The sequence below is a fragment of the Lissotriton helveticus genome, chromosome 8 (genome assembly GCF_964261635.1).
Source record: "Lissotriton helveticus chromosome 8, aLisHel1.1, whole genome shotgun sequence".
NCBI classification, from domain to species: Eukaryota; Metazoa; Chordata; class Amphibia; order Caudata; family Salamandridae; genus Lissotriton; species Lissotriton helveticus.
The window spans coordinates 164,958,462-165,030,550 of NC_136069.1; positions in this window are offsets into that span (position 1 = coordinate 164,958,462).

The following is a 72,089-nucleotide window of genomic DNA, read 5'->3' on the forward strand; positions in this document are numbered from 1 at the left end:
CTGCACTCTCAATCTGCACTCTGCACTCTCAATCTGCACTCTCAATCTGCACTCTGCACTCTGAATCTGCACTCTGAATCTGCACTCTGAATCTACACTCTACACTCTGAATCTGCACTCTGAATCTGCACTCTGCATCTGCACTCTGCATCTGCACTCTGCATCTGCACTCTGCATCTGCACTCTGCATCTGCACTCTGCACTCTACACTCTGAATCTGCACTCTGAATCTGCACTCTGCACTCTGAATCTGCACTCTGCATCTGCACTCTGAATCTGCACTCTGCATCTGCACTCTGCACTCTGCATCTGCACTCTGCACTCTGAATATGCACTCTGAATCTGCACTCTACACTCTGAATCTGCACTCTGAATCTACACTCTACACTCTGAATCTGCACTCTGAATCTGCACTCTCAATCTGCACTCTCAATCTGCACTCTGCACTCTCAATCTGCACTCTGAATCTGCACTCTGAATCTACACTCTACACTCTGAATCTGCACTCTGAATCTACACTCTACACTCTGAATCTGCACTCTGAATCTGCACTCTGAATCTGCACTCTGAATCTGCACTCTGAATCTGCACTCTGAATCTACACTCTGCACTCTGAATCTGCACTCTGAATCTGCACTCTGCATCTGCACTCTCAATCTGCACTCTCAATCTGCACTCTCAATCTGCACTCTCAATCTGCACTCTCAATCTGCACTCTCAATCTGCACTCTGCACTCTCAATCTGCACTCTGAATCTGCACTCTGAATCTACACTCTACACTCTGAATCTGCACTCTGAATCTACACTCTACACTCTGAATCTGCACTCTGAATCTGCACTCTGAATCTGCACTCTGAATCTGCACTCTGCATCTGCACTCTGCATCTGCACTCTACACTCTGAATCTGCACTCTGCACTCTGAATCTGCACTCTGCACTCTGAATCTCCACTCTGCACTCTGAATCTGCACTCTGAATCTCCACTCTGCACTCTGAATCTGCACTCTGAATCTGCACTCTGAATCTGCACTCTGAATCTCCACTCTGCACTCTGAATCTGCACTCTGCACTCTGAATCTGCACTCTGAATCTGCACTCTGCATCTGCACTCTGCATCTGCACTCTGAATCTGCACTCTGAATCTGCACTCTGCATCTGCACTCTGCATCTGCACTCTGCATCTGCACTCTGAATCTGCACTCTGCATCTGCACTCTGCACTCTGCATCTGCACTCTGCACTCTGCACTCTGAATCTGCACTCTGCACTCTGCACTCTCAATCTGCACTCTCAATCTGCACTCTCAATCTGCACTCTCAATCTGCACTCTCAATCTGCACTCTCAATCTGCACTCTGCACTCTCAATCTGCACTCTGCACTCTCAATCTGCACTCTGCACTCTCAATCTGCACTCTCAATCTGCACTCTGCACTCTGAATCTGCACTCTGAATCTGCACTCTGAATCTACACTCTACACTCTGAATCTGCACTCTGAATCTGCACTCTGCATCTGCACTCTGCATCTGCACTCTGCATCTGCACTCTGCATCTGCACTCTGCATCTGCACTCTGCACTCTACACTCTGAATCTGCACTCTGAATCTGCACTCTGCACTCTGCATCTGCACTCTGCACTCTGCATCTGCACTCTGCACTCTGAATCTGCACTCTGCATCTGCACTCTGAATCTGCACTCTGCATCTGCACTCTGCACTCTGCATCTGCACTCTGCACTCTGAATATGCACTCTGAATCTGCACTCTACACTCTGAATCTGCACTCTGAATCTACACTCTACACTCTGAATCTGCACTCTGAATCTCCACTCTGCACTCTGAATCTGCACTCTGAATCTGCACTCTGAATCTGCACTCTGAATCTGCACTCTGCACTCTCAATCTGCACTCTCAATCTGCACTCTCAATCTGCACTCTCAATCTGCACTCTCAATCTGCACTCTGCACTCTCAATCTGCACTCTGAATCTGCACTCTGAATCTACACTCTACACTCTGAATCTGCACTCTGAATCTACACTCTACACTCTGAATCTGCACTCTGAATCTGCACTCTGAATCTGCACTCTGAATCTGCACTCTGCATCTGCACTCTGCATCTGCACTCTACACTCTGAATCTGCACTCTGCACTCTGAATCTGCACTCTGCACTCTGAATCTCCACTCTGCACTCTGAATCTGCACTCTGAATCTCCACTCTGCACTCTGAATCTGCACTCTGAATCTGCTCTCTGAATCTGCACTCTGAATCTCCACTCTGCACTCTGAATCTGCACTCTGCACTCTGAATCTGCACTCTGAATCTGCACTCTGCATCTGCACTCTGCATCTGCACTCTGAATCTGCACTCTGAATCTGCACTCTGCATCTGCACTCTGCATCTGCACTCTGCATCTGCACTCTGAATCTGCACTCTGCATCTGCACTCTGCACTCTGCACTCTGCATCTGCACTCTGCACTCTGCACTCTGAATCTGCACTCTGCACTCTGCACTCTGAATCTGCACTCTCAATCTGCACTCTCAATCTGCACTCTCAATCTGCACTCTCAATCTGCACTCTGCACTCTCAATCTGCACTCTGCACTCTCAATCTGCACTCTGCACTCTCAATCTGCACTCTCAATCTGCACTCTGCACTCTGAATCTGCACTCTGAATCTGCACTCTGAATCTGCACTCTGAATCTACACTCTACACTCTGAATCTGCACTCTGAATCTGCACTCTGCATCTGCACTCTGCATCTGCACTCTGCATCTGCACTCTGCATCTGCACTCTGCATCTGCACTCTGCACTCTACACTCTGAATCTGCACTCTGAATCTGCACTCTGCACTCTGCATCTGCACTCTGCACTCTGCATCTGCACTCTGCACTCTGAATCTGCACTCTGCATCTGCACTCTGAATCTGCACTCTGCATCTGCACTCTGCACTCTGCATCTGCACTCTGCACTCTGAATATGCACTCTGAATCTGCACTCTACACTCTGAATCTGCACTCTGAATCTACACTCTACACTCTGAATCTGCACTCTGAATCTGCACTCTGAATCTGCACTCTGAATCTGCACTCTGCATCTGCACTCTGCATCTGCACTCTACACTCTGAATCTGCACTCTGCACTCTGAATCTGCACTCTGCACTCTGAATCTCCACTCTGCACTCTGAATCTGCACTCTGAATCTGCACTCTGAATCTCCACTCTGCACTCTGAATCTGCACTCTGAATCTGCACTCTGAATCTGCACTCTGAATCTCCACTCTGCACTCTGAATCTGCACTCTGCACTCTGAATCTGCACTCTGAATCTGCACTCTGCATCTGCACTCTGCATCTGCACTCTGAATCTGCACTCTGAATCTGCACTCTGCATCTGCACTCTGCATCTGCACTCTGCATCTGCACTCTGAATCTGCACTCTGCATCTGCACTCTGCACTCTGCACTCTGCATCTGCACTCTGCACTCTGCACTCTGAATCTGCACTCTGCACTCTGCACTCTGAATCTGCACTCTCAATCTCCACTCTGCACTCTGAATCTGCACTCTGAATCTCCACTCTGCACTCTGAATCTGCACTCTGAATCTCCACTCTGCACTCTGAATCTGCACTCTGAATCTGCACTCTGAATCTGCACTCTGCACTCTGAATCTGCACTCTGAATCTGAATCTGCACTCTGAATCTGCACTCTGAATCTGCACTCTGCACTCTGAATCTGCACTCTGAATCTGCACTCTGAATCTGCACTCTGAATCTGAATCTGCACTCTGAATCTGCACTCTGAATCTGCACTCTGAATCTGCACTCTGAATCTGCACTCTGAATCTGCACTCTGCACTCTGAATCTGCACTCTGAATCTGCACTCTGCACTCTGAATCTGCACTCTGAATCGGCACTCTGCACTCTGAATCTGCACTCTGAATCTGCACTCTGAATCTGCACTCTGAATCTGCACTCTGAATCTGCACTCTGAATCTGCACTCTACACTCTGAATCTGCACTCTGCACTCTGAATCTGCACTCTGCACTCTGAATCTGCACTCTGAATCTCCACTCTGCACTCTGAATCTGCACTCTGCACTCTGAATCTGCACTCTGAATCTCCACTCTGCACTCTGAATCTCCACTCTGCACTCTGAATCTCCACTCTGCACTCTGAATCTGCACTCTGAATCTCCACTCTGCACTCTGAATCTGCACTCTGAATCTGCACTCTGAATCTGCACTCTGAATCTGCACTCTGAATCTACACTCTACACTCTGAATCTGCACTCTGAATCTACACTCTACACTCTGAATCTGCACTCTGAATCTGCACTCTGAATCTGCACTCTGAATCTGCACTCTGCATCTGCACTCTGCATCTGCACTCTACACTCTGAATCTGCACTCTGCACTCTGAATCTGCACTCTGCACTCTGAATCTCCACTCTGCACTCTGAATCTGCACTCTGAATCTCCACTCTGCACTCTGAATCTGCACTCTGAATCTGCACTCTGAATCTGCACTCTGAATCTCCACTCTGCACTCTGAATCTGCACTCTGCACTCTGAATCTGCACTCTGAATCTGCACTCTGCATCTGCACTCTGCATCTGCACTCTGAATCTGCACTCTGAATCTGCACTCTGCATCTGCACTCTGCATCTGCACTCTGCATCTGCACTCTGAATCTGCACTCTGCATCTGCACTCTGCACTCTGCACTCTGCATCTGCACTCTGCACTCTGCACTCTGAATCTGCACTCTGCACTCTGCACTCTGAATCTGCACTCTCAATCTGCACTCTCAATCTGCACTCTCAATCTGCACTCTCAATCTGCACTCTCAATCTGCACTCTGCACTCTCAATCTGCACTCTGCACTCTCAATCTGCACTCTCAATCTGCACTCTCAATCTGCACTCTGCACTCTGAATCTGCACTCTGAATCTGCACTCTGAATCTGCACTCTGAATCTACACTCTACACTCTGAATCTGCACTCTGAATCTGCACTCTGCATCTGCACTCTGCATCTGCACTCTGCATCTGCACTCTGCATCTGCACTCTGCATCTGCACTCTGCACTCTACACTCTGAATCTGCACTCTGAATCTGCACTCTGCACTCTGCATCTGCACTCTGCACTCTGCATCTGCACTCTGCACTCTGAATCTGCACTCTGCATCTGCACTCTGAATCTGCACTCTGCATCTGCACTCTGCACTCTGCATCTGCACTCTGCACTCTGAATATGCACTCTGAATCTGCACTCTACACTCTGAATCTGCACTCTGAATCTACACTCTACACTCTGAATCTGCACTCTGAATCTGCACTCTCAATCTGCACTCTCAATCTGCACTCTGCACTCTCAATCTGCACTCTGAATCTGCACTCTGAATCTACACTCTACACTCTGAATCTGCACTCTGAATCTACACTCTACACTCTGAATCTGCACTCTGAATCTGCACTCTGAATCTGCACTCTGAATCTGCACTCTGAATCTGCACTCTGAATCTACACTCTACACTCTGAATCTGCACTCTGAATCTGCACTCTGCATCTGCACTCTCAATCTGCACTCTCAATCTGCACTCTCAATCTGCACTCTCAATCTGCACTCTCAATCTGCACTCTGCACTCTCAATCTGCACTCTGAATCTGCACTCTGAATCTACACTCTACACTCTGAATCTGCACTCTGAATCTACACTCTACACTCTGAATCTGCACTCTGAATCTGCACTCTGAATCTGCACTCTGAATCTGCACTCTGCATCTGCACTCTGCATCTGCACTCTACACTCTGAATCTGCACTCTGCACTCTGAATCTGCACTCTGCACTCTGAATCTCCACTCTGCACTCTGAATCTGCACTCTGAATCTCCACTCTGCACTCTGAATCTGCACTCTGAATCTGCACTCTGAATCTGCACTCTGAATCTCCACTCTGCACTCTGAATCTGCACTCTGCACTCTGAATCTGCACTCTGAATCTGCACTCTGCATCTGCACTCTGCATCTGCACTCTGAATCTGCACTCTGAATCTGCACTCTGCATCTGCACTCTGCATCTGCACTCTGCATCTGCACTCTGAATCTGCACTCTGCATCTGCACTCTGCACTCTGCATCTGCACTCTGCACTCTGCACTCTGAATCTGCACTCTGCACTCTGCACTCTGAATCTGCACTCTCAATCTGCACTCTCAATCTGCACTCTCAATCTGCACTCTCAATCTGCACTCTGCACTCTCAATCTGCACTCTGCACTCTCAATCTGCACTCTGCACTCTCAATCTGCACTCTCAATCTGCACTCTGCACTCTGAATCTGCACTCTGAATCTGCACTCTGAATCTGCACTCTGAATCTACACTCTACACTCTGAATCTGCACTCTGAATCTGCACTCTGCATCTGCACTCTGCATCTGCACTCTGCATCTGCACTCTGCATCTGCACTCTGCATCTGCACTCTGCACTCTACACTCTGAATCTGCACTCTGAATCTGCACTCTGCACTCTGCATCTGCACTCTGCACTCTGCATCTGCACTCTGCACTCTGAATCTGCACTCTGCATCTGCACTCTGAATCTGCACTCTGCATCTGCACTCTGCACTCTGCATCTGCACTCTGCACTCTGAATATGCACTCTGAATCTGCACTCTACACTCTGAATCTGCACTCTGAATCTACACTCTACACTCTGAATCTGCACTCTGAATCTCCACTCTGCACTCTGAATCTGCACTCTGAATCTGCACTCTGAATCTGCACTCTGAATCTGCACTCTGCACTCTCAATCTGCACTCTCAATCTGCACTCTCAATCTGCACTCTCAATCTGCACTCTCAATCTGCACTCTGCACTCTCAATCTGCACTCTGAATCTGCACTCTGAATCTACACTCTACACTCTGAATCTGCACTCTGAATCTACACTCTACACTCTGAATCTGCACTCTGAATCTGCACTCTGAATCTGCACTCTGAATCTGCACTCTGCATCTGCACTCTGCATCTGCACTCTACACTCTGAATCTGCACTCTGCACTCTGAATCTGCACTCTGCACTCTGAATCTCCACTCTGCACTCTGAATCTGCACTCTGAATCTCCACTCTGCACTCTGAATCTGCACTCTGAATCTGCTCTCTGAATCTGCACTCTGAATCTCCACTCTGCACTCTGAATCTGCACTCTGCACTCTGAATCTGCACTCTGAATCTGCACTCTGCATCTGCACTCTGCATCTGCACTCTGAATCTGCACTCTGAATCTGCACTCTGCATCTGCACTCTGCATCTGCACTCTGCATCTGCACTCTGAATCTGCACTCTGCATCTGCACTCTGCACTCTGCACTCTGCATCTGCACTCTGCACTCTGCACTCTGAATCTGCACTCTGCACTCTGCACTCTCAATCTGCACTCTCAATCTGCACTCTCAATCTGCACTCTCAATCTGCACTCTCAATCTGCACTCTCAATCTGCACTCTGCACTCTCAATCTGCACTCTGCACTCTCAATCTGCACTCTGCACTCTCAATCTGCACTCTCAATCTGCACTCTGCACTCTGAATCTGCACTCTGAATCTGCACTCTGAATCTGCACTCTGAATCTACACTCTACACTCTGAATCTGCACTCTGAATCTGCACTCTGCATCTGCACTCTGCATCTGCACTCTGCATCTGCACTCTGCATCTGCACTCTGCATCTGCACTCTGCACTCTACACTCTGAATCTGCACTCTGAATCTGCACTCTGCACTCTGCATCTGCACTCTGCACTCTGCATCTGCACTCTGCACTCTGAATCTGCACTCTGCATCTGCACTCTGAATCTGCACTCTGCATCTGCACTCTGCACTCTGCATCTGCACTCTGCACTCTGAATATGCACTCTGAATCTGCACTCTACACTCTGAATCTGCACTCTGAATCTACACTCTACACTCTGAATCTGCACTCTGAATCTGCACTCTGAATCTGCACTCTGAATCTGCACTCTGCATCTGCACTCTGCATCTGCACTCTACACTCTGAATCTGCACTCTGCACTCTGAATCTGCACTCTGCACTCTGAATCTCCACTCTGCACTCTGAATCTGCACTCTGAATCTGCACTCTGAATCTCCACTCTGCACTCTGAATCTGCACTCTGAATCTGCACTCTGAATCTGCACTCTGAATCTCCACTCTGCACTCTGAATCTGCACTCTGCACTCTGAATCTGCACTCTGAATCTGCACTCTGCATCTGCACTCTGCATCTGCACTCTGAATCTGCACTCTGAATCTGCACTCTGCATCTGCACTCTGCATCTGCACTCTGCATCTGCACTCTGAATCTGCACTCTGCATCTGCACTCTGCACTCTGCACTCTGCATCTGCACTCTGCACTCTGCACTCTGAATCTGCACTCTGCACTCTGCACTCTGAATCTGCACTCTCAATCTGCACTCTCAATCTGCACTCTCAATCTGCACTCTGCACTCTCAATCTGCACTCTGCACTCTCAATCTGCACTCTGCACTCTCAATCTGCACTCTCAATCTGCACTCTGCACTCTGAATCTGCACTCTGAATCTGCACTCTGAATCTGCACTCTGAATCTACACTCTACACTCTGAATCTGCACTCTGAATCTGCACTCTGCATCTGCACTCTGCATCTGCACTCTGCATCTGCACTCTGCACTCTACACTCTGAATCTGCACTCTGAATCTGCACTCTGCACTCTGCATCTGCACTCTGCACTCTGCATCTGCACTCTGCACTCTGAATCTGCACTCTGCATCTGCACTCTGAATCTGCACTCTGCATCTGCACTCTGCACTCTGCATCTGCACTCTGCACTCTGAATATGCACTCTGAATCTGCACTCTGAATCTGCACTCTACACTCTGAATCTGCACTCTGAATCTGCACTCTGAATCTGCACTCTGAATCTGCACTCTGAATCTGCACTCTGAATCTGCACTCTGCACTCTCAATCTGCACTCTGCACTCTCAATCTGCACTCTGCACTCTCAATCTGCACTCTCAATCTGCACTCTGAATCTGCACTCTGAATCTGCACTCTGCACTCTGAATCTGCACTCTGAATCTGCACTCTGAATCTGCACTCTGAATCTGCACTCTGAATCTGCACTCTGCACTCTGCACTCTGCACTCTGCACTCTCAATCTGCACTCTGCACTCTCAATCTGCACTCTGCACTCTCAATCTGCACTCTGCACTCTCAATCTGCACTCTCAATCTGCACTCTGCACTCTCAATCTGCACTCTCAATCTGCACTCTCAGTCTGCACTATCAGTCTGCACTATCAGTCTGCACTATCAGTCTGCACTATCAGTCTGCACTCTGCACTCGCACTCTGCACTCTGCACTCGCACTCTGCACTCGCACTCTGCACTCTGCACTCTGCACTCGCACTCTGCACTCGCACTCTGAATCTGCACTCTGACTCTGAATCTGCACGCCTTAAAATCCACTCTCGGTTCCTTTGTTTGCCTGATGTTCGTTACGAAATTTTATTAAAAGGTGAGCAGGAAGTTTCAAAGTGTGACAGCATAAACATTTTTTTTAACTATCAGCTTACGATTCCTACCTTATTTGGAAGTTTATCTACTTGAAATATTCCCTTTGTTCTGTAGTAAGCAGACCTTTTTATTCCTCGTGTTAATACGCATGCAATGTTTGTCAATGCCCAGCGGGTCAGGCAGTGTTCAGTAGCACAATATTGCTGCCTCGTGGCCTTTCGCTGCCGCGGGAAGTGCACAATTAGGCGATACTGTGATCCCGGGTGCACTTTTCTGGTCGGAAAGTGGAAAGTTAGTGGTTTCACAGTGGGGGTCGGTGCCCTATAATAGGTAACACATGGGAAGCTCTAAATAAATAACTTCATCTAATGAGGCTGTCATTAAATAAAAAAAAGTAGCATGCTCGCCGCTGGGACATTTATCACCGCACAAATTAGTCTGTTTTCGCCTCATTAAAATAAAGAGAAACCAGCGTGAATTCGGTATACTTTACTCCCATGAAATAAAACACATCCAGCAAAGGACCTAACTCTAAAACGGATATTCACATATATGTACATCATTTCAGTCCTTTTTAATGTCCACAACGCTAAAACGTATAAAATAAACAAGCTTATAGTAACAATGAAAATGCTGCATCGGAAGGCGGGTGCCGGCTCAATGCCGGGACAGATTCGGGGGCGTTCCCGGCTTTTGGCTGACGTCGCGTGACGTCGGCAAAAGCCAAAGAATCTCGGGAACGCCCCCGAATCTGGTCCGGCATTGACGGACAGGCCCCTCGTCCAATGGCTAGCCTCCATTTATGGAGCTAGCCAATCGGAGGAGGGGGCGTATCCCGACCCACACACACAACTCAAGAGGTTTTTTTGGCACATGCGCAAAGCGCATGGCCAGTCAAAACCTAAAAACTTCCTACTGTTAGGGGATTTTAATCATCATTTAGACATGCCTGCAAACTCGGATTCAGCTAGTCTGATTGCCATACTGGAATCTCTGGGGCTATCCTTGAGAACCCGCGGTCCTACGCACAGTGCAGGGCACACACTGGATGCTATATTTTCCAACATATCAGCCCTGGCCGTTGAGCCTCCGCAGGACCTTGTTTGGTCTGACCATATGGCATTGAGTTTCTCAGTAATGTCTGCCCACTTAGCACAAATGTCACAAGGTCAGACGAGCTACCGGAGACCTTGGTCGAGGGTAACCGCCCCTGCTTTTGGACAAGCTTATGTGGCCCCCTCATTAAATCTGGAAGTAGACCCGAATGTGACCTGGGAAAAACTGAAGGTGGCAATTCAGGTAGCCTTAGATATCATAGCCCCTCTGAAAAGAGTCTGTACCCAGAACAGGTCAGCCCCGGCCCCCTGGGACTCAGATACTCTTAGAAACAAAACATCTGAGAGCAGAGTTCTGGAGAGAAGATGGAGGAAGTCAAGGAGGGAGCAAGATGAATGGGCCTATCAGAATTCACACAGAGATTACCTGAATAGCTGTAAGGCAGCAAGAAGGTCACATCTGGGGGTACGTATTAGTGAGGCCAACAATTCATCTAGGGAACTTTATAGGATATTGAAGGGATTTACAAATCCTAAAGTGAACAATGTGGCACTTTCCCCCACACAAGAACTATGTGAGGACTTAGCCAGGCATTTCATCAATAAGATCGACCTGATTTATCAGTCTTTTGAGATGACTATGGCAGAACACGGAGAGGGAGATGCTCCCAACGAACCTCGGGTGGAAGAGGGCCTCCCCCACAGGTTGGACTTCTTTATCGCCATGACGCCTATGCAAGTGGGAGGCCTATTAAGCCATGTAAACTCAGGTTCACCATCTGCCCCGGTGCCACCAGCAGTAATGGCACTTCTTAGCCCAATTCTAGCAGAAGCACTATCTAAAAGATATAACATCTCGTTGGAAACAGCTATATTTCCAACTGAATGGAAAGAAGCGCGGGTCAAGCAACTTCTAAATAAGGCGTTGGCGGACCCATCCGAATTGCAGAACTATAGGCCAATATCACTTCTCCCCTATTGTGCGAAGGTCTTGGAGTCTCTAGTGAACACACAACTGTCCCAATATTTGGAACAAAACCACCTCCTGGATCCCTCCCAGTCGGGATTTTGTGCATCCGGAGGCTGCATTGCTCGAGGTAACAGATACCATCCGGATGACACTAGACGGAGGGATTCCAGTGATCCTCGTCCTCCTTGATCTGTCAGCGGCATTTGATACCATCTCTCACCGATTGCTGCTAGACAGATTGAGGGGGATTGGAGTGAGGGGTAAAGCTCTGGAGTGGATTCAGAGCTTTTTATCGGGACGTTCACAGAGTATCCAGTTGGGATCATTCGTATCATAGACTAGCGGGTTGGATAGGGGTGTTCCGCAGGGCTCAGTATTGAGCCCCACACTGTTCAACGTCTATGAAACACCCCTGGCGGATATCATCAGAAGCCACGGGTTTGGGACCATCTCCTGTGCGGACGACACACAGCTAATCATCCCCATTGAGGATGATATTATATCAACTCAACGGAAATTCAGAAGCTATATGTCTAGTATTGCTGTCTGGATGAGGAGACATTTTTTACAACTTAACTCCTCAAAAACCGAAATTCTGCTTTTCGGAAAGGCCGATACAATCTGGTCCCCTGAGTGGTGGCCACCCGAGTTGGGTGAACCTCCGCCACCCAGGAAGTGGGCGAAGAATCTGGGCGTAAGGATTGATGATGAATTATCCATGGAAGAACCAGTTAAGATAGTGTTCGGTACGTGCTTCGGCACATTGAGGATGCTCAGGAAAATCTTTACCTGGATTCCGTTAGCAGCAAGGAAGACCCTAATCCAGTCACTCTTGGTGAGCCGACTGGACTACGGCAACGCGCTTCTGGTGGGTATCCGTGAGGACCTGCTGACACGTCTACAGGTTGAACAGAACACCATGGCCCACCTTGCCTTAAATAAGCCGCCTCGAACTCCATCGGCCCCTTTGCTGAATCAAGTGCACTGGCTTCCGGTAAGGAAACAAGCCGTCTTTAAGATGCTATGTGTAGCGTTCAAATGTCTTCAGGGGAAGGGACCTGTGTATCTTAGTAACAAACTCAGATGGTATTAGCCAGCGCGACAGCTAAGATTTAGCAATGCCCACCGTCTGTGTTCTCAGAGAATACACAGAGTAAGAAAGGGTAGCAGAGCTTTCTGCCATCTAGCTCCGAGATACTGGAATAAGCTGCCAGTAAATATCAGGGCCTGCAGCGACTTACCTACTTTTAAGAAATTGTTGAAAACCTGATTGTTCTAGATGACCCTGCCGCTCTGTGCTTTCTCCCATAGCGCCGAGAGATCCCCTTGGGGATGATTCGCCCGCGCTTAAGAAATTCACAAATTCAAATTCAAATTCTTCTGATGGATCTGCACTTTTTTAACTGGTGTGAAAAAGGCAGGGCCGATGTCGACCAAGAACTTTCAGTGTTTGCCCGGCGATAGTCGCCTCTCATACCATTCAATATTACCAAACAAAGAGGCAGGCGCTGGAGACAGGAAGGCAGGAAACAGGAGTTTATTCCGACGGAGCAGAACACGTCAAATCAGACAACAGGGTATCTTCTCGAGGTGCTCTAACCGCATCTCTGAGGCCTGGCCTCTTATACACAGGTTTATGGCTTTATTACATACATTGCATCCGTAATGTTTCTTTGAAGGCCAGGAAAGACATCCTTGGAATCCCCGGTCCAGGCCCGTTCCCACACACATCTACAGTAGAGTTCCCACCCCGATCTCAGCATGTGGTGGTTATCGCGCAGCTGGGCATTCCGCTGGGAACGGGAGAGTGGGTGATCGGTCGGATCTGGAGGTGTGAGGGTATTGATTAACCACCGCTCCTTTGATGTGAGGCGAGGTCCTACTGTAGGGGGCAATAAACTGCATCTGATGGGCTAGGTGATGGCCTGGGATCAGGCCGGACAATCGGGCAGGGAGGAAGAGGTTATCAAAAAGGGCCTGTTCTTTGAAAAGAGCGAGGGGGTTCAGCACGGGATGTGGCTCTGAGACAGGGTCGCGTTAGAGGTGCGTTTATGGCCTAAGCAGGAGAGACCGGGGGCTGTCGGGGCGCGGGGGAATGCTTGCGTGGCTGGGGAGTGAGGGGGAGAGACGCGCAGGCTATTGGCAGTGGGCAGAGAGGTCATGACACACAAAATGGCTGCCACCTAATTGCGTGATGGGGCCTAAAAGGGACAAGATGGCGTGGCCACTGTTTCGCGATGTTCACTTTACTTTCAACAGTGGCTGTGGTGAACATAAATGAACGCCGCTTATGTATACCTAATTTTAGTCATTTTCCACAGTCCCCAGTTTTTATCATAAGTTAGTTCATTCCTGTTCATGTCATAGGTGAGGATGTACAAACTGACATTAGTTATACAATTCGCTTTGGTAGCCCATATGCATTACAGGCAGATGGAAATAATTCTGCTATCAATGTAGACAGAATCGTACACAATCATATGTAGTCAATGTGATGGGCGGGGAGACAGTGCATACAAAAGTACATTAGCTGCGTCATACGTTAGACCTTGGAGATGGGGACATTACTTAGATGATGTAGGGGATTTCGTTCGAATACAAACATGATGTCATAAAAAAAATGTTCTGGCAGAATAAGGGCTATTATCACTTGAGGTCTGGACTCCATGGGGGTCAAAACTAGACAGCATGTTCATGTGCATAAATGGTGTTCTACAATCATCAAGGAGTTAACGCCATGTACAGTTGAAAAGTGACCGATGTAAGGTTACGAAAGCTCAATTGGGCGATAATCAATACAAAGTGGTTGGGAGAGGAATCCAACTTAATACAAGGGACAGTCAAGGAGTGGCAATGTTCAAAAAGGGTTCGTCTTTCCAGTGTCTTATTTACAGAGAGCCATCACTGGTAGGCTCTCATCGTTCTTCCTCTTTCGTTGGCACTGTTGAGCACCGGCAGTGGAGCTATGCGTCCAGCTCTACTTCAGATCTTGTGTTGCAGGGTGTGGCCATTCTTTGCTCTCGGACCACAGTCCTTTTTGTCCTGTTCCCTAACTAATCTATCATAGGTACCTTAGGCGGGGTACCCGCATTCCGTTCTTCCTTCGTGACAAACCCTACTCTATCTTTTGAGCTGTTTCTTCTTTAGGTCAAGTTCAAAAACTCCATATGGAAAAAGGGGGGTGATGGGGGCGTGCTTTGGGAGGCCGAGGGAAGAGAGGGCGGAGTGGGATCAGATCTGAGACGGACCAAGGAGGGCAGAAATTTCAAGCAAGTGGGTCCATCAATCGGGCACAATGGGCTGGGACTTTCGGCACGAGCTCATCAACATGCAGGGGTTTCTGGACAGCCCTTCTTTCCTTCACTTTCCACGTTGAAAATGGTGCCTTGTCCCGCAACTCTTTGCTCTGTGGCTCCACCTTGGTCGAGGTCATAGATATTCCCCGATCTGCAGCCAGGCTGTGCGCCACGTCTGGCCCCTCTCCTCCGACGACTGCACGTTATCTTTAAATGAGTACAAAAAACAAGTTTTAGAGAACTGGCAGGGGAAGACGTTTACACATTTTAATTTCTCTCCCAACCCCAAGTAGTTGGGGAAACGTTTATTGGTCACGATAGGGTGGATGCTTAGTAATCCTTACATCGGTGTATGCTGTTAACTCATGCATCATTGCCGTGGTTCAGGTCGGCAAGCATTTTTCTATTTTCAAACATCATGTCTGTCTGGTGTTTTATTCCTGTTATATTTGTGAACGTGGCAAGGAGTCTGATATCTAAAATTTACATGGTTTATCGAATTCAAACCGGCTCCTCCAGTAGAGACTCGTGTTTGTCTAAAACAAATCCTGTTGAGCTATATGTTTCTTCAAGGTCTGCTAATTTATAAAAATGTGAGGTGCTATTATCAGGGGCTTACAGCTACAGTCTTTAAGATTTTCTGGGACGGCTGGTACAGAACTGGGACCATTCTGGAAAAACGGGGACGTTTCGGACATTCTACTTTTGTGAAATGGGCGGTGGTAATCCGAATGATGAGGGTGGTGTTACTAAAGCACTAAAACAAAAGCCACTGACATATAGTTCCCTTTTTTAAGGGTCAGATTAGGGGTCATCAGTCGTCTTACCTGTCCTTTCTTTCTCAGCCAATTAAATTCCATCATTTTACAGAAAGGAGAGGTAGTAATATGGCAAAAATACGGTCGTTTTGTTTCTGTCAATTTGTTCAAACACTGTCGTGTCTAAGGCCAATTATACCTGTACCGGTGAGGTACAGTGTCGTCATTTATTCAAGAGGGAGCAAGGGAGCCCTCAGAGGGAGAGAGCGTCGTGCGCACCAAATAGGCTATTAGTACACGTACAACATAAAGAGAGAGAGAGGAAAACCGTGTATAATAATAGGCTATTCAGCGCACACACATATAGAACAGTACGGTCAGTTTTACGTGTAGAAGCACAAGCTGAGGGAAAACATAAATTCCTAGTTTACGTACACATGGATACCAGATAGGGCGCGACAGTACATACATCAAGTACGAAAACCTAAGACAAAACACAGAGCTATTTTGGGCAAAAGGACTTTTTCATGCGTGTTGCGTATTCTCAGTATTCAAATTAATTCATTTGGGGGTCGAGCTCTTTGTTCTCCTTCCTTCCTAATAGTAGACAATCTTTGTTGGTAACCTCGCTTCAAAAACACTTACTCCTTTTAATTGGTCGGACACCAGTCCAATCGTGCTTATACTCACGGTGGGGTCTTCCAACATCTAACAAATGATGATCCAAGCTGAGGTAAAGGAGGGGTGTCAGTCGGACGTGCGATGGTACAATTCTGACTTTTCTATGAGGGTGGAAGAAGAAGGGGTAAATCTAAAAAATAACAATATCCCTAATAGCTGGGCTGAGGGGGGTTTTGGATGGACCCCAACCCGGGGTACTCTTAACTTTTCTTATTTTGTCAGCACATAAATTGACTCACTGGTGCGCGTCATTTTGGGTGTACATTTGGGATATCGGTTGGGGTTGGGTTCGTCGTACTGAAATAAGCCTTCAAGTTTCTGGCGTAGGCCACTCTCCCATTCGCTAGCTCCAGAGAGAGTCGTTCCTAAGTAAGGAAAGTGCTATATTTTTATTCGTTTTTCACATGCAGATACCATGTTCGGGCTTAATTTTCCTATCCCATTGACCGTTCGATCAACACCTCAGTCATACAAAAAGCATTCTTTCGTCAACCCAGACGTGCGCCACACATAAGCATTCATACGACACAAATCAGGGCCCATGCGCACATTCATACCATACAATTTTTCATGCTCCCAGAGATAGCTCCTACATATAATGTACCGTCTCACAGAGCTAGCCTATTTTCCTTGCGCGGAACACGGTGCATTCTGGGTCTTCTCCATATTTCAGCTGAAATTCCGATATTAACCTGCAGAGAAAGAAAAGAGGGGGGGGGCAGCGTTCAAAGCACATGTTTTTACCTACCACGTACCTGACTTATCTTCTTTGGGATGCAGTACCTTGCATATCGGCATTGAAGCCCAGAGGAACTGGTCTACTGTCCTATTCATAGAGATATCTAAATATCAGGATCCTTACCTATTGCTTATGCTGCAGGAATGTAAAATACGACAGATCCTGACTATTCTTTTCGTATTATTTCGGCGTACCATGCCTTTCTAATTTTTCATAACCAAAATTGCTTCATTTTACTTGCCCTTTATTTATTTGAGAATAGTAGCCTTTATTCGAGAACCTACCAATCTAAGTGACCGTTATGAGGCTAGTTCCACATATTTTTCCTTTAAAACCTTGATTGAAAAAAATGTCAGCATTCAAATACGGGCCTCCAACCATACAGGCCGGCCACGGGGCAGACGGGAAACGCATGAGGTAAGGAGACATTACACTGTAGTATAGAAGTAAGTAAAGGACGAGCCATTTAATTGAAAAACTAAACGCGACTAACGGTTGCAGGACCAGTGAAAGTTTATTTTATAGTCGGAAGTTATAACAGGATCAGTTACAATAAAATCGTCCATACGCACACCATGGGTGAGTATCATGAGTAACATTACTTCGGAGCTTTAATAATACAATAATCAATAGTAAAAAACCCGACATCAATAGGGTTGTCCGCATGCTCAGTCAGTACCCTTCCCCGCCCGCCATGTGCACAAAGACCGCATACATATCCCATAACATCAAGGTTTAAGCAACTAGAACGTCATAAGGAGTTGCAAGTCACGCCCATACTGGCGCCATTTTGGTCGAGGCCGAGCGGGTCCAGACAGTGCTTAATTTGTAAAATATGAAGTGCAGGTGCTCAAATGTTTGTCAGAGGCCACACCCACTTTTTCTGGCTCCACCCACTTACTATATTAGCTCCACCCACCTCTTCAACGGGTCCGAGCCAGGGCGGTGATAATAATAACCCTTTTACATATCCCGGCTGCACCCTTCCATGTGAACATACTGTGAACTGTGGCGCACAGCCCATCATAGTAGGCTTCCAGGCCTCCCACATCATACCAGGTGAGGCAACAGAGTGTTTGTTGAGGGTCAAATAATCCTGGAATCCCTAAACCAGACCCTGTGTGAAACACCGGTCTGTGAGGTGCCACACATTGAGCCTCCACACTGGGCTAGGTCCCACACTCTGAAAGACAAAGTGTAGCATTACTGGGGTGTGGTCAGAGATACACCTGGGCACAATGAGGGAACCAGACAATTGAGTCAGATCAGTAGCAGGGAGTAACGGTAGGCTATTTTGGGATCGTATCTTGTGTGTTGCCAACAGGTGAGTGTAAAACCGGTCATGGGGGTTCCATGTCCTCGACGCGTCACAAAGCACCAGGCCTACGACCCATTCTATCAGACCTGTCAATGTCCCCCTCCTGACCCACTGGGCCCCGTAGAGCCCACCGCTGGATTCAGCACATCATTAAAGTCACACCTTTTGAGGATGATTCTCTAGGGTAATTTTAGTATCACTTCTCACACTTCGTTCTAGCTGGAAGGGGGCGAATATACGTTCTGAGGGGATGGATTGGGCAACCTTCAAAAGGGTACCTCTACCACCACATATCTACCCAGAGAATCGCTCGTCACTTCGGATAACACCAGGGGGTAGGTTATGTACGCATACTGTGGAGTTGCATTACAGTGGGCTGAAACATGCCCACCTGACCAAAGGGTTGAATCATTCCTCTGCACTTTTAATTAAGCCCATCAGGGGACAGGAGTAGAGTTTATTAGGGCACCAGAGAGGTCTTTTTAGTCGTTCTGCATCTCTGTACATAGCACTGCAAGGTTATTTTATCCACTTTTTCCAAATATTTCCCCCACGCCACAAGGCCTTGTTTGATATAGGACTTCACCACACCACACCACACATGGACATTTCTGGAGCCCCCATGCCTAGCAGGGCTGTAGCCCACCCCCAAGAGGTGGGAGGAGGATCCTATGATGAAGCCTGCCACCAGGCTGGTGGGGGGGGGGGCTACCATCTTTAAAGGAAGACCGTTTTTAGCTCACAAAGCCCACTTATTTATTCAGTAATTTACAACCCACCTTGTGCAAAGGGTACCCGCTGTCCCCCTCGGCCCTGGGAGAGTAACCCTGAGTGTACCCCAATAAACCCCTTGCAGTAGTTCAGTAATGTGAGACCACAACTGCTGGACAGGCCTTTAGGTAGATAACAGGTCTCACTCACTTCTTTCGGTAACACACCATCACTTAGACATGACGTCATTGACATTCGATGTCACACCTGTCTTGTCTTCAGTTAACATACATCAATGTGTCATGCTATGAAAACCTGCACATAGACAGAGGCTTCCAAAGCTCCCCTAAAACAATCTAGAAGCTTCCTTCTTTAGCATAAATAAATGGACATTTTACAATCTGCTGATGATGCCAGCTGCACGAAAGCCTGCATTAAAGGGTGTTCATGAGCAGAGGGCTATGGTGGTGTGAGGGCTTAGGGTGCGTGAGGGTCAGGGAAAGAAGGGGGCTTGTGAGAGTAGCGTGTTTGTTTCCAGCTGGGAGATGTTCGCCTCGCAGTAGAAATGTTCTGAGTTGTATGCACAAGAGCGTCCAGAGCTGAACGAGCGTGTAGGCTGAACCCTTCTTTAGAAGTGCCCTAGCCCGGGAGGCCATTGATTGGATGGGCAAAGAGACTGTTACTTGCTTTGTCTACTGCCATGCGCCTCATAGAGAGATCCCTAATTGGCATCCCTCTCACCCCTTGGAGGTGAATTCTCGACAGAGAGGCCAGTAGTGGAATGGGCAGTAGGTCTTTAGTGCCCAGTGCCTCAAGAGAGCAGTGGCTCCCTGGTTGCGTGTGCATCTAGTGTCAGGCCCCGTTGATGCGCAATATAATCACTGCACCTCTGGAGCCTTAGGTGTGTCCTGCTGCTCCTGCATGCTTCATCTGCGCAGCTATATTTTTTAAATCATGATTTGGCCGCTGACCTACGCCGCCTACCCCAGGCCATCATGACCAGACCAATCAACATAATGATAAAAAAAACAGTAATCACCGTCGCTGTGCCTGCGCCTGCCAGGCCCTGCCTCACCTGCGCAGCTTTATTTATAGGCCTCGCACACCACTCTTTACCTGTTGATTTTCGTGTTGGAGATTCTCCGGCTGCAATAAAATACTGCGTTTAAGGCACTCTGTTGTTTTGTGGTCCCAAGTATGCGCTATATGAAATACTTCAACTAAACGAATGTATGGAAGATCTAAAATAAATAAATGAAAGACTTGCGTCATGCGTACGTTAGTTCAGCGGTTAATGTACTCGCTGCGGTGATCTGGGCTCTACATGTTCCTTGCCAGCACCCCTGTTTGACTCAGCGTTTTGTCCCTATGAGTTCATTGTGTTGTGGGATATATTACTTTTTAATTGTATACAGTTGTGCAAAAGTGCAAATTGCCACATCAAGCACCACTCAAGAAAACAAGCTATTATTACTATTTCAGGACAGATCTTTGCCTGACCTGCCCGACTCAGAATGCCCACTTCTGGCTAAACGAAGCAGTTTCTGTGCTTTTTCCACACAGATTGGTAAACTCCTATTTCACCTAACGGGTTGGGAGGCAAGGTGGGTGAGAACAATTTTCACATTCAGACCCTGGTAACACATCCAATATCAGGGTCTCAAAGGAAAGACTTTGAATATCATGCTGCCTTAATACACAATACAGCTCAGTGGGTTGAGAGCCCACCCAGTGTGCCGACGGCCACACGTCTGAATACAAATAGGGCAAACTCAGTGTAACAAAGCAGCGTTGGGTGAAGGGAGCTGATTGAATCAGATCACAGTTTTAATGTCTCTAGGCTCACGGTGATGCAACCGGCTTCAAGAAGTATGAATTGTAAAACATGAAGAAGAGCCCGGCTTGCTTTACCTGCAGTCGGGGGTGAAACCGGCAGGAAATCTAGTGGAATTATTTCTCAATGTAAAAAAAAAGTAACATACCAGGTCCCGACTTCCGCTACTTTGAAGGGCAGCATTGAAGTAGTTCATCAACCACCAGTGGATACTCGGTGGTCGGTGAGGTGAGGGCGTACGGGTATGCTGGGGCGGGCATGCCATGGCAAAATGAAAGCAGCGAATGCGCGCGCATTCAAATCTGCGCATGCGTCGCTGCCTCTGTCGCGCACAGCCCCAACCCCCGCAGAAGAAGACCAGCAAAGGCGCCCTGCCCAACTCAGTGTCCCGCCCACTGAGCCGAGTGGGCCAGCAACACTGATCCGCGGCCGTAGAAGTGAAAGTGAGGAGATGAGAGAATCTGAGTCAATCACGTGACATCACGTCGTCACCATTTAAGCCGCAAGTAAGTGTTTTACCAGTACAACAGAACTTAAACTAAGCAAGTTACAGCAGAAACACTAACGATACTACAGCAGGCGCAGCACAGCACACGCTCTCTGTGCCAGTGCCATGACTCATTATCAATTACTGATGGTGCACTTAATGAGCGGGACTGTAGACCCGGCCCTGATAATTAGGTGCCGGTGCTAAGCACCGGCAAGCTCCGGCTCAAATTAAGCCCTGGGTCCAGAGTATAATCCAAATGCCTCCAATAACTAGCGGCCGGACCAGAATCCCTTTCGGTAGTTCAAAAAATTCCGTTAACGCCGGCAGAAAGGACAGGCGGCATGAACCGCGACTTAAAAGCGAGGAAGGCAAAATCTTCCCTACCGGGTCACGCTAAGGTTCCACCGGAGCTGATCGACTTGGCGGTCTACAGTGTCTCTTAGTAATTCGGACAAAAGCTGGCGTCAGCATGAGAGCACCACCCTCTTGTGACAACGTTGTGGCCACTCCAGAGAGCGGGACAGCAGGCGTGTCCCTCCACCGATGCGCTGAATCAGCCTTTCCTACGGCACCAGATGTGGATAAGGCGGCGGTCACCCGGTGCAGCGGCATATCCATGGGGGGGATAGTCGAGCAACAGTGGCGGTTGCCCCCACCGGAAGCCCGCGGGAGTCGAGGGCCAATGAGCCGGCCGCCATCTTGTGAGTCCCGCAGCAGCCGCCCTTCACCACGGCCACCGGAGCGGGTCCCCCGGCCAGTCCACCGCGGGGGCTCGTCGAGTGGAACGCTAATGGCAATCTTAGTGTTGGAGAGGAACCTCTACCTGGAGGGGGAGGGGGCTGTCCGCGCCACCTCTCCGCGGGCGCCCCACGCCATCTCCTGGCGTAGATATACAAAATGGCCGGACCCACGACCCTGAGTTTACGAGTCTCATGCTCGATCGATTGAGCTAGCCGGGCCAGGCAACAGAAGAGGGTGCGGGGGTGAGGAGAGCCATCAGCAAGGCATCCCCCGCACACAACTTGCTGGACACCACCTCTGGACTTCCTGGGGACGGGCCTCGGCGTGTGGTGTCGCCTCCGGGCTATTCGCACAACGGTCCTCCACCCCAGGCCGCCACCGATGCTACCTCGCCGGCTGATGGTTTTTGTAGACTTTCTAAAGCCCAAAACCTACTAAAAAGTAGCCCAAAGTAGCCCAACATTGCTACTTTTAAGGAAAGGGGGGGGGGACAGGAACAGCGTCAAGCAGACGGTGAACGCATTGGGATTGATGTTGCAGCCGGCTGCCATGTAAATAGTTGTATAATAAAACGTTTTAACATGTTACTTTGCTGGAGTGTTGTATATATTTATAATATTTGCATAGGGTTTGTTGTTATTTGGGCGGGGTGGGCGGCGGAGCCGAGCTGTCTTGCGGCCATCATGGCGTTGAGTTCGGCTCTTCTCACTAGTTTCATATTTCTCATGAGGGGTTGTTCCTAATGTTTCTATTTTAGCGAGGTCAAAAAGATCCCATCAGTGGCCTACTGATTTTGCTCAATTCCTTTTGTTTTTCCTAACGATTTTTATGTTATAGTTTGCTAGCACGATACAGCGGCTAATCCGCATTTTTATATATATGTCCTTTTTATTAGGGGTGTCCTCCGGTGGAGACGGATGATCTACCTCTAATAAACGGTCCGGGCTGAACCAACTACCAGCAAACGGGGCAAAGATAGGCATGACGGGTTACAAAGGGGACAAAAGTCTGCACTACCTATCCTTCACTATCCGCAAAGACTAAACAGAGTATTGCGACTCTGTGCTTATTTGTGAATAGAGAATAGCCCAAAGAGAACCAATTCCGAACGATCAATGTTCGGTCAAACAATCAATCAAATGAGGGATAAAAATAGGCACGACGGATTACAACGGGGGCAAAAGCCTGCGTTACCTATCCTTCACTATCTGCAAAGACTAAACAGAGTATTGCGACTCTGTGCTTGTTTGCAAATAGAAAATGATCAAAGAGAACCAATTCCAAAACAGTAAATGCTTGGATAACAATCAATCAAATGGAGAGGGAAGCAGGCACGACGGATTACAACGGGGGCAAAGGCCTGCGTTACCTACCCTTCACCATCTGCAAAGAGAGAATACTCCTATTCTTCCCTGTTTGCAGACAGAGAATCTCTCAGAAACAATCAAATGAGTAATACTAATATTTTCAAACAATCAAACAATCAATTCGCAATTCGTCGTGTTACACGACCTTACCCGGACCGCATGGACAGTTTCTCGTCTTCCGCTTCCAGCGCCTGATCGTCCTCTATTCTCCGTAATTGCTGTGGCACTCCTGATGGTTCCCAGTCAGGACCGTAGATCACTCGAGAGAGGTCTGCTCAGAACCGGTGAAGTTCGGATGATCGGCTGCCAGACGAGGGTCTATCGGGCAGGTGAACTTCCCGATCGTTGCAGTCGTTCACTCTGTCGTTGGGACCTCTCCCACTGGATCCACGTGTCGCTGATGGGCCCCACGTTTGGGACGCCAATTGTGAAAAAGGCAGAGCCGATATCGACCAAGAACTTTCAGTGTTTGCCCGGCGATAGTCGCCTCTCATACCATTCAATATTACCAAACAAAGAGGCAGGCGCTGGAGACAGGAAGGCAGGAAACAGGAGTTTATTCCGACGGAGCAGAACACGTCAAATCAGACAACAGGGTATCTTCTCGAGGTGCTCTAACCGCATCTCTGAGGCCTGGCCTCTTATACACAGGTTTATGGCTTTATTACATACATTGCATCTGTAATGTTTCTTTGAAGGCCAGGAAAGACATCCTTGGAATCCCCGGTCCAGGCCCGTTCCCACACACATCTACAGTAGAGTTCCCACCCCGATCTCAGCATGTGGTGGTTATCGCGCAGCTGGGCATTCCGCTGGGAACGGGAGAGTGGGTGATCGGTCGGATCTGGAGGTGTGAGGGTATTGATTAACCACCGCTCCTTTGATGTGAGGCGAGGTCCTACTGTAGGGGGCAATAAACTGCATCTGTTGGGCTAGGTGATGGCCTGGGATCAGGCCGGACAATCGGACCGGGAGGAAGAGGTTATCAAAAAGGGCCTGTTCTTTGAAAAGAGCGAGGGGGTTCAGCACGGGATGTGGCTCAGAGACAGGGTCGCGTTAGAGGTGCGTTTATGGCCTAAGCAGGAGAGACCGGGGGCTGTCGGGGTGCGGGGGAATGCTTGCGAGGCTGGGGAGTGAGGGGGAGAGACGCGCAGGCTATTGGCAGTGGGCAGAGAGGTCATGACACACAAAATGGCTGCCACCTACGTGCGTGATGGGGCCTAAAAGGGACAAGATGGCGTGGCCACTGTTTCGCGATGTTCACTTTACTTTCAACAGTGGCTGTGGTGAACATAAATGAACGCCGCTTATGTATACCTAATTTTAGTCATTTTCCACACTGGGAGGACCCAAATAGTCAACCTGGCACCTTACTCTTCAAAAGCCCGGGAACTTATATGCAGAGTATCTCAAGGTTACTCCCTGGCCCTGCCCTCTTCAACATATAGATGACCCCACTGGCCAAGGTCATCCAAGCACACATCATCAACATCCCAGCCTATGCCGAAAACAAAAAAGTGATAGTGCCCCTCTCCGACAAATCCCCCAACACAAGGAAGAGCTTCACCAGCTGCATAATAGAAATGGCCACCTGGCTGAAGTGCAACTGTCTCAAGCTGAACACCAACAAAACAGAAGTGGTAATCTTTTAAAAGGATGCCTCGACTTGAAACTCTGTCTGGTGGCCTACAGACCTTGGACTCACTTCCAAACCCCAGTTCACAAGCAACAAACTGGACATGTCCTCCCAGGTCAACCCTGTCACCACGACCTGTTTAAACACCCTGAGGATGTTGGAAAGTATACAAATAGCTTTCAAACAGCACCAGAAACCCCGTCACCCAAACCTTCATCACCAGCAGGCTAGACTATGGTAACGCCTTCTTCACAGAAATCACCAGGCAACTCACGAAGAGACTACAGACTACAGCAACTAGACCTGTCCGCAACCTCTCACAATAATCCCACATCACACCCGTACCTGCAGGATCTTAACTGGCTCCCAATAGTCAAGCATGCACAATTCAAGCTTCTCACCCACACATACGGAGTACTACACTGCTCAGGCCCAGCGTACCTCAACAGCTGCATACATTTCCACGAATCCCTCAGGCACCACTGCCCAGCTGGACTCAGACTAGCACACATCCCACACATCCAGAGAGGCAGATTCAGAGGTGGAGCGTTCTCATATATCACTCCTAAAGTATAGAACGACCTCTCACTCACCAGTAGAACCTTCTCCTCTCTTCTTGAACTCCACAAGAAGTTGAAGCATTGGCTCTTTGAGGAAGTCTCCCAGCCCGGGACGAGAGTCACACATCTGTGACATGCCAGGATACCCTCACAGGTGATAGCCCGCTATACAAATAACATAACAAAGCACCGCATAGCATAACATAATATAACCTAACATGATACGACACGACATGACATAACATAACATAGCATCAAATGTTGTATTTGTTGACATATGTTTCATCACTGCACTCATTTTATTGTTAGGCTTCGTAAATATGGCCATCAGTTTTGTTGCTGTAACACTGATACAGTAGCGCTGATGCCAGCAGAAGCTATCCTGAGGAACGTATCGCAAGATGGTAACCAATACCGGCCAGTCCTGAAAAGGTTGAATAAAATCTGAAAACCTATAAGACATTGGTCCTTTGCACAAATTAAAGTGCTTAAATATAAACTTTAAGGACCCACAAGGACAGATTGACACACAGGATTTCAATATACAATCAACGCTATAAAATACTCACTTCAAGTCTCGATTGGAACGACTTAGAAGAAAGCCCTGAAGAAGTCCATGAGGATGAAACGCGTTGGCTACTGTTTTTAAGGAGACTGTAGAAGAAGAATATGAATAAAGAGTTTGCTTCGAATTACATTCACTGCAGTCTCTGAATTTCATATAACATGTGTGCAGACTGACATAACACTTAAAACATTATTGTTAAAAAGTATTTTGTGCTGAACTAAATGATACGTATTGTTGATCATTGGTGCTGAACCATGTGTATTGAAAGCAGAGGCTATCACCGCATGAGCTGTCTTGACAAAATCTCACATGGATTACTCCTTGCAGATATGCCTATCCAAAATCCCAGATATGAAAGCCATGTAGATGTTTTCTTTGCGAGGAGGTAGAGTATTTGGAGGGGAAACCATCAGGAGGCTATTCTCATTTCAATGTTGCCTGTATTGTCACTAAAATATCTGTATTGATCTTAGCTTGTGATTGATCGAGTTACAGCAACTACCTTAAAGGTTTGCACCGTTGCCTTGGCAGCCAAGTCTCCTACTCAGTTCCACTTAAAGTGAATTCCTTCAATTTTATGAACCATGATGTGCTGCACATGGACCAAAGCAAACTTATCCTGTAGAATAGCTACCTTTCTACAAAGTTGTTCACCCTGTCCAACAGGACGGTCCTTCTATATAGCTGTCTGGACTGCAGCGAGACTTTTTTCAGTAAGATTAAATTGTTCCTCAGCAGAGGAATACAAGTGTTAGCTGTAGACTTTGGGGGTCATCTGTCCCTCATTGTAAAATACAAACGTGCAGCCTGAAGTGCTGGAAACAACACTAATCACTATGGGGCAGATTTATGTTAACTGGCGCATCCTCAGGGATGCGCCAGTTAATGTGCGCCACAGTGCGCCACAGCTCCGCCACCCATGGTATGCCGTATTTACAATGCGGCGCACCATGGAGCAAAAACGGCACAGATGCGTGACGCATCTGTGCCGTAAAGGTGGCGCATTGCTGGAGTTGCGTCGCAAGCGTGACGCAGTTCCAGCAAGGCTCGGGGGTGCCCCATCTTCACAATGCTGCGTCAAGACCTACGCCTGCTTCAAGCAGGCGCAGGGTTTTGACGCAGCATTGGCCTGAAAGTGACTGAGTGAAATCTTATAGATTTCACTCAGCCACTTTTAGGAGGCGTTCCTGCGCAGGAACGCCCCCCCTGCCCAGGATCGCCTCCATCTCCTAGATGCGTCACGTTGTAAATAGGGCGCATTGTTTGCGCCGCCGTTGCGTCAAATAAAGTGACGCAATTGCGGCGCAAAGAGGCGCAAGGGCCTCATAAATCTGCCCCATGTGTATCTTGTTGTCCTGTGTCTGTAAATGTCTAGGGCCTGAATTAGAGTTTGGCAGATGAGTTACTCCATCACAAGTATGATGGTATGCCATCTGTCTTATTACAAGTGCATTATATCTTATGGCACTGTATTAAGGTAGGCAGGATATCTGACACATTTGTGACAGAGTAAACTGTGCGTCAAACTCAAATCAGACCCTTAGGGCCTTACTTATGAGGCCTTACGGCAGTTTTGCGCTTCTGTTGCCCTTACTTATGAGGCCTTACGACAGTTTTACGCTTCCGTTGAATCACTGTTTGTGATGTATCAGCGGCGTAAAAGATGCCTCCTGGTGCGCCCTATTTACAAAGTGACGCATCTAAGCAGATACGTCACTTTGTAATTCCATGCGCTACATTATACCTGAGTCAGGTATAATGTATGCGGGGTGGGGGTTCCCACGTAAGTAAGCCTCGTAGAAGTGACGCATTGAAATCTACGAGATTTCACTGCACCACTTCCAGGGTGCAAATGTGTCAAAAACTTACGCCTGCTTCACAGCAAGCGTAAGACTGACACAGGCCCTTTCACATGGGGCTTGCCCCAAGTGAAAGGGCACATTGCTGGAGATGTGTCACACACACTCCAGCAATGTGTCACTTTTGCGCCTGCAGATACGTCAGAAATACTGACATATTTGTGACTCCTTGCGACATGATGCGTCAATCAGTCAATATGATGCTTCCATCATGGCGCACGGAGGGCGCACTCTGCTTTCACGCAGCGATGCGTCACTTCTCATAAATGAGGCCCTAAGTCACAAAAAATGTTGGCTTGTAGTCCACGTAAAACACCTGTGTGTGTTTTCGTCCAATTTCATTGAGAGAATATGGAAGTATTTCGTTCATACACAGCCCTAACATGCTCAGCATAAAGGGGCAAGTATGCGCTAACTATAAGAACCCCATTAGGGCTTGAAACTTTTTAATGTGTTCGAAGGTTGTAAATTAGCATTCATCAGCTGGAAGTCAGGTGCCGATTCTTTACCTTCACTGCATAATTTATATTCAAGAAATCTTACATTAAGGGATGCAATTTTAGATTGGTATACATTTTCGGCTAAGCGCGTCACTATCCTGTCCACCCGATCCAGTTGTTCACTCAAGGCATCACCTCTAAAATAAATGTTATTAATATATGATAATGCTTAGGGATTTTCTTTTAAGAACTCCATTGCTGCTGCAGGGGGCTGTTCTTATACTACTGGGGCAATCTTGCATAAGTTACTAAAAGCCACAAAATTGCAAAGCGTTTAGATCTTGGGATTCAAGTACTGTATTGTATCTAAAGAATATATTAGCTAAATCTAACATAGTTTTATATTTTTCCTGACTACATGTGTCATTAGTACAGTGTTGTATTTTGTAGAGCATTTGTGCGTGTTTATGGGCATTTAAATTACTGTAATCTAAAACGATTCTATATGAATTGCCAGGTTATAACATCGGAAAAAGAGGAGTTTTCACTGTGGAATGACAAAGCACTATAATACCTTGGTATTGTAATTGATCTAAAAAAGATTTTAAATTGAACTTAGATTCTGGCTTAAGAGGATACTGAGCCTGGACGTGGGACAACTCTCTAAGGGAATCACAAATTGAACAGATTCTTTCCCCCACTCCAATTGGTTTCTATACAGCTTAGGACCCCGCTTTAACGCCCATTTACATGCACATTTTTCCCTGAGCTCTTCAGGAAGTAAGGAGGAGTACACTTGCATTATTTCTTCTTCATCTCAAGGTGCAACCCTTATAAAAACCAAGGCCAGTCATCCTCTGCAGGGATGATGTCAAAAGCATTCAACAAATCAGAACCCCCTTATTCTGTATTACTACTTAATAAACCCTGTCTAGAGTGTTTAAGCGTCCAACCAGTGTCTCAACCTATATATGTTCTTTAGCTGGACTCACCATCCATCGAAAATAATGTTGAAATATTTTAAAGTACATAAAATAGTTAAAATATAAATTAATATAATTTAGTATTTGAAAAACGTATTTTATTTTATTTTACCATATTTTCAAAACATTATTTAATTTCAAAATGAATGTAACATTAATTTGTATTAAGATACAATTATATTAGTTTTTTAATAAAAATAACTGATACATGATCAAAATTATGATCTTTTTTACTTTAATTGGGGATTTGTTCTGTAATTTAAAATTCAGATAACTAATTTTAATTTAATGATATTATTGCTATAAACTCTGAAAAGGGCATGTAAAGAATGAATTTAATGTTGTAATATTCTAAATTAAAAAGTCATTAAATTGTTTTATCATACAATAACATTGTTGCTTTCATTGTATTTATATTTGTAACATTAAATAATTTTAGATCCTATATGGTTCTATTTTAAGTCCCTGACTTCATTATTTTATAATTAAAGATGTACTAACAGGGGTTGGCCATGTGTGATTCTGGACTTACTAATACTCCTTTATGCCTAAAATAACTTAACCCCATTTCAGGATTTGGGAATGTTTACACTTTTGAGTAACCTTACACTGCCAAAAGTTACTCAAGAGTGAAAGAGTAAACTTACATGTGTGGATTTGGTCACGTGTAAGTTTACCTTTGTGAGTTCCCAACGATATTCTTTTATGTCCTTGTATGCACTAATGCCATTCTGCTTTTATGCAATGATTGGTATGTGCACATGCCCGTGGTCCATGGGCCGGAGATGCCAATGTTGTGTTTGTGTCTTAGTGGAGCACAGCACAGATATCACTTTTGATTCCGTTTTTCGGTTGTGTAGTTTTTGGGTGTATGTACACAAGGTGTTACCTATTGTAGTTTGTTTATTAAAGTAAATCCTTTGGCACCACATGTTGCCATGTTGGTGTGTCAAAGCTCATGTTTGTTTTTGCTTGAAGTGCATACTGTTTAGTAATGTATTCCTGGAGGGTGTTTGTGGGTGTCTTTATCTTAGTTAATGAAACATTGTAGATTAAGTGGTGTCTTAGCTTGCTATTCATGTGCAGGTGTTACCTGGATCTTTCCTCATCAGACGCTTAAGGCACCCTTAAAGTAAAGGTCATTTAGCTTGGAAATTATGATTTCTCATCTGACTGATGTAATGTCACACCTTGTTTGATTGGACCCAAATTACCTCTAATTTTCTCTGTCCTAAACCTAGAGCTCGAGCTATGACAATTAGAATTAATATAGATACACTGCATTTCTTGACAAAGTTACAGTCTCTATATACACACACTCACACAGCTATACACACACACATAACGCACCAGTCACACACACACTACGGAAAACTAAGCAGCCCCTGCACACGTGGGTCTGTTAGTTAGTTCTCAAAATAGGCCACAGGGGACATTGTCACAACAATTAACAATTTAATCTGCACCCCTTTTGGTACGTAGACTTTCCCTTACCAGCAGGGCCACTTGACTAATACGATCGAAGGGACGTAGGGCCCGATTCACAGAATGAACTTAAGACTAAATCCTAAACTTATTACTATTTGGTATTCACAGAATGCACTTACTACTTTCGGAATTCACAGAGTGAACTTACTACTTTCGGGATTCACAGAATAAACTTACTACTTTCGGTATTCACAGAATAGATTTAAAACTACTAACTCTAAGTCCGAACTTGGGCCGGAAATTCCGGCCTGGAGGTGGAGCTTCCGGCTTGGGGGCGGAGCTTCCGGCCCGGAGGCAGAGCTTGCGGCTTAGAGGCGGAGCTTCCGGCTCGGATGTGGGGATTTTAGCCATGGCTGAAATCTCCACCTCTGGGCCGCAAGCTCCGACTCCGGGCCGGAAGCTCAGCCTCCGGGCCGCAAGCTCGCCCTGAAGCCGGAAGCTCCACCTCCGGGCCGCAGCCTAATGCAACCTAATGGCCAATAAGTGCATCAATTCAACTACAACCCTCATGCTGCTATGATCAGCTTCCATCCATCCAAAACAAGGATGTCCATTGCAGGCTCAGGAATGGCAGATCCATGACAAATTTTCGGGACAACTATTATGTAAAAAAATGGGTTACTGGTTGTGGGGGAGGTGAAACCCTATTTGAGCAGGGACCACAATACTAGTCAGGGCGAGGCACAAGCAACCCCACACAGCAGTCAGGCTCAACTTAAAGGCAATGTGTGAGGTATTCATGCAGCACTCCAAACAGTAACAAAGTGAAAACACAACATTAGAAAAATCCCATACCAATTTAGAAAAAAATAGTGTATTTTAATAAATAAATCAAGACAAAAAGAACAAAAAATCCTTTCAGAAGAACCTGAGTTACGCAGTTTTAAAGATTTCTGTGAAAATAGTGCTAAATAGAACAAAGAGCCAACTCTGGATATCTGGTTACACCGGACTGGGAAAAAATCACATGTTCAGGCCAACCATGTTGCAGCATGGCCAGCTACAAGGACAACTGTTTAGCCCATTGATCAAAGTACCTTAATTCTTAGTGTGCTGTCTGGGTGGCATTGATTTGCAAGATTTCACATCATCCAGCATCGGTTCCGATGAGCTGTGCGGTGTTCTGCATCACTTTGCGTTGGTTCCACTGGGCTATATGGCCTAGCTTGGCTAGGCTTTACATTGCTTTGCGTCGGTTCCAATGAAGCTAGCAGCTGTATGTCGTGCCTTTTGTGGGCTTTACATTACACGGCATCAATTCCGATGTGGCTGGCAGCTGTGCAGCGAGGCATTGCAGGGATTTGCATTGCTTCACTTCAGTTCCAATGGGGACCACAGCTGGCTGGCTGGCCCACTTCCAAAGGTTCAGGACTGGGGTTGCACTCCTTGGGAGGGCAGGATTCACAGATGGCAGAATTCAGGTGCTGGGCTCAGAGTTATTAGAAGTCTGTTATATCCCTAAGGCTTCTGATCAGGAGGCCAGCCACAAGCCCTTGAAGTCACTCTGGGGCCCTGGATTTAGAGTTGAAAGTCCAATCCTTCTCATCCAGGCAAGAGGGCAGCAGGTCAGCCAGCACGGCAGCGGTCCTTCAGAGCAGCAATCACCAGAGTGACAGTCCTTTCAGCAGCAGAGCAGTCCTTCTTCCTGACAGAGAGTCTACAGGTCCATAAGTGCACTGAAGAGTTGGTGTCTGGGTTCCGAGATTTACACGAGGGCCTCCCTTTGAGTTCGAGAAGGTTCTAGAGTTTTCCCTTTGAAGTGCACAGGTTTCCTGTCTTACCTGCCCTGGCTCCAGACTAAGTATAGGGGGTTTACAGCCCTTCATGATGTGTTAGGACACAGTCTATTCAAGGGTAAGTAGGGCCGTACCCAGCTCTTCCCTCCCATCCTGCCATCCTGCCAGTGATGGCCCATAGAGGAACCCCTAGCTCTCTATGGGCAGTTCTGAAAAACGAGTTTAAAAGTTTTTCACTACCAGGATATACAAAACTTAAAAGTATATGTCCTACTTAATAAATACACTGCACCCTGTCCTCTGGGCTGTCCAGTACCTAGCCTCCGAGTGACTTAAGTGTATCAAAAAGGAAGGTTTGAGCCTGGCAAAAGGTTTATTTTGCCAGGTCGAAATGGTAGTTTAAAACTACATGCACATGCTGTAATGGCAGACCTAAGACCTGTTTGGAGGGCTACTTAAGTGGGTGGCACAAAGAGTGCTGCAAGGCCCACTAGCAGAATTTAATTTAAAGGCCCTGGGTGCATGCAGTGCCACTTTATTAGGGACTTTCAAGTAAATTAAATGTGCCAATTGGGTGTAAACCAACTCTACCATGTTTAGAGGAGAGTGCACAAGCACTTTAGTGCTGGTTAGCAGTGATAGTGTGCACAGAGTCCTAAAACCAGCCAAAACGAACTCAGCAAAAAGTGGAAGGTAAGGGTAAAATGTTTGGGGGTGACCCTGCAGAGAGGGCCAGGCCCAACGCACTATGTAAATTATTTCGATTTGAATGAATTGAATGTGGGATGATCTATTGTGATCATTCTAAAAATGTATGAAGCTCCAGACCCCAAACCTACATTGGACACCCCCCATTGACTCTGAAAAGAGCAAGTCGCCCAGAGTTAAAACATTTGTTAAATGGACAGGTCAAATACTACTAACCCTGCCTGTAGACCTGCAGCACTGGTGCTGTAAAAGAGGCAGAAAAGTTACATACATTCATGACACTGTTCAAAAAAAAGAAATTTAGCTGACCTCAGCGGTTTTAACAAAGGCTTGTGACATTTGTCTACTCACCTACCTAAACACTCTAACTTTCTGCTAAATTGACTCCTTATGGTGCCGCTGACGCTGAACTTTCAGAGTTAATAACTTAATTGCATTCATGATCTTTACAGCTAAAATGTATGTGAAATCTACACCTAAAGCTTTGGAACAGTGATGTTGACACCCAACTCCCCAGGATGCACAAGCATTAGGAAGAAGACACATACCAAAATTCCATGATAGAACATGGTGCAAAACACTGCCCACACTGCAGGACTCTGATGACGCCCCACAGCGCATGCTGCATATCCCATCCTGCATTACCTAGGTCAGAAGCAGTTCTGCTGATATAATCTTTCATAGTTGGGCATCGTTTATGGCCTGACTGCTCCTTTTACTTATTTTTTAAAACAATTTGGCAAGAATGCCCTTTGCCATTATATCCTCGACTTATCAAAGGTTTATAACGTCCGAGAACAGCATGTCTGTTCCTACCAAAGAAAGAAAGGGCTGTTTAGCACACAGACTGTTCTGATCTTATCTAGAATATGTCAGCATTTGTTCTGTCCACGTGAATGCTTCCAAGTGTGTATTTTTCACGCTTTGATTCAGTTCCATATCACAGCCCTGTATTTTATACATCAACAATATCACATATATTCAATTCTCTAGGCAGGGGTTATACTTTCAAACTTCTGCTAGAAACATACACTAAAAGGTCTTTCTAATTGAACCAGATTCTCATGTGAAAGTGGAAAGGTTAGAATAATTTAAATTTTGTTGGAGATAGATATCCTGCAGATAATTAAATATCAGGACTAAACCTTCCTTCATAATCTTCAAAACACAGCTCAAAGATCTTTTCCATAACCGACTGGATAGCAAACACCCAGCGAGACAGAGTGCCTCTCCTACAGGAATCTCATCCAGATGATAAACAATCCATCACAGCAACGGGGGTTACTACACCACCTGTCACCACCTGTCTTTTGCTCCGCTTCTATGCTCCCCTCCAGGCCTTAACCTGATTCTACACAAGTCAATGCGGTTTACTGAACTAATTTTTGTTTGCTCTATTCCTGCAACAGTTCTCTCATGTAACGTAACGGGTTCTATTGTACAGTGCTCTGACACTTTCGGGTAAAGTCCGCGCTTTATAAAAATGCATTAAATAAAATAAAATAAAATAAAATAAAAATGTTTGTCCGTTATCATCATGATAATTGTTATAAAGTGCTCTGGTACCTTTGGGTCTGGCCAGCGCTATATAAGACTCTTAAATAAATAAATAATATGAACAAGAAATGTTGAGATGGGACACAAATAATGAGTGAGTGAGAAAGAGAGGGGCTGTAGATAAATAGACAGACAGACGGACTTCTCCAACGTGTAGCTCTTTAACTTCTGGTAGCTCTCCTGCTTCTTTTAAAGGCCTCAGTATAAAGGAGGAGCTACAAAAGGCCTTAAGGGAGTGGCTGGAGGCCAGAGGTACATCTAAGGATCCCAAGGAGGATAATGTAGTGGATACTGAGGAGCAGGAATTACAGGTGGAGAGTGTAGTACCCTCCAGGTCAGGCAGTAGTGGTTTGTCTAGTGGTCTGTCCCCAGACAAGCTGGCGGACAGGTGGGTGGAAAGGAAGCTCAAGTGGGAGCTGGCCAAGCTTAAGTGGGAAAGTGAGAAAGATCAGGTGGCAACAGAAGAAAAGCAAATGATGTTGGTTCAAGAGTTGAGCATGAGAGAGCTGAACTTAAGAGGGCTTGGTGTCTTCGGCCCAAAGAGTTCACATAGCTAAGGGTCTGATTCCTGATTATGGAGTGTGAGATGACATAAACCGGTGGTTTGGGGCCTCTGAAATAGCTTTACAAAATGAACAGGATCCCTGGGGGCATGTTCCTGCAAGAATGTCCCACCTGAAGGGAAGGACACCTTGCTGGCACTTGAGTAGGGTGACCGGGTGAAGTATTTCTGCCTTGAAGGATGCCCTGGTCAGGAAATATGGGTTGACCCCTGAGAAGCACAGACAGAAGTTTAGAGACAGTGTGAAATTGACCCCCAGACCTGGGTAGATTGTGTGGATTCGTATTGCAAGGCATTATATGGTTGGGTGAAGGGCAGGAAGTCGGTGGACTACAAGGGGTTGAAAAATTTGATTGCACAGGAGCACATGCTGGGTTCAGAGGAAGGTGTCTGGGGGAGATCCTGCCAATAGGAAGGAGGGGGAGACAGGAATAAGAGAAAATAGGTCTCTCATGGGCCCCAGAGTAAGTCCCCAGGTAAGGTTTCCCAACCCACTAGCAATAAGAAGAAGCGGTTCCCTACACGTAAGCCTACAGGGAAGGGACCCCCGCCAGTATAATGCTTGTCATCAAGGAGGGCACTACAGGGGGATTCCAATTGTCCTAAGCGGGCACTGGTGAGCAGACACCGGGGGTTTAATTTGGGAGGAATGAATCTCTGTTGATGGTGGGGAGCCATCTGGGATAGCCCTAGTGCCTCTGGGCGACAGTGAAGTGGTCTAGACAACCCTCGTGCCTGATAAAACTAGGAAGTACAGGCAGTGGGTGACCATTAATGGGCTTAGGGTGCAGGCTCTGTGAGACACCGGGGCTAGTATGACGACCAACATCTGGTGTCTGCAGAGCAGGTCATTCCTAATGTGGCTCACCAAGTGGTTGCAGCCGACAACAGTGAGAGCCACTGTCTAGTGGCACAATATCCCTTTGAGTGGGGAGGATCTCCTGTTCCTTGAGAGTAGCTGTCTGCCCATCTATGCCTCTGGACGGTCTGAACATACCTCTGGAGTTAGGTGAAGCTCAGGTCGCACTTGGTGATGTAGGGAACTGACTGATTGGGCTTGTCTGACCACACAGTCAAGGACGGCACGGCAGGATGATCAGAAGGACCTTGAGCTTGGAATAGTGGCCTAGGTCCTTGCCAGGAAGAGAAAGGGGTGTGGAAAACCTTCTCGTAAGATTTCAGAGGTCCAGGAAGTGACTGAACCTGAAGGGGAGGCCCCAGTACCGACACAGGAAGATGTGTTTGAAATGGGAAACCTGCTTGAGCTGATCAATTCGCATCAGGATGGAGGGGGAGGGAGAGGTTTTACATGGCACAGAAATAGTGCCCAACTCTCGTGGGTCTTCAGTGGCAGACTGAGGCCCAGATGGCTGGTGATGCCTCAGAAACTAACTGGATTTATTCAGAGAATGGTCTCCTGTATATATGACGCCAAATCTAGTACACAATCCGTCAACGCAGGCATGGTTTATGAGTACCAACTATAAAATACTAGGTTCCACGCCTTAGACATTGTTATATGAGGGATATGTGAAGTTCAAAGACATATTGTATTTGTCTATGTTACCTTTTCTCTCTTTTTTTATTGTATTTGTCTCATGTAACAGCTTTGTAGCGAACACTGTTGTTTTTATACACTGTGAGGGATCATGCTACTAGATTGTCTGTTTTTGATTTTGTGACTTTTTATGAATAGTAAATGAATTTGTAATTTTTATTATTCTGCTTATATTGTTTATTTCCCGGCCCCATATGGTTCAATCTTCTTTGTTATGAGCGAGTGAGCTGGATAAGTGCGATACTCGGGTTGTATGTAGTGTGCAGATTGTATGACGTAGGGAGAATATCATTTTGTCCAAAGGACTTTACTTTCTAATCACTGTATAGTGCCCTACTCCTTTGGCATAAAGGGACTCCTCTCTCTTTGCTTGTACTCCTGAATAGTGAACTTAAGATCACTGAACTGGGGTCAGCCATGTGTTGGTTGTACCCCAATGTTTCAGAACCTTACTATTGGGTTTGGCTCATGATGTGCCGCTGGTGGGTCATTTAGGGCAGGGCAAGACCTTTGACAGGCTTGCTTCCCACTTCTATTGGCCCCAAATGAGGAAGACCTCAGACGCGTTCTGTCGGTTCTGTCTGACCTGCCAGGGAAGTGGCAAGACGGCAGGGAGGTGCAAGGCCACCCGACGTGAGCATCACTTTTGAGCAGGTGGGCATTGACATTGAGGAGCCCCTGGATCCCAAGACTGCCATGGGCAACAGGTTCACCCTGATCTAGGTGGGTCATGCCACTCTGTCCCGGAAGCGATCCCCCTGAGAATGGTGATGGTGTTAGCTGTGGAATGTGCACTGTTGGGCATCTTTACCCATGGGGGTTTCCCCAAGGAGGTGATCTGCGACCGGGGTACCAACTTCATGTCCTCGCATATAAAGGCCATGTGGAAGGAGTGAGGGGCAAGCTACAAGTTCTCTACCCCCTACCAACCTCAAACCAATGTATTGGTTGAGAGATTTAGCCATACCCTGAAGGGCATGATTATAAGTCTTTCAGACCCCATGAGGCATAAGTGGGACGTCCTTCTGACATGTCCTCTGTTTGCCTACAAGGAGGTTCTGCAGAAGGTGGTTGGCTTCAGCTCACTTGAGCTTCTGAATTGGTATCCTGTGAGGGGTTCCCTCCATTTGGTGAGGGAGGTCTGGGAGCAAGCTCCCAGGAAGCTGTCCCAGGATGTATTCAGTTATGGCCTGGCCTTCTGTAACCACCTACTTCAGGAAACTTGCTCAGGAGAAACTAGAAGCTGGCCAGGGGGATATGAAACAATGGTATGACCAAAACACCACTCTGGTTGAGTTTCAGCCTGGCCAGAAAGTGTGGGTCATGGCCCCGTAGAGCCTGGCTCTCTACAGGACAAATAGTCTGGGCCATTTGAGGTGAAGGAGCGCAAGAGTGACATCACCTATCTGATGGACTTGCAAACTCCTAGGAACCCTTTGCAGGTCCTGCATGTGATATATTTTGAGAGGACTGAGTCGACCATGCTGTTGGTCACGGATGATGGAGTGGAAACGGAGACTGAACCTCTCCCGCACCTCATGTCCTCCTTGGAGCAAGATGGGTCGGTAGGGGGGTGAGTCTCTTCCCTACTCTGACACAGAAGCAACAGGGAGACTGCCACTGGTTGTTGGGGCAGTTTGCTCCCTTGTTCTCGCACACCCCCGGGGTCACCCATTGGTGCATTCATGATATTGATACAGGGGGTTAGTATACCTGTTAAGCATAAAGCTTACAGGTGGTCGGATAAGGTAAGGATTAGCAACCGGGAAGAGGTTTCCAAGATGCTATCCCTTGGGGTGATTGAGCGTTCCAACAGCCCTTGGTCTAGTCCTGTGGTATTGGTGCCCAAGGTTGCTCCCCCCGGTGTGACATGTTAACAGTGGTTCTGTGTGGACTATTGTGGGCTCAACTCCATCACTCAGACTGCTGTGCACCCCATCCCTCTAGAGACTGCCAAGTTCTTCAGTACCTTTGATCTTACATCTGGGTACTGGCAGATTGCCTTAACTGACAGGGCGCAAGAGAGGTCAGCCTTCTCAATGCCGGAAGGGCATTTCCAGGTCCGGATTATGCCCTTTGGGTTGAATAACGCACCTACCACCTTTCAGATGGTCCATGCGGGGCAGGAAAGCTTCAGTACTGCCTACCTTGACGACATTGCGGTTTTCAGCTCCTGTTGGGAGGATTACTTGGATCAACTACGGGAGGTACTGAGGGCACTGCAGCATGCAGGACTCACTATCAACACTAGTAAGTACCAGATAGGGCAGGAGTCTGTGGTTAACTTGGTGGTGTTGCAACTAAAATCAAAGGTTAAGACCTTCAGGACTTGGCATTTTTAGCTAAAGTTCCCTAAGCTTTTTGCTTTCCTCCTAGACCGTTTTCCTGACATAGAGTTGCCAATTTAGATGTTTTGGGTACTTTGCCACTGCTGATCAGTGTCAAATTACAAGTGGTCCCTGTGTAAAGTGTAATGGTAATTGGTTGGCCATGATTGGTATGTTTGCCTTACTAGCAAAGTCCCTAGTGATGTGCACTATGTATGCCGGGGCTAGTAATGTAAAGGTACGCCCAGAAGGGAACTCAGGCTTGCAGTGTAGGGCCTGCGCACAGTTTGCTGAGTCAGCATGTTGTCCTGACAAGTGCAACCACTTGGCAGGCCTTACCTTCGCTTTTGCGTATACAGTGGGCACCCCGTGGTAGGTCCTGGGTAACCCCTGCGCAGGGTGCAGAGTAAGTAAAAGGCAGGACATATAATGAGGTGTGTGCTATGTCCTGACAGTGAAAAACACTCCATTTCATTTTTCACTGGTGAAAGGCCATCCTGCCCATAGAACAGAATGGGGGATGCTTGGTATTGTGTTTTGTTAGCCTAGTTTCCTATAAGTTTAAAATGGAGAGGTTAAGTTTAGTATATTTGAACTCACAGTGTCATAACCCATCTTTTTATGAAAGTGGTTTTGTCACTGTGTGTTCAGAAACCACTCTTTCAGAAAGTGGCTGAGTTTTGTGCTTTAAGCATTTCTGTGTGTCTCTGCTGAATGTGTATTGACTGTCTGGATCTGAGAGGTGAGGGGAGCTGGAGGAGATCTTGACCCAGGGAGGGATTGAGATGGCACCAGTCTGACCTTCATCTGGAGAGTAGGTGGAGGAGAAGCCCCGGGAGATGAAGAGGCCTGGGCTGCTGCTATAAACAATTGACCCGTCTCCAGCTGAGTGATTAAGCATCCGGACCCCAGTATCAAAGGGAGAAAGGCGACACTGGGAGGGAGACACCCATAACTGATTTGGGCCGGGGGTCAGGGACCCCTGAGCACAATGAACTTCAAAGACATTTAGAGATATAACTATGAGAGCTGAGACCCCTGAATATTGGAATAGAAATGGATTGAGACTGAAAAGGCTTGGACCCATTTCGTGGTCAAGAGGAACCTCTGCTTTGCAATGGATATTACTTGTATGTAATAGTAATAAATATGCATGCAAGGCCATATCTATTCCTATTTGACACACTTATATTTGGGGATCAAACCTCCATTTTGCAATAAGCATCAAAAAGGAGTATTTCAGGATACAATAGTGTTTTTTCATGAAAATTGTAGACTTTGTTTTGGGATAGTGGATTTAATTTATAATAATAATAATAAAGTTCAAATATTTGCAGAAAAGAATAAATGCATGTTCCTGAACAAAATGACTGCCATTCATGCTGAGTTTGGGAAAAATATGGATGATATTTGCCTATTATTACCAAGGGGAATCTTCTTACAATGTCTTTATGATATGTCCGATGAAGGCATTTCATTTATGTATTCATTAAGCTTTTTATGACTTTATGGCTGCCGCTGTTTGAAGCAGATTTGTAGTGGCACATCGAATGTAAGAGCAGGCAAGATTGCTCTATCTCAGCTGTCTACAACCTGAGTCAGCGGATTCTGTGTAACGTTTAGGGTGTCATCTGCAAGAAAATGATGCAGCACCGCACCGCAAGCCATTTAGCTGCGCTGTGCTGCGTCATTTTCAAAGGACAGGAATGTGTCATTTTAACAACAATGTGACGCATGCCTGTGCTTTTCCCCTGAGCTGGTGCATAATTGGCTGCCATGTGCCAGCGCCGGCACCCCTGCGTCATTTTGCAAGGGTGCCTGCGCTGTGGGGATAATTGTTTTTACATAGGAAGCAATACCTTCCTGCACAAAAAAAATCATTAATGGCATTTTCCTCTTTCTATGCGCGCTGCAGAATGCAATACACATAGAAAGCGGAAAAACGAGGAGAAATAAAAGTATTTCTCCTCGTTGTGCCATTCCCATGCCTCCCCCGAGGAGGTGTAGGATTCTGGCAAAATGTTGTAAATCTGGCAATGCATGGGTGTTGCGTGGGAACAACCACAGCATAACCCGTAGAATGCCCCTTTCAACACAGAGCATCGAGTGAAAGGGCCCATATTTACAAGGCCATGAAAAGTCACACAGGTTGACTTTACCCGACCTTGTACATATGGGCAAGCCCAATGCGCCGGCGGTGCACCTGAAAAAGTGACGCACGGGCGGCACCATGGGTTTGTAAATAAGCCCTTTAGGGCCTCATCTACAAGAAAATGATGCAGCCTGGCACTGCAAGACATTTAGCTGCGCCGTGCTACGTCATTTTCAAAGCACATGGATGCGCAATATTAACTAGGGGTGGGCGGAAGTCGCGGAAGGGACTTTCACGGAGAGGCACGGAGATTAAACTAATCTCCGTACCTCTCTGCATATTTCCATGACGCAGCACCCGCCCGCAGCCCACCGCGTGCCCACCGCCTCCCGCCACCCACCAGCCTTATTAACATTATTAAAGCTCCCGCGCATGCGCAGTTCCAGGGAGAAGGCTATACATACAAGGAAGATGCCCCCGCGATAAGGTACGTTTTTTAAATCTTTATTTTAGGCTTTAATAGTGTTAATATGGTGGGCGGGAGGCGGGCTGGAGGCGGGCGGGAGGCGGGCGGCCAACTTCTGTTCCGCCCCTGAGTGTGCGGAGATTCGCCCCGTTTCTCCGCCTTCTTTGCGAAAGGCGGAAGGGCAAATCTCCACACATTCCGTGGGCGGAACGGAGATGTCCGCCCACCCCTAATATTAACACCAATATGAAACATCCCTGTGATTTCCCCAGCGCTGGTGCCCAATTAACTTGCTCCAGCGCAGGCGCTCAGTGCTCTTGGCCAACCTGCTCAAAGAAGTCTCGGTGGGAGCTCTGTGAACCCTGCATTGATACCTGGAGTCTGGCTTCCCACACCATGGCTCCTGGCACTAGCGGCTTTGACTCAACCAGCTCAAAGAAGCCCCAGTGAGAGTTCCATGAAACTCTGATGAATGCCAGGACCCTAACCTGCTGGGCCAGGGCTCCAGGAACTGACTGCCTTGGACCAACCAGATCTAAGAAGCCCCAAAGGCTGGATGAAGCCGGTGTGATGTCCGGGGACTGGATCCCGGGCCAGGACTCCAGGCACTGGCTGCTCTGGGCTCATCAGTTCAAATAAGCCCCGTTGAGAGCTCAGCGAAGCTTGCATGAATACTTGGAGTCTAGCCTTAAGGGACACGAGACGAGGCATCTCCCTTAGCTTCTTTTGCTACCCGTGGAGAGCCCCTTTGGCCACAAGATTTGCAAAATTGAAAATATTCACCTGTTAAAGCTTTTCGGCTTTGAAATCATATTTCGCCCAAAACATTACCAGTCTGTGCTCTCAGGAAGGCCAACTTAACTTAGGACTGTCCTGCCAATATTTATTTTTCCTGACTGGGTCTACCATATGAGGCATGGTGGACACGAGCAAGAAAAATTAAGCACAGCCCTCAGGCGCAGGAAGAAATATCTCTGCATGCCAGGGTCATTGCTTTGTTCTTTGAAAAATATAAACCCTGCAGCAAAAGGAAAATAAATTCTGACGAAAATGCTCCTGGTGCTTCAGCAGGAACATTGTGGACCAAACAATCACCAGCCGGCCAGGCTGAGATGTCTAAATATGGTGGGTGATCATTCACTGGACTGGCAGAGACAGCAGACACCACCACTGTGACAGGCTGGTGGGCCTCCTGCCAATTGGCAAATGAACTACTAAGTAGCTAGAGAAAATACTCTTCTGTTTCAGGCAGTGAAGCGGACATCATGTTCATTTTAGTGTTACTTATTTTTCGCATATCATTTCCTTATCTCTTACTCTGCCAGGCTACTCTGCTTTCTTTGCTTTGCACAAACAATTTAGTCTGGGAGATCCTGTTTTTCTTAGCTGTCTCATTTTGAAAAATCTCAGCTAAATTAAATCAATCTGTTTTAATTTTATTCAAACGTTTGAGCATTCATTTTTCTCAATTTGTGTTAATGTAACTGCAACTAATTTTCTGGTGCCTAATTTCATGATTCTATTTGTTTCTAATTTTCTTCTTTTTGCTGTTTTTTATGAGACATTTACAAACGTTCCTCAAAGCTACCATTTATTTGTATGCCACAGGACTTTAGGCTCTGTATTTTTAGCACTGTGCCTGAATATGAGTAAATGTCAGCTTACATTTTTTAAAAGTGACATTTCCAACAGGAGAGGACAGTTTATAGTTCCTCTTTTATGCTGTCGCGTGTGGGATTTTGACTGTGACCCAGATCAATAGAAGTTTGCATGGGGCATTGTGTGAGGCAAGTGGCCAAAACCATAGAGTTTATTACCGTTTGGGTGATAGTTTCCAACCCCCGAACCTTGGGGCATATCATCAACAACCGGCGATAATTATCGCTAAACGTACTTAGCGCTAGGATAATTATCGCCCGCTACCGCTGGTTTGTATCGCGGAGATAGCGTGCTGCTGGCAACACTTATCTCCAAAGCGATAGAAATCCAAGTGTTAACTACAAAACTGTGCGATAATCCAGCGATAATCGCACAGGGAACGGCAATACCTTGATGATAGGGCATGCCAGACTTAGCCATAATATCCACCTTCCATTGGATATTATGGGTAAGTCAACCTGAAAGCAGGCACAAGGAAAGTAGCTATAAATAAGGTTAGCGCTACTTTTCTTAGCGCTATGCTCTTTAGCGTGCAGCTTGGAAATAGGAGAAATGTCGGTTAGTGACATTTCTCACGGTATTTTGGGACGGAATGTCCACTTTGCCTCTCATTAGAGATGCAAAGCTGGGCGTTCAGGGACAGGGCGCTAAGGCAAGGATTCACCCGATAGCGTGACCTTGCTAATAGGGCGATACAATTATCGCCACTTTCCGGCTGAAAACGGCCAGTAAAGCGGCGATAATTGTCTTGATGATATGCCCCCTTGACCCTTGCACCACATCACACTGATCTACATAATGAAACCCTTGATAATAATCGCAAAGGTGCATGTCTGGGGTACATGACGTAAATACTCTCATGTTTTCATGCAAAAACGTTATGGACTATTCTGACTTTGTGTCAAGACCTAGTGACTAATGAAAACAGGCACATACGAGGGTCCAAGCACTTTTTCACGCATAGAACCTACCTGTTTTTCAAGCATAGAACCTACCCTAATGCCCTTCTATAGTTGTTTTTGCATAGTAATTTGTACTGGAAGGTGTACTGCAATCTCTAACCACTGCTAGGCCATCCTTGCGCCTTGGCATAAGGCTACACATGGCACAAAGCGGCCTTTTTAGTGCCTGCGCTGTCAATGTCGATAAATCCAGAGCTGCTCCGTTTTCTATTATTGGTGCAATGCACTACTGGGATATTTCACACAGGGTCCCATTGCAAGAATGTAGCAAATCTAGGCCTGTATATTTTACATGATTACGAGGCTCTCCTATGTGTTACATCATACGTACTGCCTCTAAACCAAGGCCCAGATTTAACACTTTGTGCCAGATTGGCATTACTTTTATAAAACAAATCCTGCGCAAAGTGCTGTCGTGGTATTTACTGTGCAACACAAATCAGGATTTGTGTTAAAAAGTTGCCCAAAGAAATATAAAGTAGCCCCCACTCCTGGGTTTTAATACAAATATTTTCGACTAACAGTTGTAGACAATGGAATTGCGAAAGAACTTTACACCTCCTCAAGGCTGGCATAACGGAGAAGATATGTTGTAATTTCTTCACACTTTTAAAATTCTGCTTGTGTGCTGCATTTTACAGCACACATACAAAGGCTCCTTTTCCAGTGTAACACCCTGCTTGACAGAACACACACATGCACTCCTGTTAACCCCTTCTGTGCTCATGACGAGCTCAGCTCGTCATGAGGTACACCTCTCGTACACTCATGACGAGCTGAGCTCGTCATGACCACACCCATTAACATTATGGCCCAGCACAGGAGGAAAATATCATCAGCAGCCATAGTGTTAAAGGGTGAATGTTTCGAGGCATGGCGCCTAAAGGGTGCCTAAGCATGGGGAGAGAAAACAGTTTGTGGTATTCTTCATTAAGCTGAGCCTCCTTCATATGTTCTGTACTGTGGCACTTGCATGTGCATAAGGTTCTAATGTGGAATGTATTTAGTTTGGAATGTTTGGCCTCAAGCTAAAGTCAGTTGTATGCTGGACTTTAGAGGATAAGGTCTCTAGCTTAGAGTTTACAATAAAACTCTGATTAACTTCACCCCTGCCTGCCTGCTCGTCATTTCATCGACTACACTACATTTTGGCGACGATTGGACTTCACCTCCATCTAGAGACCTCAACTCAACGCCTTTAAATTGGGACTTTCCTTACTTTTGCTCCTGCACACCCTTGGATTAACCCCTGCTGAGGGTGAACGATTTATCTCCTGCTGAGGGTCGAGGTACTTCCTTACTACTTTCACTGAAGAGTCTCTCTCTGCTCTTATTGAACTGTTTTGTGGCTCTCGGCCATTTCTGTTTATCACCTGGAGGGCTCTTCTCTTTTGGACTACATTCTGCCTTTGTTTTGACTGGCCAAAGAAATTCACAGTTTTCTCACAAAGCTCGCTGGATTTGGCACTTCAACAAAACAGTAAAGGTATTTAAATTCCAAAGGTAATTTCTACGTACCGTTGTACCAACAACCATCTCGCGCTGTGTTGTGCTTCAAACGGCTGCCTAGCAACCCGCGGATCTCGTCAACCTCTGCTTCCCCGGCGTTCCCTTGCACGGCTGTTCAGCGTCTCCTGGTTGCCTGGTAACCATCATCTAGCCACCTGACCCGCCGGAGGGTAGACGCTTGTCTCCACAGAGATCACGTTGTTTTCGTCCAACGTCAACACGTTGCGCGGTGATCATCCGCCATCTAGGTTTTCTCGTCCGATGTTGATCGGCACAGCTGTGAATGCCGGTTCCACTTCCGCTGATCAGCACAGCTCCTTCCACTTCCGCTGATCGGTACAGCTGTTGCTTCTCTCCAAATCCAATTCCTCACTTCCAGGGTAAGCTGCTACAGCGGTTTTTAAGGCCTTTGAACTCCTCGCTGATCAGCACAGCCCACGCCGATCCGGTAATCTCATGTGTTGAACACCAATCGGCTTTTAAGGCTTTTGCACTTCTCGCTGATCAGCACAGCCCTCGTTGATCCTGTAATTTTAAGTGTTGAATAGCGATCCTGTGTAAAAAACTTTCCTCCCATTCACTAATTGGCACAACGCTCTTAGTAAAGCCAATTAGAGCTTACAAACGGATGTATGACGTTTCAACGCATGCTTTTACCACGCATGCCTTTACAACGCAGGTTTTACAACGCAAGTCGTTATAACGACTTGTGTTGGGGGGCGCTGGATAGTGAATAGTTTAATTTACTATTCCAACTCCAGTCCCCGTGGATAGTAGGGAAGGTGTTGGATAGTAAATTAAACTATTCCCTATCCTAGAGCACCCCCCAGCGCAATGCGTTGTAATAACTTGCGTTGTAAAAGTTGCGTCGTAATGGTAGTGCGTTGTAAAAGTTGCGTTGTAAAGGATGTTCCCCCTTACAAACGCTTATTGGCACAGCTTTTTCTAGTGCTACATATTTTTCCAGCATCCTACAACTCAGTCTACTGTACAAAAGGTACATTTTATTGCGACTAAGATTTATGATTATCTACTTACCGTATTAGTTTGCAACCACATTTTACAGAAGTGTCACAATATTACTTTACCTGTAATTTCTTGGTATTCGGTCACATTGTTTTATTGTGTGCTTGTTTTATTGTGTTTGAGATAATTTGATTCATAATTAGTACACATTTACTATGCAGAACGTCACAGCTCCACCTTTCTTTCTCTCTGAACCCGGTGACCCTCCCATACCTTGGCTTAAATGGAAGAAAGTTTTTGCCAATTATGCCAGAGTGTGTGGTACCTGTTGAGTGCAGAGAGAAAGTCGTCTTTATTCATGCACTGTCTAGGTTCGGAAGGACAAGATGTTTTTGAGAACCTTCCTGATTTGTCTGATGCTGACGGAAACTCACTTAACGAATATGAAATTTGTATTAAAAAAATGGATCTGAAAAAAAAGGATCTGCATTATCTTCCCAAATTGAGTATGGTTTTGGAACGCTTTCATTTTAGGAAGAGGATGCAGAGGCAGGACGAATCTGTGGAACAATATGTTACTGCCCTTCGCAAACTAGCTTCTATGTGTTCTTTTGCTGGTGCCTTGGATGAGCGACTTAGGGATCAGCTCATGCTTGGCTCTTCTTTCGAAAAAGCTAAAGACAATCTATGGCAAAAAGACAATCCTACTCTTCAGGAAGTAATTACTGCTCTTAAATTACATGAACACTCCAACACGTGTTCTGAAGTTATTCGTAAAAATAACTCTGATGAGAAAAAGGGCTCTACTGAGGTCAAGGAGATAAAAACATCCTCAGCTTCCACATCTCAAAAGGCAACTCTTCCTCAAGTGGAGAGCTCTGGTAATAACAAAGGTACAAATGTTAGTTCCAAATTGTCTAATGTCAAATGCTATCGCTGTGGCAATGTAGGTCATTTGGCCAATGCCAAAGAATGTCCTGGATGGAAGACAACTTGTTCCATTTGTAAAAGAAAAAGACATTTCTCGAAGTGTTGCAAATCAAATAAGGCTCAGAAAAAAGTGAGAGAAGTAGACATTTATGATCAGTGCCAAGATGAATCATTAGTATGTCAAGTCAATGTTGTTAAAATGGATGGTCCCATTGAAAAAGTGTTGATTGATGAATGCGTTGTGGACATGTTGTTTGACTCAGGTGCGAAAATTAATTTAGTACCCAGAATTTTCTTTGAGAAGTATCTACGGAACAAAGTTAGGTTACTTAAACCCGATATTATTCCGAGAGGGTATGACGGACAGATCATAAACCTTTTAGGGTGTTTCATGGGCACAATTGATTTCAAAGGAAGAGTTACTACTGGGAAGATCTACGTTTCAATGAAAGGAGATTCCCTCATCAGTTGGGCGCATCAGAGAGACCTAGGTGTCTACCTTGATCCCAACCAAGTTCCATCTGTGCGTTTGAGGGATCTTCCTGGTGTGGCAGTAGTCTCAGATCACAGCGATTGGGCTAAGAAATTTCCAAGTGTCTTTACTAAAGAGCTCGGGTGTCTTAAAAAGTATTTGCACCTAATAAAATTGAAGAAAGACTCTGTTCCTAAAGTTGCCAAAGTCAGGAATGTTCCGCTCTTGGTTCGAGATAAAATGAAAGCCGAGTTAGACAAACTGATAGCCAATGGCGTTATAGAAAAGGTCGAGGGTACAGAATGGGTTTCTCCGGTTGTGATGGCGCGCAAGGCCAAAGGTGAGGCAAGATTGTGTATTGACATGAGAGAGCAAAACAAAGCTGTGATAGTTGATCATTATCCGCTACCCAATATAACTGAGATGATGTCTCTTTGGGTGGGGCCACACACTTCTCCATGTTAGATCTCTCTTCTGCCTACCACCAGGTCTGGTTACACTCATCCAAGATTTCATGACCTTCATCACTCCTTTTAGTACCTATGGATTTCTTAGGATGCCTTTTGGCCTGATATCAGCCACTTCGGTCTTCCAGAGGGTGATGGAGGGCATCTTGTTTGGTCTTCATGGTGTTAAGGTCTATCAAGATGACATTTTGGTACATGGTGTGACGCGTAAAGAACATGATCACAGAGTGTGTGGAGTTTTAGGTAGATTACAAGATGCAGGCCTCACCCTTAGACTAGATAAATGTAAGCTTGGTGTAGAAACTATAGAATATCTTGGGCGTCTTGTTTCTGGGTCAGGTATCAAACCTAAACCGTCGTTGGTGGAGGCCATCACCAATCTCAAATATCCAGGCAGTAAGGATGAATTAGTCAAGTTTCTTGGCATGGCCGAGTTCTATAATAAGTTTATTCCAGGGTTTGTCCAGAAAACTGAGAGAATGAGAGCTTTGCTAAAGAAAGGACAAGAATTTATCTGGGACAAAGGTTGTTGTACCGAGTACGATCATATCAAGAGTTGTCTTAATCATGCCCAAGATCTGGCCAGTTTTGATCCCACCAGGGACTCATATACTATGACAGATGCTAGTTGTAAAGGCATTGGGGCTGTTCTTTTACAGAAAGGGGAGAAAGTGGACAACACCATTTTATTCATTTCAAGGCCACTAAGAAGGGCTGAATGCAATTACTCAGTTGTGGAAAAGGAGGCTCTAGCCGTTTACTGGGCTTTTCACAAGCTCAAAAAGGTTGTGTGGGAAAAAAAATTCTCTATCTTTTCGGACCATGAACCGCTTAAAGAGGTGTTTGAAAAGAAAGGGATTGATTGTATTTCTCATAGGATAAGGAAGTGGGTCGTTGCCTTACAGGATTTCGAATTTAGTGTTTCCTATTTACCCGGTTCCAGCAATATCCTAGCTGACTGTTTGTCCAGGCTTTCTGGGGATTGTCTCTCTGAACTAAATGATGATACTTCTTTCTGTAATGAGGACTTATCAGATGATTTTAAAGTGTGCGCTGTTACGCAGGGTGTTATCACAGAGGGTGAATGGACTACTGAGTTAAGCTCTGACTCTAATCTTCAGCGAACTGTTGGGTTTGTACGTGATGGTTGGTGTGAAAAGAAAGACTGTAATGAGGAGATTAAAGGTTTCTGGAGTGTGAAAGATCAATTATCTTTACTTAATGGTTTGTTAGTGAGGGGAAGTAGACTTGTTCCTCCTGAACAACTAAGGTCCAAGATAATTGACAATGCCCATTCTAGTCATATGGGTATTGCCAAAACCAAAGTGAGAGTTAGGGAAGTCTATTGGTGGCCCGCTATGGACACTCAAATTGAGAGATTGGTGCGTGATTGTGCACACTGCTCTGTTAGCGATAAAATATTAAAGTGTAGGACACAACCCATGGTAATCAGGAAACAGTCGATAGGTCTTTGGGTGGATATTTCTATGGACATTCTGGGTCCTGTCAAAGTCAAGAGTCAAGGCAAATATGTTCTTGTGTGCCTAGACATGTTTTCCAGATGGCCTTTTATTAAGATTGTCAATCGAGTGGATTCTGCTTCTGTGGCCTCTTTTCTAGATGAGTTGTTTGCCAATGAAGGTTTGCCAAGCTCAGTACTTACTGACAATGGGGTGCAATTCACTTCTGGCGTTGTTGAGTGTTTTCTGAGTGAGAGAAGTATTGTTCACAAGCGTGCTTCAGTTTATCATCCAGAAAGCAATGGAATTGTCGAGAGATTCATCAAAGTTCTTAAGGAAGCCATGCAGTTAGCTCTTGTTTCAAGATGTGATTGGGAGAAGGCCATCAAGAAAAAGGTCTGTGAGTATAGGTTCACAGCGCTTTCCTCTACTGGGCTTACACCTTTTGCTTTGTTTAAGGGAAGGTTGACTTGCACTCCTCTCAAAACCTCTTGGGTCGCTACAAAACTTGGTGATGCTGCAAGTCCTAGTGACAATTCCACTAGTTGGAAAGAAAGAGAGTTGGGAAAAATGGATAAAAGAAAGTGTGAATATGATGTGAGGAAAGCTGTGAAAAGAACTGTTGTGTGCATTGGCGATTTAGTGAGGATTAAACTGAATGAGAGGAACTGTTGGGTAATGCTGTTAGGACACAGGACCTTAAGGTTTGGAACCTCAACAGGATTGTGGTATGTCGTTCCAATAATGTTGAAGAAGACTTTTCTTCTTCTTCCACTTCTTCTCCTGCTGGTCATGTGAGAAGATCCACAAGGGAGAGATCTACTCCTTCTCATTTAAAAGATTTTGGGGCATATTACCAAGGGCCTTATCGCCGCTTTAGCGGGAATTTTTCCCGCTAAAGCGGCGATAATTTAATCGCCCTATTACCTAGCTGTCGCTAACACCAGTTAGCGACAGCTAGTAGGAGATAGCGAGCTTCTGGGGGCCCACTTTGCATGTCAGCGATATATATCGTTAATGACATGCAAAGTGGGCGTGCCAAGATGTTAACAGTCGCTAACATCGCTAACTCCTATCACCAACTTTTGGAAATAATCGCGATTATCTCCAAAAGCTTACGCCTGCCCAGAGCAGTTCTTAGCCATGTTATCCAATGGTAGGTGGATAACATGGCTAAGAGCATTTGCTCGGTAATGCATGAATATCGCTGACTTTTCAGCGATATTCATGCATTTCGGCCGATTTTTATCGCTTAGGAGATAAACCTTGATAATAGCAAGGCTCCTAAGCGATAAAAATAGGCGAAGCACGGCGATATAAATATATCCGCTAACCAAGCTTAGGGATATTTTTCGCTTAAGCTTGGTAATATGACCCTTTATTTCTTCTTGATTTTTCTTTTCTTTGGGTATTATTCATTTAGTTGTTGATAAGAGGGAGGGTTGTGGTATTCATCATTAAGCTGAGCCTCCTTCATATGTTCTGTACTGTGGCACTTGCATGTGCATAAGGTTCTAATGTGGAATGTATTTAGTTTGGAATGTTTGGCCTCAAGCTAAAGTCAGTTGTATGCTGGACTTTGGAGGATGAGGTCTCTAGCTTAGAGTTTACAATAAAACTCTTATTAACTTCACCCCTGCCTGCCTGCTCATCATTTCATCGACTACACTACACAGTTCTCTATCTTAATACCTATGATTCTGTTCTATCCTCTCTTTTTGATTATATATATATATATATATATTTTGCTGTGCTGCATTGTGTCACATTTTAGTCATTCTCCCCCAACAACTACCCATCTTTTACTTATATTCCTTAAAACTGACTAACAGTGGCCTCCCTCCCATCCCTGCAGATATTCATCTGTATTGCTTTCTTAAGAGTGTCTGGTCTAAATTATTCTGCACTTTTCAGACTAGACCTTGTTAAAATTATTTACCTTGTGAATTGTATATCTTTTCAGTTGTTTAACTACTCTTTGACAATCTCTGGTTAATCTCATTAATTGACTTACTTGGATGCACATACAGTTTTTAAACTTTAATATATTTCGTCTTCCACTTTCTGGAGTTTAAGAGCCGGACGAAATTCTGAAAAGCAACACTTGTGTAACTCACCTTGAAAATAAGCGGCCCTGCATTATCTGCTACAATACAGCAGGAAGCAGCTGGAGAAAGTGGAGTAAGCCCTCGCTGTGCAGGCGAGAAGGGCAAAGAGCAGGCCCAATACAGGCCTGAAACAACAAGCCCATAGAGCACCAGCCCCTACCTCAGGGAAGACATTTTGGGGGACGTCAAGGGTACTCTGAAGAAAGTAACTGCTGAACTCCCAAAGTCAAGAGCAGGCTTTTCCAACATCTCTAGGAATCTCAGTGTCACCGTTCACAAGGCGGTTGTATGACGTTACAGCGCATGCTGTTTACCCCGTATGCCATTGCAACAACATTTTTTACCCCGACTTGCTGTCGGGGTGCGCTGAATGTTGGAATAGTATAATTGTGTAGAGTTGAGTGCATCTGCATGTCATCATTAGAATGTTAGCTTTGTTGCTAGGATAGAATGTTAACTTTTGATTATAGGAGTTGATCTTTGAGCTGTGAAGCTGTGCTGGAGGTATCTTCCTTGATTCTCAAATAAAGCTATTTGATCTTCATCAAATTGACTGGAAATTGGATCTTTACATATTTCCTATTCCAACTCCAGTCTGTGCAATAGTAGGGATGGTGTTGGATTTAAATCCAACACCTTCTACCCCCTACAGTAAGCTATGTTCATTGCAACGGCATGCGTGGTAAAAGCATGAATGCGGTGTAACGGTTGTTTCCCTCACAAGGAGTGTCCGAAGGGCATTATTCGCCAGACATCTTGTCTGTTGGAGGCCTAAAGCCTAGGCTGCCACAGGTGTATTTTTATGCAAAGCTGCCATCTTAATTTAAGACGAAACAGCTAATACAGCTATTTCCACTAGGTTCTGAAAGATGCTGCTCTACCATTTTCTTTAGTTCTCTGTAAGATATATTTTTAAACTTTGAAACAGGTTCTTCTTCAATATAGGGCTCACTTCAGTTTGCTGACCTGATCCCCGCAAAACCTTTGACATGCCTGCACAGTGTATTAGGTTTTGAGAAAAGAAAGATTTATATAGCATTTACTGTTGAGCACATTAACACAGATTTTAAGGGGATTTGAGAGAGTGCTCGCACAAAGTTAGAGCTGTGGAAAAGGAGCCTTGTGGAAGGAGAAACACTGGAGCAGTGACGCCAGCTGGAAATACAAATATCAGAGACTGTTCATTAGGGAAACATGTACCCAAGGAGCACCAAGCTACTTGTAGCTTTCTGCTCCTCTAGCAAGCATCACTTGCAATCAGTAGTGCACTTACCTATCTCCTCTTTTTAAAAAACACTTTTTTTTGCAGGGAGGAGGTATGGGGGTACCCCTGAATTTCTCCCTGTATCCCATCTCCACATCGAGGAAAGGTATGAAAGTTGGCAGTACTGATGTTCACTGATCCCTGCCACCAGGACCCGGGTTTGCTAAAGGTGTTTTCCTCTGCCTTACTGAACTCAAGTAGCCTCACTGTCGTGGCTGATGCTGTTATGTTTTCATATTCTATGAAATATGTGACTCAAAGCACAGTCAGAAACAGACCTAGGAAGAAGACTTGAAAACTGGGTCCAGCAGTGGGTGGCATAGGCCAGCAGAATTGAACTTGAGATTTTCACATCTCCAGTTTTCAAAGGAAGTTAAAAAGCAACAATAAAGACTGTAGGGCAGGGTCACATTTGTCCTAAGTGAATGTGAGGTACGGGAGTGAGGACCTCACTGATACCGATTGGTATCCAGGGAAGCAAAAGTACAATTTCCTTCTAGGGCTTCAAAATGTGATGTAATGTAATAGGATTTGATAGAACTTGTCAAATACCCTAAACAAAGGTGTCCTGGTGCTAAGAAGCCTCCAAAGGGATCAGAAGGCAGGAGCCCTTCATCAGGGACAAGACCTTACTCAACACCTTTAGGAGGTTGAAACAAACCTGATTAATCTGGGTCTCAAAAGATAAAACTTGGTTGATCATCGCGCCTAGATTTTTGAAGACCTCATTATTGTGGGAAGGTTACTGGTTCTGCTGGCCACAAGATAAGAAAGATTTCAGTGGATTGAATATTAGGATTACAGTTTTTTTGGTTTTGAGTTGGAGGCAGCTGGTTCTCATCCAGCTTGCCACAGTACTGATGCACACTCGAAAATTGGCTTGATCAATATCATATTCCTCAGGGATGTTAATGAGGATCTTGGTGCCATCAGCACAGGACGACGTATCAAGTCCAAAAGAACAAATAGGTTTGGCTAAAGGGAAGATGTACATGTTAAATTTCGAACTGATATATGAGCCCTAGAGTATACTCTAATAGAGGAAGTGAGGAATCAGAAAGAAATTATCAAAGCCATTTACATGCCTCCTTACTATGGATACCTATTTCAAAATCCTGTTGCTCAAGATGGAATAGAATACTGTATCACAGCCAATGGGTATATGAAACAGAATCAAATCTGCTTTATGTCCTTGGTCCAATCACATGCTTGCATCACGGACGTGACCGCTATCTCTGTGCTACGATCTGATCTAAAACCAGACTGGCAGTAATCCAGCTGAGTATTCACTTTCAAGTATTTAGATCCTGGAAAGTTTGCAATTTTCTTTGTTATTTTTGACAAAATAGGTAGCAATGAAATAGAGTGTATTTAGATAGCACTATTCGGTCAGTTGAGACCTTTCCTACAAAGGTACAACTTTTGCCTTTTTCCAACATGATGGAGCAGTAGCTGTGTTTAGGCTATGGTTGTAAATGTCAGTTAGCATAGCGGATGCTAAGTCAGAAGTAAAGGTTGAAGTGTGTGCAGGTGCTCAATCAGCTGGAGATCATGATTCGATATCTACAAGTAGTTTGAACATCACTGGAACCAAGATGGCTTCAAACTCACTGAGAGAACCTTATGAGTTAGGAGTTTGGTTTTCCATCTTTTATAAAAACCAAAGCAAGGGAAGGTTGAAGTGGGAAGGTGTTATATATACTAACTATCTTATGGTGAAAGAATATAGAAAGGTCTTGACGTAGTTGAGGTGGAGTCACCGATGAGCTACAAGCCTGTGGATGCATTAAATCTTTCTTTAACTGAAAACCTCGGACGGGACTAATTGTCCACCTCCTCGATTTGGTCTTCCTGGTCAACCGTGGATATCTTTTATAGATTGATTACAGGGATTTACAGTGAAGATTCGCCTTTCTTAATTCTTCTGAGTACCATCAGAATGTGTATGATGAGTTTTCACTTTCTTATATGGGGTCATTTTGTTCAGGGCCCTGGACACCGAAGAACTGACATGCTCGCATGCAGCTGTAATAGCTTCTGACTGATGGTAGAGTGTGTAAGATAGTGCTTAATTAAAGGCCTCAGCGGTGAGCCTATTCTTGTGTCTGCACATTGTAGGGGCAGCATTATGGCTTCTGGAAAGAGTCTCCTTAGGTAATGGGAGGTAGAAATCAACCATCAAGTACTTGGTCCATTGTAGGCTCTGAGTCAGTTTGACAACTCAATTGAAGAAGCCTCTAGAATGAAAATAAAGTCCCCAAAAATCGAGTAAGTTTAGCGTTTAAGAATATTTGTAGACGTACCAATAATTGGGAATGCTGTAAAGCCCCTTTTAGATCCTGGAGGATGATACAGTGGGGCGCCCAAAATAGAATATTGGGCTATGCCAGAGTAAAAGTGAAACTTTCACTTGCTGAAATGTTCGCAATTGGGTGGATAAAACAAAAGGCTGCTGTAGATGACTGCTAAACCATCTCCGTATTTACTTTTGCTACACAGGTAACTAATAGCATAGTTAGCTGGTAAAGCTGCTACATTGTCTGGAGCAGAAGCTTCATAAAGCAAGTTTCCATAATGAATAACACTGTAGGCCTATGTCCCATTAAAAAGTCCTCTAAGAGGACTTGATGTCTAGGTAGTGGGTGTATGTTTAGCAAAATACATTTGTAAAGAATCACTATGTCTGGCTCGCAGAAGTCGGTCGGATCTGCGAACAGCTGCCTATCTTTTAAATACGTGAAAATATGGTGACATTTTTAGCATTAAAACCAGCCTTCAGGAATTATAAGGCAGTCACATTTACTTTCCCTAATCTCACTATCATGTTTGACATTGAGTTTTTTTCTCTCAAGGGTATCTCAAGATAAGGTGGGGATCATAATTGCTGGCACTAAGCATGGTCATTGCGCAGATGGACGATAACTGGCTTTTTTATGGTACCTTCTGCATGCTGCCAGCAGACCTGCTGCATCCATGCAAAAAGTGATGGATGTAATGCTTGAATGAATCTCAGCCTCTGGTAATTACTCAAGGCCGCATCCCAGTTCATCATTATTTTGCACACCACACCACCTCAGTTTGGACCCATCCATATGCAACCTGAGTATTTACCAGGGTATGAGAATAATTCAAGCATTTCAGCCATCACTTTTCTGTATTCTTTATTGTGTCACCCTCAGTGGGACAGGTATGCCCAGATGTGAGTTCCGTCCATACTGTGTCGCTGGAACCATGCTATACCTGGCTGATGAGCCATAACTAGGATGAAACCAGTCCTGGGTTGCTTGTGTTCCCATTCAGGGAGGACCTGGTCTGGCGATTCGAGCTGGGCTATTTCCATTGGAGTAGGGTCATGATTTATTTACATATGGCTTGGTCCAAACTGAGGTGGCATAGTATGTAAAAGAGCGATGAAGTGGGATGTGGCCCTGAGTCCTTACCAGTGGCTGAGATTAATTCAAGCATTCTATCCATCACTCTTTTCTGTATACTTTAGTATGTTGCTCTAAGTGGGACTGGCATGTCCGGGTGTGGGTCCTGTGCATACTGTGCCACAGGGTCAGCGCTGATTTGCATATCGTCATTGTCTAACCCAGGGTGGTGTGGAGTGGAAAAACGATGGATTTGGGCCCAGATCTTTGGTCTGGGGTGAATGTGTGACATTGATCCACATTCTGTCCATCATTGTTGTGTTTGCAGGTACTGTGCCACTAGAAGCACGCCATACCTGGTTGATCACCTCTAAATAGGATGACACCTGTCCTGGGTCGCTTTTGTTCAGGTTCAGAACGGGGCCTGGCAGTTTAGACTGGACTGTTCCCATTAAAGCAGGGTCAGGACTTATTTGCATATGGCTGGGTCCAAACTGAGGTGGCATGATCTGCAAAATAACGATGTACTGGGTTACGGCCCCGAGTAATTACCAATAGCTGAGAATTTTTCAAGCATTCCATCCATCACTTTTTTGTATACGTTAGTGTGTCACCCTTGATAAATAGGTGCCCATGCCTAAAAGAAGGCGTGTTGCTATTCACTCTTAATGTGCTAATTTCAAAACAAATGGGGGAAAAGCAGAAAACATGAACTAGCACCCTACTGCTACTGTCCTCACCCCACTGCTTCCTTAGAGACAAAGACGGGAAGAGAAACCAAGTTAAAAGAACAGTTGCAACTAAAATCACAAAATAAAGGAACACAGTGTCTGAAACAGCTCAGTGCTGATATTGTGTCAGCCTGGCACCTAAGTGGTGGCTGCTCCGGGGCAGTAGTGGTGGGGCAGTGAGAGGGGGAATTAAAAAAAGAAATAAAAGAAAAAAAGAAAATATCACTTACCTGCCGACTGCCGCCTCTCCTCCGTCCTCTTCTGTCAACCGGAAGCACACAGGCTACCAGACTCCCCGAGCCAATAACGACGCTGCTGTCACCAGCAGGTCAGCAGCATTGTGATAGGTCTGAGCGGCCTGGTTCAGCCCTTAGACAAGGAGTGGGAGCCTGTGCAGGTTCTCCACCCAGACTGTGCCATACAGCTGGGTGGAGAACATGCTAATTAATCATAACTGTTTGGCCGGCTCAAGAAGGCTGGCCAAACATCATACACACTTAAGTGCACCAACCACTCCTCCCCCTACAGGCTGTGATGACAGCCAAGCCCCACCCACCCCAAAACTAGCTCAAGCACTGGAAAAAACCATGATAATAATATTGTGTTATTATCCTTTTATTTTTCCTTTTCTGCACTGCTGAAAAGCAGTAGGGTGACGGTCCTCCACCTTAGCAGAGGAGCTGCTGCTGTTAAAATTACAAGGAATACAAGCTCTGATTGACAATAGAAGGAGTCTGTCGCAATGTGACTCCAGAATCCAAAATCTCTTGCAAGGTCAGGGGAGCTCAGCGAAGAAATCTCTTTTGCAGCACAGCTGATCTTGTTAAATAGATATCAATGCCTACAAGAGGACCGTGGCTTCTCATGCTTAGCGATAATTATAGCTCATCGGAATAGCCCCATTGAGTCTATAGTCAATTCCACCCATGAAGAGCCTCGGGGCTCCTACAGTTTGCTCATTTCAGCCTCATCTGCTGGAGGTTAAGGAATGTGAGAAATCCATCATCCAACCAGCAACAGGCAGAAATGATTAGCATATTTCGACCATGGTGTGAATGGTTCAGCACAGATACTCCATGCCTGTCCCTGGTCATGTGCTACAACACAATATCAAGGTGATTTCTTTGGGATGGCAGCTGTGGCTGTGATCAGCTTCATGTATGTCCTTCCCTTTACCTCATATTAGTCTATGTTATAAGCTTTCCTTGCCAATCAGGGCTGAACCCCACTCTTATTAAAGGCAGGCTGACACTATGAATCACATTGAGGGACAAGAAGTAATGGTTCGTGTGCGCTTGGTTTGTAGTGGATAGAGGTCTATTAAATCCCTTTTGGGACATTCTCTCCCACAAAAAGCCTATGCCTTATTTCCTATGAGAGCTCTGAGCTGTAGAATGCAGTTTGCACTTCTCCGCTGCTTACTTAACCGAGTTCCTTCCAGTCTAATAGATTCCCTCCTTCAGGAACTGGGGTGGAATTAAATTTACTAATGTGAGCCAGGCCTAGATGGGATAGCAGGATTCTCCAAGCTGTTATCTTTAACCAGAAGGTTTGCAATGTGTGTATTGCGGCTCCGGTTCCTATGGCAAGTGAGCCAGAGCAGCATTGCAAGATCAGTATAGACTGCTGTCCATTTTACAGAAAATGTAAGTATTGCTACACGGATGGATATAGTGGCAGTGAGTGACATGTAAGTGTCATGGCTAAGAATTCCAACACTTAAATCACTCCAACGCTGTTACTTTATACTGAAAATGGAACAGATTATTATTATAATCATGTTTACTGAGGGTCTTACACTACGACATCTTGGCATAGGGACAGCTCAAGAAGCAGTTGGTTTCTGAGCCCCTTAGAACCGCAGCTCCCTAAACGTTTCAGGAATTTGCTAAACAACTCCCTTAATCAGACAATTCTGTGCCTAACCTCCCCCTGCTGCCTCTGTGCCTGGCCAGGATCTCCTATCTAGAAAGCCTAAAACCCAGGTCACTGGATCAAACCTCCCAGGATCGACTCTCTGACTATTATGTCTTTTCAAGAGTTTCTCATCTGAGAATGTTTTGTTCTCGAAAACTGAAATCCTTTCCATCAAGCATCCGTGTCCCTTTGTGGAAGATTCCACTTTAAAACAAGGAGGGGGCATGAAGGCACAGCCCTGCCTTTCTCGGACCTCGTTTCCTAAAATGCACGTCTGTTTCAGCTAATCTATTAATATTTCTATGAAATGTTCTCCGGCATCAGACAATCCGGACTAGGAGGAAGGTATTGTTACTATTTTAATCTATTTAGCACCAGAACTGTGGGACAGCGTGGGACAGCCTACAAGCTCCTAGCAAAGCCTTATTCAGCCACCATGCTTCTCAAAGCCCTTCAAATCTGGCTTTAAATTGAAATCTTCGACTCTGAAAGTTTCCTTGCTTCTACTTCCAGCGCTGAACAAGAAATTGTTCATTTGTCATTCATTCGTGATCAGTAAGCTCTGTGAAGGCTTCTTCTTTAGATCCAGCCACCATAACTGGATTGGCAGTGGAGTTTTCTACTCCTATCTCTGAAGGCCCAGCTCTGAGCAGGGGTGGATAGCATCCTGTTTGATGGGCATCTCCAGCAGCATGACCAAGCCAGGGCAGGGATGTAAAACTATTACTGCACCCAGGGCAGAAACTGTGTTGCTTTCTCTAGGGGAAATGTGGGACTTTCCACAAAATCAATGTCAGCGAGTAGGCTCATTGTTGTCCATTTCAAGAACTGCCCTGATCTTTGCTAAGCCAGCGGAGCAATGCTTGAGGACACTGAGATGCATTAATGAGTTAATATTTGAGAACGTTGAGCATTAGGATTCAGGAATTGTTTCAGGAATATATTCCTATACTTTATTTTTCTCCTATACTGCCCCCCTCTTGGCACCACATGGTTTTTCCTCCTTATTCCTGGTGTTTGATTTTTGTAATGCCATTTCAGTGAAATTCATACGACTGAAAAAATGTCATTAATTTGATATTACGTTTATTGTTGTCATTCTTAGGTAATATTTGGAAAGTTCCACATCAGCCATTTGCATGTCCTGCTAGTTTTGCGGTCTTTCAGAGGAGATTCGTGTTCTCTTTGGTGATTTCACTAAACTTTCTGCCAGAGATCTAGGGGTATTTTTACTGATATTCATTGCAACAAAAAGCAAAGCAATGCAGCAAGACAGCTTGCTGTGCTGTGTTGTGCAAAAGGGAGACAAACGAAATACGCCATATCGACTAAGATAAAAAACATTTCTTCTGTCTCTTAGCGGTAGCGCACTCATATCATCCTAGGGTATACAACCTTTACAACGAAACTTTTACAATGAACTACCATTACAACTCAACTTTTACAACGCAAACTATTACAACGCATTGCTCTGGGGGGCGCTCAAGGATAGGGAATAGTTTAATTTACTATCCAATAACCTTCCCTAGTGTCCACGGGGACTGGAGTTGGAATAGTAAATTAAACTATTCACTATCCAACACCCAAAAGCGCTATGCGTTGTAATGGTATGCGATGTAAAAACCACGTTGTAAAGGTATGCGTGGTAAAAGTATGCGTTGTAACGTCATACATCCCATCCTAGCGCCAATGCTGGCACCCTTGCGCATGCTGCAATTATGTCTGCGTTACGAGCAGGATTGGTTTTGGGCAGGAAGGGGTGCCTTGGATTGGATGGTCCTGGGGCTGTCTCTGTAAAAGGTGTCTGTAAAGGTCTAAAACCAGTGGCTGATTGGTTCACTACTAACTATTTAAAATTGATGCCAGATAAAACCTATAAGCAGTAAAATAAATAAAGAACGCTGAATCCTTGTACCTCATTGTCTGTGTTGCGGTCCCAGCGTATGTGCTCCAGTGTCACGGCCCCATAGTATTTGTGACAGTATTAGTGTCAAAGTGTCCCTTTATCTGTGTGTCCCAGCATCCGTGTTCCGTTGTCCATGTTCCAGTGTCAGAGTTTATTTGCAAAGGTTAGTATCCCTTTGTGCATATCATGGTGTTAGTGCCCAAGTGTATCTGACCTGGAGGTGCCTGTGTCCCCGGTCCAGAGTGCCAGCGTCTCAGACCCTTACACAATGTTCTGACAGGTGTTTTTAGGTGTACCTTAGTGTCAAGATGATATCAGGATCCCAGAGTTTGTGTCCCAATGTTAGAATCGAGGGAGAGGAGTTCCAGTGTTAGATACACAGTTCCAGAGTACTGAATCTAGGGAGATGGGCTCCAGTGTTAGATACACAGTTCCAGAGTACTGAATCTAGGGAGATGGGTTCAAGTCTTAGATACACAGTTCCAGAGTACTGAATCTAGGGAGATGGGTTCAAGTCTTACAGCCTGATTCATGAAGGTAAATGCGCTCGCAAAAGGGCCAGATTCTCAGAATCTGGCCCTTTGCGAGTGCAATTTTTGCATTTGGGATTCATCATCCCAAATGCAAAAATCGCTAATAAAGAATTAGCAAATATGCGAGGATTAGCATTTAAGGAATCTCTATTAGAGATTCCTTAAATGCTATTCATGACACATTTAAAAATTGCGAATTAGCAATTTTGGGCCGCTATTTACCGAGAGGTCAGACCTCTCGGTAAATAGCAAAAACTTAGAAAAATGCTTTTAAAAGCATTTTTCTAAGTTGCATGTTGCACACACACATGTCCCTTGGACATGTGTGTGCGCAACACCTATTTCAATTAGCATTTCAGGGGTGCTACAGGGTGTCCTTTGGACACCCCTGGCACCCTTAAAATCGCTATCTTATTTGCGAGTAGCAAATTGCTACTCGCAAATAAGGGATACTCCACATTCATTCCTATGGGCCTTTTGGCCCATAGGAATGAATGGGGAGTTATTCCTTATTTGCGAGTAGCAATTTGCTACTCGCAAATAGAGAATATGTAGGAATCGCTATTTATTTAGCAATTCCTACATGAATACCGTTTTGCGAGTCCTCAATAGCGATTCGCTATGAATCGCTATTAGAGACTCGCAAAACGGTACCTTGATGAATCAGGCTGTATGATACACAGTTCCAGAGTACTGAATCTAGGGAGATGGGTTCCAGTGTTAGATACACAGTTCCAGAGTACTGAATCTAGGGAGAGGGGTTCCAGTGTTAGATACACAGTTCCAAAGTACCGTGTGGGAGTTTCTGTGTCACTCTCCTGGAGTTCTACTTCTGAGTCTGTGTTCTGGTGTCCAAATCATAGTTAGTTCTGGTGCCCCTAGCCCATCAGTCAGTACCCCTAGCTGCTTGTTTCTATTTCACACTTCCTTATCAGTGTTTTTGACAGTTTTCCATCTCATTGTTTATCCGCAGCCACTACCCCCTCCAGTGCATGTGTTAGAGTCAAACTTCCTGTAAGTGTCCATATTTGTATCTATGTAAGTGTGCTTTTCTTCCACGTGTTCTTGTGTCAGTAATAGAGGCAGTGCAACAGGCATTTATTGGTGCTCATGGGTTGTCAGTGTGGGTGGCAGAGTGGGTGCAATGTGGGCGTCAGATGCATTGGCAGTATCGGCATGGTTGCCAGTACAGAGGTGACAAATGCACTGTCGGTGTCAGCATGGCAGTCAGTGAAGTTGTACTGTGGATGCCATTGTGTGTGTATGTGCAGGTACCGGTGGGATTCAAGTGACTTTCCACAGAGTCGTGTTTCTTAAAAATGTATCTCTTCTTTTCATGCATACGGTTACTCTCTCTGACATCCTCTCATCTTTCAGTTTCTCTTCCCATCCATATGCTGGTGGTACATACATTATCTCTTACATCCCACTGCTCTGACCATCCTCTACTCTCTTTGTCCCACAATTATCAGACACTGGGAGGCCTCCAGCTCACTTATGCTAAACTCACCAAAAACTAAAATTATATACACCACTGCCTCACCTGTACCCCACTGTTAGAACCTGAGATGCCAGGTCACCTAGGGTAGCCTGGCCTAGGGGTAAGACAAGCAATTCTAGAGGCACAGTGTGAAGGTTGCAGACCACCCAGCAGTAAATCCACACAATATCACTTAAAAAAGGACACTACACCAATTTGTTGTAAAAATATGTACTGGTTTATAAAAATAATATCCTCTGCTCTTTAGTTTCAAAATGTACAGTTTAGGCACTTCAGTTTGTCATGGAAGCATTACTATACTCTTAAACTACTAACACATTTTAGCAACCAGTAATTACAGTACCATACATTTAGTCACGTTCCATACCCTTGTCTGGCAGGTAACACTTACACTTCCATAGGCTAGTTTAAATATGACCTATACTCTACAACTGGTCTCAGAAATAGCAATAATACTTTTAAACTGCTACGCAAGTTATCAATTAATTCCAATAGTTCATTACAGTTACACATGCACCATAACCATGTCTGGTAGGTAACCCTTCTAATTTCATAGGACAGTTAACTATGCAATGCGCTTTTACTTTGCTTCTCAGAAACTCTACTCCATCAGAGGGGGCAAGCTGTCATTAATTGTCAAGAGCCAGGGGTTGATTGAGACTTTTATATTCCTTGCACCCCACAGGTAACTAGGCTTCTTGAGTCAGTCAGTTTTTAACAGCTAAGCCACTTGTTTTCCAGGCTCTCCACCCTCCTCCTCTCTCTCAGTTTCACCCAGTGTGGGGAGGGAGCCAGACAATCAGGAGGCCTAACCAGCTCTCCCTCGCCACCCCTCACTCCTCCCTGCTTACTTGTGAGGGTGGCCAGCAGGCGGATCTTCCGCTCACCCTCTGGGCCTCAAGACGCTTCTCCTCTCCTGCTCGGCCTCCCCGCCCCCTCACAGAGGAGCGGAGGCCCTCTCAGAAGCAGAACCGAAGCGCTGACACGGTGATGCAGCCTCGCAACAGGGCTGCTCCTCACCGTCAAGGATCTGTCCCTCGGCGCTCGAATCGGTCCCAGCCACTCGTCGAAGCCGCCTCCTCCTCTCAGCTCTCCTCAGAGGCGGACGTCGTCGACTTCCACACACGGCCTCTTCCGCGCATGCGCGGGGGTAAAGCGACTCCGCACCGGGCCTGCTCAGTCCTCGGCCCCTCCTACAAGGAAGTCCCCAATTCAGTGGGGAATAAGCGCACTGGCGCCGGGCATGAGCACTACGCTCTCTCTCTCTCCTGATTCCACCGGGCGCTGACACAGAGCGCGGTAGGCGCCCCCGGGGTCCCGTTCATGGCGCTGGCCTCACAAGACTGCCCAGGCTTAATGGGACCTTCCTCCAATCTCCAACACCTTGTCAGTTAGTAAAGTGTCGGCTCCCTGCCAGTCCTGACACAGGTAAGAGATGCCCAGTGCCACCCAGGCCAAAAGCTTACTTCTTGCCCTCAAAAGGGAAGGGGGGATCAAAGGGGCTTCCACAGGACAAAGCCACAGTGCACTTTTTCAGCTCTAGAACACCAGCCCTCCTTACTGGACAGATAACAGGAGTCCTCTTTAGTTCAGTTCCTACCACTGGGCAGAGGACTGCGCTCCACAGCGCCGCAGTCTCCTTCTCCTGCTTACACCCCATTATTTTGAAGCTAGGGGTCAGTCAGGCGCCCAGGGTCTCCCTTAAACTTCCACAGCGGGGACAAGACAAGAAACCCACAGGAGAAGTAGAGAAGTGAAATAATTAGGCTGCTTCCCAGTCCAGGAGTTCAACCCTTACACTAGTCTCCCCCCACCTGCCAGGATAGCCTGTCCTCCAGCTGACTCTCTCAGGTAGACAAAATGGCTGCCCCGCATTCCGCCTTATATAGGCTGCCCCTCAGTGGTCCAGAATGGACCAGAAGGTTCTGGAACGCCCTATACTGATCTATGGGCAAGTTCTGGGTTAGGCAGTTAAGGCAGTTGGTAACCACCATTTTGTGTGGTTCCAACTTTTCCTGTCAGAACAGGCCTCTGGGCCTGAGGTGAAAAACTATGAGGGACAAAAGAACACCTATCCCCTTGGCCATCACCTATAAAAACTAGTGGACACAAAAATTATTAAGGGTATGAGGGGCAAAAAGGGGACAAAATAAATAATAATTTGGAGGGACTACGAAAAAAAAAACAGACAGGTCTAACACGCGTCCCCCCCAGCTGAAAGTGGGGAGAACTACCCAACCCCTTGGGAGTCCTCATCACTAAGGCAGAAATACCTGGAGAGACCGTCTGCATTGGCGTGGTCCACTCCAGGCCGATGTTCCACCCGGAAGTCCATTCCCTGTAGGGAGATAGACCACCTCAACAGCTTGGGATTTTCCCCCTTCATTTGCATCAGCCAACGAAGGGGTCGGTGGTCAGTCTGAACCAGGAAGTGCGAGCCAAAGAGGTATGGCCGCAGCTTCTTCAGAGCCCACACCACCGCAAAAGCTTCCCTCTCAATTGCACTCCACTTCTGTTCCCGGGGAAGCAGTCTCCTGGATAAGAAGACTACAGGCTGGTCCAGGCCCTCTTCATTTAGTTGCGATAACACTGCCCCAATGCCATGTTCTGATGCATCTGTTTGGACAATAAACTCCTTGGAGAAGTCTGGGGCCCTCAGGACCGGTGCTACACACATTGCCTGCTTCAACTTTTCAAAGGCTTGCTGACAAGCCTTCGTCCAAACTACCCGTCGAGGTTGTTTCTTGGAGGTGAGCTGTGTGAGGGGCGCTACAATAGTGCCATACCACTTCACAAAGCGACGGTAGTAACCTGTGAGGCCCAGGAAAGCTCGGACCTCAGTCTGTGTCTTGGGGGGTTCCCAGGCCATGATTGCCTCAATTTTCGCCTGCAGGGGCTGCACTGACCCCCTACCCACCAAGTGTCCAAGGTACACAACCGACCCCTGCCCAATCTGGCATTTGCTGGCCTTGATTGTCAATCCAGCCTTTTTCAGGGCCTGGAGAACTGCTTGCAAATGTTGCAAATGGTCCTCCCAACTGCTACTGAAGACAGCAATGTCATCCAGGTAGGCAGCAGAGAAACTCTCCATTCCAGAGAGGACCTGGTTCACCAGCCGCTGAAATGTGGCAGGGGCGTTCTTGAGCCCAAAGGGCATCACACAAAACTGGAAGTGTCCCTCAGGCGTGGAGAAGGCTGACCTTTCCTTTGCTCCATCTGTCAAGGAGATCTGCCAGTACCCTGAAGTGAGGTCAAAGGTGCTTAGGTATTGGGCAGCTCCTAGCCGGTCGATTAACTCATCCGCCCTAGGGATCGGATGAGCATCAGTCTTTGTAACTGAGTTCAGTCCTCGGTAATCCACACAGAACCTCAGTTCTGGTGTGGTGCCCGGTGGGGCGGCTTTTGGCACTAGCACCAACGGACTGGACCAAGGGCTGTTGGAAGGTTCTATCACTCCTAGCTCCAGCATCTTGGCAACCTCGCCATGGATGCTAGCCTTCACCTTGTCCGACAGCCTGTAGGTCTTTGACTTCACTGGGGGGCTGTCTCCTGTGTCCACATCATGGGTACACAGGTGGGTTCTTCCCGGGACAAGGGAGAACAGCGAAGAGTACTGCTCCAATACCTGGCGGCAATCCTCTCGTTGCTCAGGAGTTAGGGATGGGGAGAGAATCACTCCCTCCACCGACCCATCCTTCTCTTGGGATGAAAAGAGATCCGGGAGAGGCTCGCTTTCTGCTTCCTCGGCACCATCAGTCACCAACATCAGGATGACCTCTGGCCTCTCATGGTGGGGTTTGAGGCGATTGGCATGCAGCACCCGTAGGGGCTGTCGCGGGGTCTTAAGATCCACCAAGTAAGTGGCCTTACCCTTCTTTTCCAACACCTCAAATGGGCCTGTCCAACGATCTTGAAGGGCACTTAGCTCTCCAGGTTCCATCACCCATACTTTTTGGCCAGGCTCCAACTCCACCGGGTGAGCATTTTGGTCGTACCATTCCTTCATTACCGCCTGGCTGGCCTCCAAGTTGTCAGAAGCCTGCTTCCACAACTTGGCCATCTGGCTCCTGAAGGCCAGCATGTAGCTCACCACATCCTGAGGAGGTTTCCTGGGAGACTTTTCCCATCCATCCTTCACCAGGCTGAGAGGCCCACGCACAGGGTGCCCATACAACAATTCAAAAGGGCTGAAGCCCACTCCCTTCTGCGGCACCTCTCTGTAAGAGAACAGCAAGCAAGGCAGGAGGACGTCCCATTTCCTCCGTAAGCTCTCCGGCAGACTTCTTATCATGTCCTTCAGGGTCTTATTAAACCTCTCAACCAGTCCATTTGACTGGGGGTGATAAGGAGTGGTGAACCGGTAGGTCACTCCACACTCCTTCCACATTGTCCGCATGTAAGCTGACAGGAAGTTGGTCCCCCTTGTCGGACACAACTTCCTTGGGGAATCCTACACGGGTAAAGATTCCCATCAGGGCCCTAGCCACCACAGGTGCAGTAACAGTCCTCAGAGGGATGGCCTCTGGGTACCGTGTGGCATGATCCACCAGAACCAGGATAAACCTGTGACCAGCTGTTGTTGGTGGATCCAATGGCCCTACAATGTCGATGCCCACCCTTTCAAAGGGGGTGCTAATGACTGGAAGTGGTTCCAGGGGAGCCTTTAGCTTCACCCCTGTTTTCCCACTGGCCTGGCAGGATACACATGTCCGACAGTATGTGTTGGACGCCACTTTCATCTGAGGCCAGTAAAAGTGGAGGACAAGCTGTGCAAAGGTCTTGTCCTGGCCTAAGTGTCCTGCCAGTGGTATTGCATGAGCCAATTCCAGCAGAAAGGCTCGGTATTGCTGCGGGACCACCAAGGCCCTTGATGAGCCAGGTAGGGGTACCTTGGGTTCACTGTAGAGGAGTCCATCCTCCCAGTAAATATGGTGGTGTCCCGTAGCATCACCTGCTGCCTGGGCTTCAGCCTGACGCCTCAGTCCCTCAAGGGTAGGGCACTCCCTCTGCCCCTTACAGAATTCCTCTCTGGTAGGTCCTCCCTCCAAATGCCACTCAGCAGGGATGGGTAAATCCTCCAGAGAGTCTACTTCCCCCTCCATGGACTCCTGGCCTACCACCGCAGGTGGCCGATCTGTCACATGGGGCGTGGAAGCCGAAGCAGGCTCTTCCTGTCTCCGGGTCTGTCCCTTTTTGGCAGCGGGTTGGGCCATTGTTCCAGGCTCCAACCCAGGCGAACTCCCTCTCCGGGCAGTCGCAGACCGTGTGCTTACACAGGCCCAGTCAGGTGTACCCAGCATCGCAGAATGCGTCCGGTATTCCACCTCTCTCCAAGTGTTGTGCTCCATGTCATTCCCCAACAGACAATCAACTGGCACGGCAGGGCTTACGGCAACTCGAAGTGAACCTGCAACCCCTTCCCACTCAAAGGGAACCTCAGCCCATTCTGCCGTCAGCCATCGCGGCGGGGTGGAGTACATTAGGAACAACCTGCTCTGGAGACACCAGTTGACTTCTCACCATAGTCATACTGGCTCCTGTATCTCTCAGAGCCTCCCCACTTTGGCCATTGATGGTAACCCATTGCCCATACTTTGTAGTATTTGGGGGCACCTGGATCTTTGGAACCATCTCCCGCTCTCCCAGGGACACTAAGGTGACACCCGCCCACTCACCCCCCTTATCTAAGGGCAACTCCTCCCCGAGCGCTACACTAGCTACTCCCGGTGACTTTCCTCCGGTGGGAGGGGGTGGTCTCTTTGGGCATCTGACATCTCCCTTATAATGTCCAACACCACCACATTCAAAACAGTGGAGAACCCTTGGCTGCTGGCTTTGGCCAGGATTAGGGTTTCTGGGCGGGTTTGCCCTAGGGGTGAAACCTGCTCCCTTACCTTGGAAAATATTTTGGGGACCTTTGGAGAACTCCTTCTTTTTATCTCCCCCCTCCTTCTTCTGGGGGGCGCCCTGTCCGGCTTTTTGAGAATCCCCTCCCGTCCCCTTTGAGGACACCCGGGTACTCGCCCAAGTGTCCGCCTCCTCTGCAAGCTTCCGGGGATCGGTCAGCTTGCTGTCCACCAGGTGTTGGCGCAACTCGGAAAAACATTTCTCGAGGAGGTGTTCTTTCAAAAATAGATTGTACAGCCCCTCATAATCTTTCACCTCGCTGCCCTTGACCCAACCCTCCAAAGCTTTCTTGGCGTAGTCTAAAAAGTCTACCCAATTCTGGGTACTCAGCTTGTGACTTCCCCTGCATTTCTGTCTGTATCTTTCAGGGGTAAGTCCAAACTTCTTCACCAGTGCCACCTTCATTGCAGGGTAGTGGGTTTGCTCATCCTGCTCCAGAGCCAACAAGGTGTCTCTGCCAGCAGGTGGCATGTATTTATACAGCCCACCTCCCCAGTGAGTTTCTAAGATCCCGTGAGCCCTTAGAGAAACTTCGTAGGCGGCCAGCCATTTGGCAATGTCATCGCCTGGGGTGTAACTAGCGAGGACATCTTTGGGTAAATAGGGTCTGGGTTCCCTGGTGTTGACCTTAGTTTCGCTGCCACCATTATCTGGATTGGGAGGCCTTTGTATTAAAGCTTGTAGGTCCATCTCTTTGATGGTTCGCTCATGGGCTAACCTCCTTTCCTCCCTTTCCATATCCATCCTAGCTAATTCCAACTTCATTCTCCTCTCCTCCCTCCTATCTTCTAGCTCGGCGTCAGTTAAACCCCTGTCTGAGACGCTGCTGCCCTCCCTCGAAGGTGTCCTGGGACCTGTCAGCAGATTCCCCCTTCCAGCTTGGTTCAACATTGCAGTCTCAAGGACAGTGTCCCCGTCACTCTCTTCGGTATCTGGTTCTTCCCTTAAATGAGCTTCCACCCATGCCCTTATGCTTGTCAGCAACTCGCCTTTCTTGGCACCTTTGTTAAAGAATACCCCTTGTTGCTGACACCATTCTCTGAGTTGGGCCACAGTATTGGATTCTAGCTCTTTAAAATTCAACTCCATCTTTCACTTATGGAATAAAATTAACACACAGGAGAAAACCAAGAAGTGACCTGAGGTTAACCTCCACCCACCACCAGAAATAAATTTGGAAAAACAAAATTCAAATTAGGAGGGCCGCAAGGAGAAAACTCCTGGTGTAGGTCAGTGTATTGCGTTGAATTACTAATGAGTAGCTGCAACCAAGTCAGAATCCCACCGCTAGGCACCAAATGTTAGAACCTGAGATGCCAGGTCACCTAGGGTAGCCTGGCCTAGGGGTAAGACAAGCAATTCTAGAGGCACAGTGTGAAGGTTGCAGACCACCCAGCAGTAAATCCACATAATATCACTTAAAAAAGGACACTACACCAATTTGTTGTAAAAATATGTACTGGTTTATAAAAATAATATCCTCTGCTCTTTAGTTTCAAAATGTACAGTTTAGGCACTTCAGTTTGTCATGGAAGCATTACTATACTCTTAAACTACTAACACATTTTAGCAACCAGTAATTACAGTACCATACATTTAGTCACGTTCCATACCCTTGTCTGGCAGGTAACACTTACACTTCCATAGGCTAGTTTAAATATGACCTATACTCTACAACTGGTCTCAGAAATAGCAATAATACTTTTAAACTGCTACGCAAGTTATCAATTAATTCCAATAGTTCATTACAGTTAAACATGCACCATAACCATGTCTGGTAGGTAACCCTTCTAATTTCATAGGACAGTTAACTATGCAATGCGCTTTTACTTTGCTTCTCAGAAACTCTACTCCATCAGAGGCGGCAAGCTGTCATTAATTGTCAAGAGCCAGGGGTTGATTGAGACTTTTATATTCCTTGCACCCCACAGGTAACTAGGCTTCTTGAGTCAGTCAGTTTTTAACAGCTAAGCCACTTGTTTTCCAGGCTCTCCACCCTCCTCCTCTCTCTCAGTTTCACCCAGTGTGGGGAGGGAGCCAGACGATCAGGAGGCCTAACTAGCTCTCCCTCGCCACCCCTCACTCCTCCCTGCTTACTTGTGAGGGTGGCCAGCAGGCGGATCTTCCGCTCACCCTCTGGGCCTCAAGACGCTTCTCCTCTCCTGCTCGGCCTCCCCGCTCCCTCACAGAGGAGCGGAGGCCCTCTCAGAAGCAGAACCGAAGCGCTGACACGGTGATGCAGCCTCGCAACAGGGCTGCTCCTCGCCGTCAAGGATCTGTCCCTCGGCGCTCGAATCGGTCCCAGCCACTCGTCGAAGCCGCCTCCTCCTCTCAGCTCTCCTCAGAGGCGGACGTCGTCGACTTCCA